This window comes from Tiliqua scincoides, chromosome 4 (assembly GCF_035046505.1).
Source record: "Tiliqua scincoides isolate rTilSci1 chromosome 4, rTilSci1.hap2, whole genome shotgun sequence".
In the NCBI taxonomy this organism is placed as follows: domain Eukaryota; kingdom Metazoa; phylum Chordata; class Lepidosauria; order Squamata; family Scincidae; genus Tiliqua; species Tiliqua scincoides.
The window spans coordinates 122,340,600-122,412,688 of record NC_089824.1 but is presented as its reverse complement, the minus strand read 5'-3'; the positions used below and the strand labels follow the sequence as shown (position 1 = coordinate 122,412,688).

General features: G+C 42.9%; 1 long non-coding RNA gene and 1 pseudogene across 1 annotated transcript; one reads left to right on the top strand and one right to left on the bottom strand.

The window, feature by feature from the left end:
• The first annotated feature begins 36,873 nt into the window (after positions 1-36,873).
• On the top strand, positions 36,874-68,120 carry LOC136649346 (uncharacterized). The gene is made up of 3 exons (XR_010794387.1): positions 36,874-36,977; positions 40,433-40,493; positions 64,080-68,120. It is a non-coding gene; the product is annotated as an uncharacterized lncRNA (long non-coding RNA).
• LOC136650688 (5S ribosomal RNA) lies at positions 62,640-62,757 on the bottom strand (annotated as a pseudogene).
• Positions 68,121-72,089: the final 3,969 nt, after the last annotated feature.

Here is a 72,089-nt window from a genome sequence, read left to right as displayed (position 1 = left end):
ATTAAGCCACACAAAATTAATAATCAATACAAATATTATCATATTCTTTAACCCAACTGGTTAGTACTTTAACATTCCATATTTTTCCTCTAACTTTATCTATCCCATCATAAAAAAAACACTTCAGACTTACTTATACACTCTTCTTACCACTAAACTAATCTCTAAAATAAAATCTTTCTTATCTAATTCTTAATTTCTAATATAACATCTAAAAAAAAAGTCTCCGATTACAATGGTATTACCTCCTTCAATATCTCTTATAACATGTTATACATCATTTTCCATAACTATCCAATCAAAAAAGGCTTCAAATTTTTACTTATAAACTCTTCTTACCACTAAACTAACCTCTAAAATACAATCTCTTATCTGATTCTTAATTTCTAATATCACATCTAAAAACAAATATCTCCAATTACAATAATATTATACTTTGCTTATCCACCACATATTTATTAACCCAAAATACAGATTTAATATTTTCTCCAAAATAAATTGACATCTATAATTTATTTTATTTACCTTCTTTTTTATAAAATAACCCTTTTATTTGTCTTAATACCACTAATTTACACAATACATATTCCAAAATTACAATTCCATCTAATTTATTTCATATATTTACCACTTTAATTTTCACGATACTTATATTCCAAATTCCCTTTTCATCCACTTTAATTTAATCTAATTAATAAAATATTTATCTTAATACCACTTAATTTCCACAATATTTATATTTCAAATTTTCATTTGCATCTATTTTAATTTAATATATTTAAAATAAAAAAAAATTCTATTTATTATTCAACCATTTTGCCCTTCTTCTTATTGTTTACTTTATCTTATTGGTGTTCCCTCTTAGTCCTCCTACTGGTTCTTCCACTTCTTCTTTTTCTTCTTTTTCTTTTTTCAGAAATCCCCCCCTCTGTTTTTCTTTCTTCTTTTTCATTCTGTTATTCTTGAATTCAATCCATAAATTTTTCCTCTTCTTGAGACAGCTTGCTCTCTGAAGATTTCGTCTTTTTTCTTCCTTAAGATTCTCAGTTATTATGACAGTTGCTTCTTCCATCTAGTGTCCCATTTCAAAATACTCCACTTCTTTAACTTCACCCGACATCTGATCCATTCTTTTTTCTTCTCTATTGTTTATAATCTGTTCCCACAAGTTTACAAGGGAGGAGCTTATTTGCCCAATTTGTTCAGAGAGTTCTCTGACTTGTTGCTCCATTTCTCTTCTAAAATCCATCAGAAAGTCCACCAACAAGGCCTGGCTTTCATGATCATCTTTTAGATTTTCAAAAGCCATTTTTATCAACACCAACTCGAGCCACTTCCTGCAGGGCTAATTTCTAATTTTGTATCCAGGGCTACTTTCCAGATTTTTATATCCAAAAAAAATCAATCAAATCCACAGTCAAATTAGGTTAGTATGCCTTTAAATGACCAAAAGAAAAAAAGAAAAAATTTCAAGCCTCTTGCTGAGAAACCAAAACCAAAATTAGCACTGTCCAGGCTTAAATAAAGGCTTTTTGCTGGGAAAATGAAGGTAGACTTTATTTCCTTCGTTGAAGATTACTTATTTATTTCTCTTCGGTACATACCATTAAAAAAAATATAATCTTGCACTTACTCCAGCAGGGGAAATACCAATTCACCTATTCCCCCCCTGGGTGGCTAACAGCCAGCGTGAATAATCTTGAATTATCTCCTCCTCCTCCAGACTTCTTACTTACAGTTCTCAGTAAAACTTTTTAACGAGCCAAGTTCACTCACTCTTAATAGCTTTTTTCGCTGCGATGTTGTCGTATCTAGGCCATGGGAGGATGGATTTTCAGCTTTCCGAGCTTCTCAAAGATGGCGCCCGGGATAGATATGCTTCAGCACAGAGCAAAACAGAGAGAAATCCTTGAAATTGCCTGTTTCTAAGGACCCCCCCCCCCCATTCAAGCTCTCAGCTCTTCATACTGTCTTCCTGGCACCGAAGCGTGCCTTAGTTGTTTAGGCACATGAAAACATATCTATTTCGCAGTCTCTTCGGGAACCCCCAAAGTTCACTGCAACTTTGCTGAAAGTTAGCTCCGCCCCCCCCCGACAGCACAATCCTTTACATATCTACTCAGGGTTGAATGAAATTTATTCCCAGGTAAATGTATATAAGATTGCACCCTGGGTGTCTTTTTTCAGTAAGACAGCAAAGAGACAGGCAAAGGCTAATAGTAATTAGAATAGTTAACCATGTGCCAGGGAAACAAGTCTGCCCCTTTTGGTTCTTTGGTCTAAGTCAGAGATTGGGTGGGTAGCCATCCTCTCTTTGAATTGCCTTTTCTGACAGTCTGACAAACTTTTCTAGCTAATGCCAGCCTTTTGTTGAGTAGCCGGGAGGACAACGCAAATGAAATCAATGATTGTGTTTACTTCTGGGTAAGTGCTGTTTTCCAAGAAAAGCAGCCATTCCCTCACCACTGAAGAGCTCCAGCATGAAATTGTAATGGGGCTCACGTGTTGCATGAGGTGCAATGTGGAAACACGTTGGAGAGAGAGAAGGTAAGTGGTTCCTTTGACCTCAAATGCATCCAAAACTATCTTGTATTTTCAGCATACCAAGTGGCAGCTCCACAGAAACTTCTGGAAGTGCTTTCAGTCTGAAGGAGTAGCTGGGGGAGGTCTCCGAGCCTGAAGTGATCTGCCATCCCCCCCCCCAGCCTCTCATAACCAATCCATCTCCAATTCCTCAAGCATCATGGCCATTCCATCACAGGCATCAGTCCGCTTCACCAGTGGACAACCCATGGTTTTGTCTGGACTGGTTGTTCGGCACAGACCGCAAGATGCCTGTGCCAGACAGGTATGATTATATATTCCCTGGTATACAAAAAGGGCATTCTCTACTGGATGGGAAAGCCCATGAGCCTCTGATGAGGTAGGATCAGCTGACTTAAAAAGTCTCCTCGTGCCGACCGTTAGCTTCAGTGTTACCCTACTTCACTAAGAGATAGGACATCAGCTGGTTGAGCGCTGCCTGAGGCACTTACTGTGGAAGCAGAGAGAGTGTTTCTGTGGCAAGAAGTCTCCATTTTTTTCCCCTTCCTCCCTGACTCTTTAGATAGGGCCGGCAGTCCATGAAGGAAAAAGAAAGGGGTTGTTGTTTTTTTTTGCATGGTTTCTGGAGGTTAAAACTGCACCAGGAACAATCTGACTGTAAAGTGATTGTATTGTAGTTGGTTTGGTATAGTATGCGCTCAGTGTTTTTCAAGCAGCTCTGGCTATTTTTAGAGTATCGTATGCAAGGCTGGGCTGCAGTTTACCCATGCCCTCTTAGCAGCTGCAGCAGAGGCTTGCAGAGCCGATCCAACACAGCTTAAAGTTGTTTGTAAGTGGCTTTTAGGGTTATTTGGACTGTACTGTGGGCTGTCCCTGCACCCTCTTAGCAGTGGTAGTGGAGGACTACAAAGGATCCCAACAACTCTAGTTTCACTCGCACCCTCTAAGCAACACCAGCAGATGACAGATAGTGGTGTTTTACGCTTGCTAATGTCTATACTTCAGTGGTTGGAAGTGGCAGGTGACATTCCATTCCATCAGCCATGAACACCTGAAGGAGCGGTTCAAATAGCTGAAACCCTCTGACTGGTAAGACTTAGAGACATATCATTTGATTAACAGCGTTTGGTCTCTCGCATTAAGTTTTGGTGACAGTGAAAGAAATACTAAGTTACCTTTGGATATTTCCTTTCATATTCAAGTGGATGTCATTGGATAGAGGGGATTCAGAGATGTCTTCTGGAGATGGGACATCAAACATATGAAACATAAGAACAGCCCCACTGGATCAGGCCATAGGCCCATCTAGTCCAGCTTCCTGTATCTCACAGCAGCCCACCAAATGCCCCAGGGAGCACACCAGATAACAAGAGACTTGCATCCTGGTGCCCTCCCTTGCATCTGGCATTCTGACATAGCCCATTTCTAAAATCAGGAGGTTGCACATGCACATCATGGCTTGTAACCCATAATGGATTTTTCCTCCAGAAACTTGTCCAATCCCCTTTTAAAGGCATCCAGGCCAGATGCCATCACCACATCCTGTGGCAAGGAGTTCCACAGACCAACCACATGCTGGGCAAAGAAATATTTTCTTTTGTCTGTTCTAACCCTTCCAACACTCAATTTTAGTGAATGTCCCCTGGTTCTGGTGTTACGTGGGAGTGTAAAGAGCATCTCTCTATCCACTCTGTTCATCCCCTGCATAATTTTGTATGTTTCAAAATTGTATCTCAAAAATGTATCAGCTGGTGTGGAGCTGGTGCCTGTAAAGAAAAAGCGGATTAGAGATGTGATTAAAAATGTAATGGAAGAGATGATATTGAATGGCAAATTTCAGGAAATCAGAGTAAAGACAGGGCGTGCGTTAACTTGGAAGCAGCAGAGTGCTTCTGATCATAGGGAGGACAGGTTGTCTTCCTCTTGTACTTCGTCATTTAGGGGTTTCCCAGCATCTGACCAGTTCTCAGCATAGGGAAGTGAAATAGATAAAGTGGCAACGTGGCAGCTCCACCAACACATCTGAAGTGCTTAAAGTCTGGAGGAGTCTTCCAAGCCTGAAGAGATTTGCTGTCATCCCCTGGCATCCCTTAACCAATCCATCTCCCAGTACAAAAGCATCATTGCCGCTCCATCGCTGGTGGAGACATCAACCCTCTGCACCTCTTTGCAACCTGGGGCTTTGTCTGGACTCAGTGTTTGGCACCAACCATGAGATGTCCATGCCAGTTATAATTATATATTTCTTTCCACGCTGAAATGGCCCTTCAGTTCAGTGAACCTACTCTTGCTACATGTACTCTGTGCCCCCAGTGGGTAGATCCAAATGGCGGGTCCATTTTGCAGAGAATCTTCTCTCTTAATACTCTCCTCCCCTGCCTCTCTTCCAATTTTTTATGCTGACCAACTATGGGCACAATCCTAACCAGGTCTACTCAGAAGTAAGTTCTATTTTGTTCAGGGGGACTTACTCTCAGGAAAGTGCGGTTAGGATTGCAGCCAATGACACACACCGAATATTTAATTGAAGGGTTTTTTTTGTCATTTTGTTGCCTGTTCAACCAGTTTGGAGACTTATTTTTGGAGTTTTTTCCAGGCCACTTCAGTTTTCATGATCCTAAATAATCTGAAGTCATCGACAAACATGGCACACTGTCTTTCCAGGTACTGCAGGTCATTTATGAACAAGTTAAAACCCATTTATACAGAGTAAGCACTAAATAAGCTTTCATCATTTTGTTTCCTCTTCAGTGTCTCCCTTCACATCCACCACATCACAGATAAAATAAAGTCAGAAAAAGAACTGCAGTCCTTTTTTTCCTTCATAAGCAGCTAAGGAGAGGTGGCTTTTTTGTCTAGGTACATAAGATATCATCGTAGCTCAAAGCCATTATAAAACGAAGATGTCTTGACATGGTGAGACTGCCCAAGATGAAATGGCAGATTTCTTCCAGCTAAATTTCACAGAAATCTTGATAATATGGAATAAGTGCCATTTGTTCTGAACATCACCTGCAGTGATTTCATCTAATTCTCAAGTTATTAAATTCTAAAGCAACTGCGTAATTCTATTCATAATTGAAGATTTTTGCTATCAAAAGTCAGAATTCCCTTTTCACATGTACGTGCTATTCCTCTCTCAGGAGGCTGCATGCTAAGCATGAATTTCATTCCACTGGTCTGTATTCAATTAACCAACTTTATACTCCAAGATCATCAATATATGAACCAGCAAGTTTGCTATGTATGACCTCTTCTACCAGACCTGCATTACCAATGTCTATAAGAGAACAAAAGTTTGCACTGCTCATTCAGAATGCTGTTGCTGGGTGACTGAGAAGTTCCAACCTATTAATATGAAGCAACAATTGAGGCATCAGATAAAGAGGTTTATGCCTCAGTCTCATTCCTTTGCAATATGTTTCTATTGGAATCAAAAACAAGATGAGACCAAAAAAAATAGACAACCGCATCTCATGAAAGATCAAGAGTAAGCGTGAAAAAGATGCCGTAAGAGCAGGGCAGCCAATGAGAACGCTGCTCTTGCCTTGTGAATTTCATGCGCTGACAAAACAGAACATTTAGATTAGAGATGGGCAAATTCTCAGATTGTCTCGACTAGCTTAGAAATGATCAGAGTTCTTTCCCCCACAAACTGGGAAGAACTCACACAATGCCAAATCAGCTCAGAAAATGATCCTACCCAGAGGAGACCTCCCCAGCTGTCCCCTGCAGGATGCAGCAGTAGCCATTTTTGCATTGCTGCATCAGCGGGGCTGGGAATAGAATTGGGCTGTTAGTTCATGCTTTTCTGGCAAACAAGCTGAGGGAAGGTAACAAAACTGGAATCTAGGTAAGCCTTGGCAGATGAAGGGGCAAAATTATGCAGATAAGAACAGGTTTGATTCACCACTGTCAGGGATCCTTGCAGCACACAAGCCCTTCCTCCAGACACATTTCATCTATCATAGTGTTATACGCTCATGCTCCAATAGCCCAAGGGTGAGAAGTTCCAGGGGTGTAGCACTACTTGGCTCCTGGCTTCCTTTGGAGAAGAGGGCACGTCTTTGTAAGCCTTATATATGTTAGGTTACAGGTTGAACACAGTATGGAGGAAGATAGCAGAACACTCCATACTAGCAACTGGAGGTCATGTCCCCAGCTACCAGCTCAAGGTGCCTTGGGTGTGGCCATATTCTGTTACTTTATCTGGATCGATCTTTGTCGATTGATCTTAGATCAGGTATGTTCTTACCCTGAAGTAGTTAGTCTGTGATTCCTTTTCTTTGTTCTTAGATTACCCAAGAGAGAGGACTGGGTTGCCCACACTCTCACCTCTTCCCCCCAGGTCTACAATGCCATATTCTAAAAACACCGCCTTCTAGGGAGATCTTCAATTAAGAGGCATCTTGGATTATTCACACCTGCAATTTTCTGAGCTGCCAGCTCCTAACTACCAAGTAAACAATACACACAAAAGTATTGGGGGGGGGGGTACAGAAATCAATGTAAAAAAAAGAGTTAAACTGTAAACTTGCTGACCATGTGGCACACAACATAGATGATTATGAATCTACTGCATTATCGTTAAATCCATGTACGAAGGAAACATGAATGGTATCACAAACTGCCACCACTTATACAGCCCAGACATTTCAACATAGCTTCCTGGATCACAGGTGTTCCTGACTGGCATCCATGGTGAAAGGCTCTGACAAGGAGGTCAGAAGGTTCTGCCATGGATTCTGAAGCACATAATTAGAAATACGTTTACACTGGCAACCTCCACCTTCTGGACTCTCTGCCAAAAACTAATTTAAATCAGTTCAGACATGAGCAGACATCATCAGATGTGTATCTTCTTTCTGCTCAGTCTAGTCTTGCCTTATGAAAGAATAATGCTGGAAAACTTTAATCAAAGGGTGCTTTATTAAACTGCAGGTTTGTGCCCGTTCGGAGAGACATCATGGGATCAGAAACACTGTCAGTTAAAAAAAAAATTCCCTTTACTCCTCCAATGTCCTTTAACTCAGTGACATAGCTCAGGGGGTAGCAGTTGCACCGGGCATCAAGCTTTAGGGGGGCAACAAGCTGAGCTTGACACTAGTGACCAAAATTGTGAAAATCTTGGTATGTATGAATAATACCATCATGTTTTATATCATTGGAAAGGAAATTTAATGCTGGATGCAATGAAACAAACTGCATTGGAATACCTGTAGTCTATTAAAAGTTATGGCCAATTAACCAGAAAATGAAAACAAAACTGCCTTATGGAACAAAAAGTAGATTTTCTCAAATCCGACCTATGAGACTGATTGTTCTGAGAGCCAATGATGTGCTATTATGTTATTGACATGTTGCAATGACATATTATCATGATACAGCATGAAACCAATAAGGTATTAATATGAGTCAGCTCTCATTTCCATGAATATCATAATATAGTTACCCCTGCTAACTGGGAAAACAGGCACTTTATCAAGTAATGCCCCTCTTATATTTAGCAGGGGGAGAGTAAGTATCTCTCTTCATCCCAGCACAGTATTTCAAACCAATCAGGGGCACGCTTTTTATTTATTTACTTAATTAAATTTGATTTTGTCTGGCAGGGGCTACAAATGTTCTTTGACCCCAGATAGCAGATAGGTGCCTTAGCTATGCCACTGACTGGGGGGAGGCAGCAGAGTAAGTGGGTGGCGAGCTGCTGGAAGGAGGTGGGTTCCTCCCAATTTTCACTTTTGTAAAAGCCCGGGCATGATGTCACTTCCGGCTGTGACATCACTTCAACATTTTGAGTTTGGCACTGGGCTACATGATCATTAGCTACGCCACTGCAACTACAGCTGAAGACTTTGTGCCTGAGAGCATAGAGTGCAATTGTGCACCACAAGTATGGAACTCCCTACCGGGGGAATTAACATCGACCCCCTCATGGTGTTTTGGCAAGGGCTCAAAAACTTTTTCTTTTGTCTGGCTGTTGGGTTGTCTGCCTGCCTCCTGGGCATCTTAGCAGTTCCTTGAATGTTAATAGTTTTGTTGTCCTCTAATTGGTTTTATTTTATTTGTTTATTTTTGAGTTTTTTCATTGCTTTTATCAATTGTATTTTTTTTCCTATAAATTGTAAGCTGTCGTGGGCTTCTGCTCAGGCAGAGGAAAGGTGGGATAAAAATATTTTAAATAGAGAATAGAATAGAATATAGGATTGTCTAGGAGAGAGATCTTGGGGTGGTGGTGGACAGGTGGATGAAAGTGTTGACCCAATGTGCGGTGGCAATGAAGAAGGCCAATTATTTCCTTGGATCATTAGAAAAGGTCTTGAGAACAAAACATCTAATATTATAATGCTGTTGTACAAATCGATGGTAAGGCCACACCTGGATTGTTGTGTCCAGTTCTGGTCGCCACATCTCAAAAAGGACATAGTGGAAATGGAAAAGGTGCAAAAGAGAGCGACTAAGATGATTACTGGGCTGGGACACCTTCCTTATGAGGAAGGCGTTTGGGCTTCTTCAGCCTAGAAAAGAGACACCTGAGGGAGGACATGATTGAGACATACAAAATTATGCATGGGAAGGATAAAGTGGATAGAGAGATGTTCTTTACACTCTCACATAACACCAGAACCAGGGGACATCCACTAAAATTGAGTGTTGGGAGAGTTAGGACAGACAAAAGAAAACATTTCTTTTCTCAGCATGTGGTTGGTCTGTGGAACTCCTTGCCGCAGGATGTGGTGACAGCATCTGGCCTGGATGCCTTTAAAAGGGGATTGGACAAGTTTCTGGAGGAAAATATCCATTACGGGTTACAAGCCATGATGTGTATGTGCAACCTCCTGATTTTAGAAATGGGCTATGTCAGAATGCCAGATGCAAGGGAAGGCACCAAGATGCAAGTTTCTTGTCATCTGGTGTGCTCCCTGGGGCATTTGGTGGGCCGCTGTGAGATACAGGAAGCTGGACTAGATGGGCCTATGGCCTGATCCAGTGGGGCTGTTCTTATGTTCTTAGGATTGCGAAATCAAAGGTCTGATACCCCAGCTTTCTGTTTCACACTCGCAGAGCCTCTTCCAAACATAATTGCAATATATTTAAATATTTATACTTTTAAAGACAATAAGAAATTGAAACATTACAAAATACATGGAGTCTCAAGAAAATGTATCCACATTTTAATGAACTTGAATGAGTAGATACTTCACTGCAGGAAACCTGCAACACTCAAGCATCTAAGGGAAGCAATTGAAGAGATGTGTGAAACCATCTCAGCACACATATATCAGCCATCTCTGGTAGAAATGTGAAATTTTCGAGTAAGCATCAGGAGCTATTGGCCCATGAGGCAAAGTCAGTACCCTGAAGGCTGCCATTTGCCCCCACCCAGTTGCCAATCCAGAGTGAAGAAGAGTGTGTGAACAGACCCATGGTTGTAGTGAACAGTCTTGCCAAAAGTCCACTTTGGTGAGTGGCAGTGGAAAATCAGGGTCACCACCCCCTTATCAAACAGGACCATAAGTAGAACCAGTTGTTAATGAGAGCTTATGAGATAGATGGAACAGTGGAGTACCTGAGAGGGACAAGGGGGACAAATGCCCTGGCTTCCCTGCCCCTCAGAAGGCCTTCTAAGGGCATTAAAATGTCACTTCTGATTTCCTCCATGAAACCAGAAGTGATTTTTTTCAGCCCTCTGAGGCCTTTACAAGACCTTCAGAGGGTTTGGGAGGGTGTGTGCTGCCTCCCTGGGCCTCCGGAAGGGAGGTCGGGGATGACAGCCCACTGGTGGGGGGAATAGCCTGCAGTCTTGGTCCCGGGAAGTACCAGGACCAGGATCGTGACTGATATGGAATATCTTTGTTTTTTACAATTCACCTATTTCTCTTTATCATTTTACCTTTTATTGTTAGTGAATTGTGATTTTATTCCAGTTTCAGGTCCTGGGCGTCCTCTTTTCTAAAGTGTCTCAGTTACATGGTTAAAGCACATGCCATTGTTATATGACATCTGCTTATACAATATCCTGATGTTAACATGAAATTGGATTTTATCTTGTGCAAGCAGCTCTACCAATACCATTCTTGCAAGTTAAAAGAGCATCAGAGGCTACAAGAGCCATTCCCAATCATCATCATTCAGAATGGGCCTATTCATCATATAGGTTAACAGACTTTCACAGCTTCTTACCACATTAGAGTTGCCCCCATTTTTTTCCTGACAAAGGCCCCCACTTCTAGTAGCTGCATGAAAAGTAGAAATTAAAGAGGCAAACTTTTAATGGATGGAACATAATCTCCTAGCAATCATAATTTGCTGCAGTGGAAAAAGAAAAGGGACCTAGAAAGTAATGAATGGGAAGGCCAAAGATGGACATCACCTCCTATGGACATCAAAGCGGAGACAAAGATAATTTGTATGATTCCTGCTCTCACCAAGGATTGTCGGTTTCTTTCTTGGCAGTGCTGTACACTTTTACAGCTGAGTGACCAGTTTAAGTCCGGCAAGAAAACCTTTCGCATCACTGAAGATGCTCCACACTTCTGGGAGTGCTTACCCATTCCTAATGCTTCAGCCAACATGAACACAAAATACTCAAATATCCTTTTATTTAATCTTAAATCCCTCCTGCAGCAGGCCTTTGAACCTTCTGATGAATCTTGTCTGGCTTCCCCGAACCCTCTCCCAATCTAAGTATAACTCCTGTTTACTTCCTTGCTAGACACGGCTATCACTAATCAGGGTGGATTCTGGAAATAACCAGTGCTTATTTTACTCTTGAAATTTAAAAATTCAGACTCTTCTCACTCTCATACTATTTGTCCCCATGCTGCTAGATTTTCATACTCTCTGTCTCTCTAGTCCAGCGATTTTCAACCCTTTTCAACTCACGGCACACTGACGAGGCGCTATAACTGTCAAAGCACAGCATCAATTTTTTGACAATTGACAAGGCACACCATGCTGCTGGTGGGGGGCTCACATCTCCCAATGGCTCTACTAAATGACCCCAAACTCCCTCAGCACACCAATGTGCCACAGCATACTGGTTGAAAATAGTTGCTCTAGGGCACAATCCTAACCCCTTATGCCAGTCTTATGCCCTTATGCCAGTTTTCCAGCACTGGCATAGCGGTGCCAATGGGACATGTGCTGCATCCTTCAGTTGGATGTCACTCACAGAGGCCTCCTTAAAGTAAGGGGATGTTTGTTCCCTTACCTCAGAGCTGCATTGCCCTTATGTCGGTGCTGGAAAGCACCAACATAAGGGGTTAGGATTGTGCCCCTAGTCTCTTAGAAATGTCCTGCTCTTGCAGTTGACAGCAGGATTCGTATGCTATTTGTTTTGTGTGCCTGCATGCACAGAGGTGACCCACTCATGCGGGAGCAAGATGCAAACCACTGTTTGGGGCTTCTCAGCAAGTGGGCATAAAAGATTGTGTCCCAAAGCAGTCACTCTCCCATTCCCCTACATCCACATTTAGACAAGAGACAAAGAAATTTCAATGTCATCCTCCTTCCCTGCCTCACTCATTCATGCCCTGCTGCTACACAACTTGGGCTATAATCTTATAACACTTTCCAGGAAATAAGCCCCATTGAACACTTTGGGAGTTACTTCTGAGTAGGCATGTATTGCCTCACCAGCAAGATTATCATGATGGGATTGTCTTACTGATGAGAGCCATAATCCCCTGGTTGGAATGTAGGGGAGGAAGGAAGGAAGGAAGGATACAATGAGAGGGCAAGTTGTAGCAAAGGAGGGCACTGCCAGGAGCCAGATTAGGGCATCGTCCCACCTCCTCTGAGGATTCAGAACATACAGATATCAAGAACCACATGGTTCTCACAACCATATGTTCAAAGACCCATATGGAAGCCATGAGTTCATGGATAAAGAAGTGAAAAAGTTGAAAAGACACACTTGGATATTCCATGAAAAAAAGATAGCAGATGTGCTATGCATAGGAAAAATGTGGATTGCTTCCAAACATGCTTTTTTTTCCATGGAAAATGGCCATTTGCACATGGGTTTTTGCATGTTGGTCTGGACCTTTGACTGGCGTTTGACTAACCTTTGACAGGTACAGAAATAGGATCAATAAAATGTGTGAGAGAAGCCATAGATAGCACTCTTGAAGCTTTAACTGTGCAGAAGAGGGAAATTGAGAACTTACTTTTGTGTTATTCCTTACATAAGCATTTCTCAAACTGTGGATTGGGATCCACTAGTTGGGTCATGAGCCAATTTCAGTGGATCCCCATTCATTTCAATGTGTATTTTATTTTTAATCTATTAGATTTGAATGCTACCATGGTATGTAACTGCACTTGAGGAAATGTGAACGATTTGTACTTTTAACAGGCTGCTATGTATATGCTTTTAACAATAGTAGTTAATGGGTCTTCCGCCCAGAAAAGTATGGATAGAATTGCAGCCTTACTCCCAGATAAATGTGGGATGTTTGGGATCTTGTTTTTTTTTAAAACAAATCAGCAACTGCTTGGGAGGGTTAGGAGGGTTCTTTATTTTAAATAATGTTTTAAACTTATACTTATTGCGAACATTTAATTTACTTAGGGCGCAATCCTAACCGGTAGTTATGCCGGTAGTATAGGTGGCCCTGGAGGGTCACAAACATGCCATTAAAGCACATTTTCCCCTCCTTAGGCAGGAGCTGTGTCGGCGCATTCAGATGCGCCGATGTGCAGACAGAGGCAGAAGCCTCCGCCGCGGCTCCCACACCGCTTGTGTCAGCACAAGCGCGCTGACATAAACGGCAAAGGTAGGCGTGGGGGATGTGGGGAGGAGGCGGGGCGTTACTGGGTGGGGGGGTTGGGCCTGGGCCGGGCGTGCGGGGAGCCGGGGGTGGGGCTGGGGCCCAGTGGTTATGCCGGATCCCAATGCCTGTCCCCGGGGCAAGCGGAGTGGCTTCAAGCCGCTCCACTTTCCTCGGACTTGCACCACCTCTGGAGGTGGTGCAGGTCCAAGGAGACCCATAGGGGCGCACAGCCCTTACCCATGGGTAAGGAGAAGAGCTTCCCCTTGCCCGTGGCTGAGCCGCTGCTCGCTGCAATCCTGTGTTGGATGCAGCGCAAGCCTCCTGTCTCACCTGCTCCAGCGCGGGTTAGGATTGCGCCCTTAATTGATTTGATTTTGTTGTATGAAGGTGTTAAAATTTTCCTGCTTTATGTGACTTCTGGCCATGACATCACCTCTAGGTTAATGACATCACGTCTGGTGGGTCCTGACAATTGTCATTCTAAAAAGTGGGTCCCAGTACAAAAATTTTGAGAACCACTGCTGTACATGATAAAACTCTGTCAGAATTTCCTCCCCTACTCATCCCTTATGGATAAGTAGTACTGTACTCCTAATGCATCTGGTGACTTTACTGATAAGTACTACAACCCATCAATTATTCTGTTAAATACTTATTCTGAAACTTGCAAATTTATTTTTATTTATTTTTTATCATTCACCTCCCTGCATTACAATCTCTGCACATGAACTGGAGGTTGTCCATGACTTTGTGTACCTTGGCTCAACGATCTCCGACACTCTTTCTCTCGATACCGAGCTAAACAAACGCATCGGTAAAGCAGCTACCACGTTTTCCAGACTCACAAAGAGAGTCTGGTCCAACAAGAAGCTGACAGAACATACCAAGATCCAAGTCTACAGAGCTTGCGTCCTGAGTACGCTTCTGTACTGCAGCGAGTCATGGACTCTTCACTCACAACAGGAGAGGAAACTGAATGCTTTCCACATGCGCTGCCTCCGACGTATTCTCGGCATCACCTGGCAGGACAAAGTTCCAAACAACACAGTCCTGGAACGTGCTGGAATCCCTAGCATGTATGCACTACTGAAACAGAGACGCCTGCGTTGGCTCGGTCATGTCGTGAGAATGGATGATGGCCAGATCCCAAAGGATCTGCTCTATGGAGAACTCGTGCAAGGAAAGCGCCCTACAGGTAGACCACAGCTGCGATACAAGGACATCTGCAAGAGGGATCTGAAGGACTTAGGAGTGGACCTCAACAAGTGGGAAACCCTGGCCTCTGAGCGGCCCGCTTGGAGGCAGGCTGTGCAACATGGCCTTTTCCAGTTTGAAGAGACACTTGGCCAACAGTCTGAGGCTAAGAGGCAAAGAAGGAAGGCCCATAGCCAGGGAGACAGGCCAGGGACAGACTGCACTTGCTCCCAGTGTGGAAGGGATTGTCACTCCCGAATCGGCCTTTTCAGCCACACTAGATGCTGTTCCAGAACCACCTTTCAGAGCGCGATACCATAGTCTTTCGAGACTGAAGGTTGCCAACTACTAACTACTAGCTTCTGTTCCAGTTCAGAGTCAACAGAGACTTTCACATGCTGCAGAAGTTCTACTTTGCTTTTTCCCCTTTTTTTTTGGGGGGGGGGGGGGGATATTAAATCCATTGAGAGAAAGTTGTTTGGATTTGGTTTTGACTCCCTGTCTGAAGGGTGAATTTTGCAAGTTAAATATGGGAAGGGTGAGAAGTGTCCATCACCCTGGTTATGAAATATTGTGAGGTAACTAAAACATGCATTTCCTCTCAAATGCAAAGTCTTAACAAACTTAACAGAGAGATTCAACCAGTTTCTGGCATTCTTAAAGAGTAAGCTGTGAATGGAACATCAAGGACAGCTATGTTTCTCTCATCTCCAAAGGAAAGCATGACTTCAAAAGATATTAATTTTTTTTTCCTTTTAATGAGGTGCCATTTTTATGTCAACTTTTAGACTACATTAAAGGGATCCAACCACCATGCGGCAGCTAGAATGACAAAATTATGTGTGTGTGTGTATATATATATATATATATATATATATATATATATATATATATATATATATATATATATATATATATATATATATAAACACATATCCCAGCCTTCTGAAAAACAAATGCTACCTTCTTGCTTTCTGAAATTCCCAAATCACAGCATTCATAGTGATTGACAGGAGGGAAGAGAAGAATTAATTTTGTTACCATTGTTTTTCCTCCAGAGTCGGCATGGGATTGTCTGCTAGCAAGATAAATGTGGTACAGTTACTGTTTATGAGTAGGAAGCCAGGTCCCAACACTTAAGATCACTTAACTCTTCTACAGCCTGTACTTGGAAGTAAGCCCCACTGAGTTTAGTGGACTGCAAACTTACAGCACAATACTATGCATGTCTACTTAGAAGTAAGTTCCACTATGTTCAATGGAGCAAACTCTCAGGTAAGTGTGCATAGGATTGCAGCCTTTGAGCCCAATCTTGGGCTTGGCATACTGGCTCATCACTGTCACATCACAAACTGTCACAAACATGCAGTCGCATTGTCACACTGTCACAAACCGACCGGAGCTGGGCTACCAACGGGCGGGCACCTGACCTCCACCACACTGCTGAGCAGTGGAAAGGTAAGCGGAGGTGTGAGGGGAGGTGGGGAGAAGGCGTTCCGGGGAGGGGGGAGTCAAGTGGAGGGTGGGCAGAGGCATTACAGGGAGACGGGAGCCAGGGAAAGGGTGGGGGAGGGAGGGAGGCTCCACTGGATCCAGAGCCTCCGTGTTGAGCTCGCCACCCTACACAGAGGCTCTTGATTCATCGCCAACCTTTTCACTGATGGTGAATTGAATAGCCCCTTTGTGGGGCTGCTTGCTTTACCTGGGGGAATAAGAGGAAAGTCCCCTTCTCTCAAGGAGCAGCTGGCGGCTGCCCGAAGCACACAGGATGCGGCGGCGGCCATTTTAGGCGCCACTGCAGCCGCGTGCCCCAGGCAGCTCAGGATTAGGCTGTTAGCCATTCAGGTTGCTGAAGTCCATAGTGGTGTTCAGATGTTCATTCCTGGTACGACTGAGTCTATGAAGGGAAAGTTGGAGATATCGGCAGACTGCAGTCTGGTCAAACCAGGAAGTATTCCATTAGCCAAGTGCATAAAGGAGGGACTAGGAATGCAGGCACAGAACCTATACCTGATCCTACAAACTACAGATGTCTGAAACCACAGTACCTGAATGCAGTCCATATTCCACTGATGACAACTGAAATTGCTCCTGCTCTAGTAGTTGTAATGGCTAAAGTATCTTAAATTATCTCCTGGAAGTCTGTTATTGAATTCTTGAGCATTGATTTGCCAAATATTCAAAACACACAAAAGTCATCTTGAGTCAAACGGATCTTTCTTCAGAAATTCTGCCTGCAGCTTTCTTCTTCTTTGTTGAGAACATCTGCAAGATATGACTCAGTTCCATCAAGTCCAGCTTTTATGAATCAATAATGGAGGTGTAATTATCTCTGTGGTTCTTATTGTAATAAAAGACAACAGCAGCCCAGCACCATTTCACTCATTCTCTTACTGTGTCTTTTCCTCTGCTTTCACTATTTCTTCCTCTTAATCTAAGGTTTGACCTTGTATAACATTGACCAGCCCAATAAATGAAATGCCAATTTAATGAAATGTAGTTTAGCAGACTGGAGTTAAATTAATGTGCTATTGATTGACAACTGTGTTAGAGGCACCTCATATTTGCTGGGGGAGGGAGATAAGGCACAGTCAGAGTAATCTGATTGGGCAGAACATGATTCCAATGAGTGGTAAGTAATATTAGAAATATAGGCCAAAGCAGTGATGTTTTCTACTAGCGAAATTGAAATTTGAGGTCATGTGCTCCATTTGGTTATTTAGACTATATGGTTAAGTCAGACTTTGCAGGACTCAAGCTTTGAGAGTACTAAAGAATAGATTGTTGATGTCACATGTGACATTAGGAAAAATTAAAAACTGTGCTTCTCATCTTCAGTTTTAAGATTCTACAGCTGATTCACACAAATGATTTTTGTCTTACAAGAGCATCCTGTTTCTTTGAGAGAATCATCCCCTTCAAAGTTATGTAGGGAAAAAATATTGTGAAAGCAATACTGGCCTTAACTGTTCTTGTGCCTAAAGCAAAAAAATTCAAAGTAATGCCTCTCTATTTGGTTTTCTTTCGCTAAACTTTTAAAAGTGGCTACTGAAGGCAAAAGAGAGTGGTATCCCTTCTGTAACTTGCTCTCTTAAGTAACAGCTTCATATTACTTCATGATAAGGCCACCTCTGGGCAGATTATTCCAATAGCATCGATTGGCATCGTTGATTTACAGTGCAATTCTAAGCAAGTCTGCTCAGAAGTAAGTCCTACTGATTTTCAGCTATTTCTGCCCAGCGTTGCATATACACAACAGGGATCAAATGTGTATACCTGTGGGCTGGGCAGAAATGGGTTAATGGAACATCCCCAGGTATGTGTGTATAGGACCGCAACATGAATCTTTGACCATCTATCTTAGACAAATGATCAACTTCACACCTTCCAAGGAATCAACATTGGCTTTGTCAGCAATGACCACAGCTCTTACAGTAATTTTGAGTATACAATCTAAGTTTACAAAGAAAAGCCACGAGGATACAAGAAGTATTTGCTATTCTTCCATGGGTGTTCTGATAAGCCTTTTTATTTCTTTTATTTGGAATGTGTGAAGCCTGCCATATGTGTTTCTGGCACTGGTTATTTGCCAGGCACTGGTTGTTTACCAGGACAGCAGGATCCAGGCCTGTTTGGGGATTTGAAGCAGGACTTACGGCAAAAGGCTTTTAAAAAAAACACACACACACACTTTTGATTGTCAAAACAATCAAACCATCTGCGTCACCCCCCATATCAGGTTAGCTTGGAAGACACCTTGGTCTGACCAATTTCTCAAAATTCCTTGAGTGGCCACACTTTGCTTATGTAGTATATTTGACCCCTGTGAACAAAAGCCACATTCTGGTAGCTTCCAGACTTCCATTAACAAAGATATTAACCACACAAAGGAAAGGTTTCCAACCCTAGCTGACCTCACCAACTCAGTCAAAGAGTCCATATCAGTGAAAAGTTCATATCTGGCCTCCTGAGCTTGTCATGAACCCCATTTTACCTTCTTCACAAGGTGCAAACAATAGTGGCACCCATATAGGACTGGAAATGGGTCATCAGATCTCAACAGAAGGTGCTTTGTTGAGCGCACATTACAAATGATCCCATAGTTTTTTATGGAAAGAAAAAGTACAAAAATCTGGATCACCAGACCCTTGTGTCATTCATCCCTTACCCCTTTGCCTGCCTTGCTACTGCTGCTAGTGTTTTGTTTGATCCACTGGTGCTGTATTAAGCCACCCCCATTCCAACTGCTATCCAAGAACCATTGTGCCAAGCCAACACCCAGGAGTGGTAACCACCTGTTCCTTTCTCCTCCACTTCCTTCTTCAGGTGCAACATAAAGCCATTCTGTCAGTATGGGCTGGACAGCCATCCTTTGCCCCCCTTGCAAGATGCTCCCTTCCACCAGGAGATCAGCTTCAGATCCCTTGCCCTGCTTCCCATGAAACCAGCAACTGCCTAGCCTCTGATTTGCTCTTTTGATTTCCATCTTTTGCACCCTGCTTTCAATCCAGGAGATCACTTGGTCTTAGCAACCTAACCACACATTCGCTTCAAGGCTTCACACTCAAGTCAGCCAAGAAATTTACATACTGTTTGGTCCTTGGTACAGCCTGACCATTGATGCACAAAGCACCCCCCCCCCTTTCTTTTTTAAAATGGTTTCTTCTTCATTCCTTCCCTATAATAGTAAAATTAGCCCCATGATGAAGTTCTTGTGGTTGCACCTTTACCCTACCTCCTTCCTTGCCCACTGACCAACGAGCCATATCATTAGCCACTGTACAGGGTCACAGCACATAAAATATATTTCCCCCATGTGCATACCTTAACATACGTCTGAAAAACACTGCCAGTAATAATTTGTCCTTGTAAGTGGCCCTCAAGAGATGGAAACACAGAAATAAAGCCATTGAAAATCCCATCTTAGTTTTCAAATCATAAATTTGTTGCTCATTACTGGATCAAATAAACCTAACAGAATTACACTAATGTTTCACCTGCATTGACAGTGCATATGCTGGTGTTTGTTTGTTTTTCAATCAGCAACATTATACAGCTTCCAATATTTATCCATTTACCCAGTATTGACTACTCTGACAATAATTCTCCAGGATCTCAGAAATGCTTTTTGACTGGAGAAGCTGGGAATGAAACTTGGAAATATTTGTTTCCAAAGCCATCCTGAGCTATGAGTGCTCTCCCAAATTTATTTTTCAAAACACTGGGTTATGTACATTTATTCTCTCTTGACTAGCTCTTCCATGGTTCCTGCTAAAAGAGACATTATTTGTATTTCTCTACAGGGTGATCTAATTTGCATTCCACAAACTACAGACAGTGAAATAAGGCTGGCAAGTCAGGGGGAAGGGTATTTTCCACACAGGATACGGAGTTCCAGGAGATCATCCCAAGACAATCCATAAGCAAAATAGCAGGAATGACAAGTAGCTCCATAAAGCATAAGCGGCTGTGCTAAGCCACAGACTTTGGAAAAGTAAAAAAATGTCATAAACACACACCCAAATCGATCTATATGGAGTACATTACCAAGCTTTTGTATTAGGGAGAATATGACATTCTAGAAGGCAGCTGCCCCAATTTAAAGATCCTAACCAGATACCAAACCACTTCTTGAAAGGGGCAGCGCAATCCTAACTGCACATTAGGCAGTCAGAGGGTCGCAATAGGCCATAAAGCACTAGGTCTAGACTGTAGATCAAGACTGAACTAGATCTCAACTGTAGAATTTTTAAAAAATTAACCTGATTAATCTGATCCGGATTCAAATATCTATTGGTTTGATGTCCTGTCTGAAACAGGCTTGCAGGTAAATTCATTATATGCTTAATTACTGCCTTTGCCTATATAACCATCCCTGTCCCCAGAATGAAAATCCAGATCTCTCTGTAGCTTTCTCTGTCATTATTAGGAACTGGTATGTGGTGAGTCACTGGGTTGTTTGTATGCATGAAGGCTGCTGAAATCCAAATACGCACTCTCAGAAAAACCAAAGAATCCAGGATTCAGCTCAAGTGATTCAGAAATCAGGTGGGGTTTAGAAAAGCAATGTTACTACTCCAATAGTGATTACTCCAAAAATGATTATTTGACAATGAGAAGAACAAATACTGTGACAAATACATTGTCCTCTTTGTTAGAGAGCCATCAAAGAGACAATGGAATTTTAAAAAATTCTTTATGCGTTGACATGTCACGTATGTGTTGCATCATAACCAAGGCTGGGATGGGAGCACATGTTTACGATGGTATTCTTATATATCTCAAAGTAAAAAGAGCAAGAGAGTGCCCTTCCCATCACTACCTTCTGATTATTTCAGGAGGACCTTTTAAAACAGATTTCCATCTACCCAAGTTTAAAATACGATTCTTTTCTCTGGTCTACAGTGGTTTCAGAATTAGCAGTGGTTTGGACAAACATCATGGCACAAATAGACTATATGTAGCAAGATCACATATTCCTGTCTCACCCACCCACATATACGTAACATTAGTACATGATCTACACGTAATGCAATGCAAAGACACAAATCACACAGTCAACGCCTGGATCACATATAGCACACATTAGGCAGTCACCCTTGGCTTTTGGATTTTACTGCAGTGTCCTATGCAATATGTGGATGCCTGATAGCCCCAGAGGTGGAAAAACATGCCTCTTGAGCTGGGTGGGAAGTCCAGTTCCCTGCTCCAACTAGAGAAATCCTCACACAGAAGCCCACTTCCTCTTCCAAATCTTTTATGTAGCAATGTTCAGCACTTGGTAAAGGACTACATAGCATGCATATATTCATCACGCCAGTTGCTTTGAGAATAACCAACCTCATCCCAGGCTTCTCTGAGCCTTTTCTTGACAATGGATCCTGGCCTTATCAGCATTCTACCATATTCACTGTGAATATATTCACTGTATGAATATATTTCATAGACAGCTTTCTAGATCCCGATGGGAAAACCCCTTCAAAGTGAATGGGCAGGCTTCAGTACATTCCAGAGGCTGTCTACTATCTCCTTCAGCTCTTCCACGCTCCAAAATATATGTCACGATTTTCATATGCTTCAACATATCTTAATCTAAGAACCGTCTACTCATCTGAGCCCCCCTATGCAATCATTCAGTCTACAGCCCAGTCATTTGCAAGACCAGCCTCCCAAAAAGTCATAAATGCAATCTACAGCTTTCCCAGTTAAGAAATCTCAGGTAATTGAGAACTTGAGAGATCCTGGAATGCTGGCTGAAATTCTGTGATGTGGGTCCTATCCCAAGACAGAATCTTACTTGAAGGATTCCTCACTTGACAGCCTCAGACTCTGCACTGAGGCCCACATCCAGCACGTTTGCAGTGGGGGTTCCATGTTTGCTGCTCCTTGGTGTTTGCTATCTGAGCTGACTACAAAGGCTGGATCATCACACCCATGGGGATAATCCCAGGTTAAGGATGGGGAGCTCATAATTAGAGGGTTGCATGCCCCGTGTGTGGTGATGGGCCCATCAAATTGTGTCCTAGAGTCTTTGTGCAAGCCAAGCCAAGTCCCTGCATGTGCTCAACTTGATCAGATTTTGCACCCAGTGATACTGGGTGGCATAGTGAACCTATGCTAGGTTCTGCTGCATAAGTATACACAGCAGTGGGGCTTCATTCATGTAAAGCTTCATGAGTTGGATGTTGACACTTGTGGTATCATGTCCTCTCCTATCATTCATTTGGGTGCAAAGAGATTTCTGCAGCCTGCCTCCACCATTTTAGTCTCATTCTGCTTTTCTGCTTCTGCAATTATACTTGCTATGGCACTATTAGCATAATCTGCAATTAGTACATAATGGCAGCAGGAGGTATCATCGCTGCTTACGGAAACAACCTATTATTTGCTGATTTTTTCCAAAATATCGGGGGGGGGGATGTTGTAGTTATGGGAAAGGGGAGTGCAGTTTCCAAAGAACAATTTTAGGAAAGGTTTTGAATTTTTTTAAATTTTTAATGCTTCAGAAATGGCATTAACATTGTTAACAAGGGGAGCAAGTAGCCTTGGTAGAATTTACTACATTTTTTTTTTCATAAAGAATGCATGAACAAACTTGAGTTATATAATAAGGAAGAAGAGAAAATGAAGAGAAAAAAGGATTGTTAGAACCTTTCCTGGGAGGGTGGAGTTGTGTCATTCATGAGAGTTGACATCATTGGTACTATTCAATAAGGGTGTGTATGGTACGATACAAGGGCATTCACACCACATGTACAGTTAAACAGAAGCAGGAAATCTGCATTATATATGGTTTGAATAGTACTTTGTTGGCATCCTTCAGTCTCGGAAGACTATGGTGTCACGCTCTGAATGATGGTTCTGAAACAGAGTGTCCTCTCCAGTGCGCGAAGCCTGGGTAAAGTAGGTATGGAGGATAGGCTGTTACCCATGCAGCAAATCCCCCCTCTCCACGTCGCTGAAATGGTCCAATGGAAAGGCAGAGGCCAATACGGTTGGTTCCAGCGGCGTCGCAGGAGTTGCCAGAACGTGACTGTGTTCAGCCATGAACTGTCTCAGGGACTCCAGCTCCGGATTTTGCCTCGAGGTTGACTCCTGAAGCCTTTTCCATAACTGGATGTAGCCACAAGGCAGTGGAGGTTTGGGATCAGAGTTTTCCTTCTCTCAGATGAGCTGCCTTCCCAGGCTGACGAGTCCCATCTACCCGGTGGCTGTTTAGTCGCCTCTTACGATATTTCTCAGTTTGGTTTGAATAGTAAGGAAATGGGATATCCCTGTAGCACAATGTACACTTAAAAATAAAAATAAATAAATAAGTTCTAAATCCCATGCAACAACCAAATAAGGATCAGAAATGTATTATGAGAGATAATATTCATTTGGAGAGATCCTTGTTGTACCTCTCCCTGTACAGTCACAGCTCTATGCGTACACCGTGCTAAAACGAAACGCAAAGGAACAGTACGGTACTGCGCAAATTCTGTGTCAGAGAAGGCTGGATTCTGCAATCTGTGTGAGTTAGGCACAATTATGCAAATGTATATAATTGTGTTTACTTCACTTTCGGTAGAAAAGGAGAGTACCATTTCCTTGCGCACCCTCTTCCATTGCTCTAATTATGGTTTAAAATACTTTTAAAATCTCAGACTGAAAGAAGATGAACAAACAATGCCAAGGAGGCTAGTGTAAATGTTAGCTAAGAATAGGAAAGAAAAATACACAAAAACTTTGTATGGGTTAATAATTTATTCTCAACAGAGAAATTAGGCTTTTCACATAGAGAACAAAGTTGTTGAAAGTATATTTTTGGTGAATTGTACTATGAAAAAAATATAGACCGAGACAAAAACGCTTTTGGAAGGGGGAAAGGAATTTGCTTTAATGATTCACCTGAAAAGGTTTTTTAAAAAAATAATACAAAATTAGAACTTCTATAGAGAAATAATGGAATACTGCTTTTTGATAAGTCGCTTCAATGCAAATTGCTGTTATTTGCTATAAGTGGTTTTCCATTAGAATGGCACTAATATGAGACATTCTCTTTCCCATTTCATCAAGATATTTCAAAGTATTTCTACCATTTTAAGACGCAGTATATTAATTTAATAAAATTATATGTAATCTCAAAACCATTATGTGTGCTTTGTTAGCTTCCCCCCCCCAATGCTCATTATTTTTTTTTTCTTATTTAAAACTGTCAACTGATGAATTCTTCCACCAGATGAGGTTGCCCATCAAAACATAATTTTGCATAATGTTGCATAATTACAACACCTCAATTAAGAAATAGGTCTCAAGGGCTCCACTGGTGTGTGGCAGGCTGTTCTAGCCTCCCCGCCAGTGATCCCTCTGTGCACATCAGCAGAAGCTGTTTTGCAACTGCCACAAAGCAGCCTCTAATGCAACACTAGTGTATATATTCATGTATATGTCAAAAATGCCTTAAAATTGATGCTGAAAACATAGGTCGACTTATACACAGGTCAATGCGGTGGCTGAAGATTCTAAGAACAGCTGCTTGGTGAGGTGGGGGGCTGGACTGAGAAGCAGGACACAGGGGGTGGAGTGGGAGAAATGAGCCATTTTACTTACCGCTAATTGTTCTAAGGAAGTAACAGAAAGCAAACAAAAAAACTATAACCATTTTAGCTTCTTCTCCAAACAGGAGGAGAGGTAAAGGTGCTTATGGAAATTGCCGTCTTTATGAAGGTTGCTGCTACGGAAGTACTGTACTGTATTCCTTACAACTCCCATAAGTGCCTTCATCTCCCTTCCTATTTGGAAAAGAAGGTAAAAAAATCTCCTTTTTCTTATTGGCTTTTTTCTATTGCCTCAGAACAATTCCTGGTAAGGTGTTTTCACACACCGCTAAATTTCACCCTCAGCTTATCCACGAATCATAGCAAATTCTATGGTTTGGGGGCTTAAAACTTGCCCTTGACTTGTATAAGTCTATCTGTGTATTATACACAAGTATATGTGGTGATTATGCCGGTGGGGAAGTGGGTTAGTACTGGGCTGTAAGTCTAGGCAAAGTATTGAAAAATATGAAATGGCTGGACAAAAAAAAAAGGCTGAAAACAGAAGAGATCTCTGAGATGGTGGACTGTTCATAACAAAAGAAAGTCACAAATATGAATCATTATGTGCAATTTTCCATTTTTTTTATTTACTATATTAAGAACATAAGAACAGCCCCACTGGATCAGGCCAAAAGCCCACTTAATCCAGCTTCCTGTATCTCACAGTGTCCTGCCAGATACTTCAGGGAGCACATAAGACCACAAGACACCTGCATCCTGTTGTCACTCCCTTGCATCGGCATTCTGTTTACCCTCACACTCCCCAATGAAGACACCAGACTGCACTTGGGTTTAACTTGGCCCACTTTATTAAACATAGTGATCAATTTTTAAAACACAAAACCTACTGAACGCACCTTCCCTCCCTCACCAGTCTGGGGTAGGCAAAAAACTGCCATCCATGGCCAATTCGGATGACAAAACAAAAAATCAGGGCACAATCCTATCCTGTGCTGGAACAGGCAAGCCAAGAGGCTTGCACTGTATCCAGTGCAGGATAGGGGCCAGAAGCAGCTCAGCCAGAGGTAAGGGGAAACTTTTCCCCTTACTCCTGGGTAAAGGCTGCTGGCCTCTATGGGTCTCCTTGGACGCGCCACCTGTTGAGTGACCTCCCACTCCCCACCCGCCTGCCCCCGGGGTTGCCTACCGCCCACCCTCCCCCCACCCAGGAACATCTCCCTCCCACGTCCTCCCCACCTCCCCCATGCCTACCATTTGTCCTTGCATTGGCCCAGCTTCTCAGAGCACCGGCCCAGCTTCCTCTCGAGGAGGCGCAAATGTGCCTTACGGCACGTTTGCAACCCTCCTGGGCCGGCACAAGGGACTTGCATCGTCCCAAGGGCGCGTTTGGATTGTGTCCTTAGTCACTCAAAAGCAGATTAACCGAAATCATTAGATATAACAACAGTTAGTATGTAGGGATCCGGTTCTATAAACCCTGCTACCTAGTTAGTACAAGCAATAAGGTGCTTTACAAGGTAGTTGCTAATATGTCTGTTGAGAGATTATGTCTTGTGAGCAGTGCTTCAAAAACTGGGGGAGAAACTTGGGGGAAGGGTTCTCCTGGGATACCAGAAAATCTTGAAATAGTAACAGGGCTATAAAATAGGGAAGGCTCAGGGTTTTCCTAAGCAGTAATAGCATCCAGATAGGACAGTAGGGTGGAAAAGGTATGATATCACAAGTTCCCAGCTGCTGTGGTTCATTGGAAATTTCCACTTCATTGGAAATGAAGTGATTCAGGGAAAGGAAGGGTTACAGCACGATATCAGTTTTTTTTCAAAATATCTCCTTTAAGGGAACACTTTGCAAAGCATGAATTTTTCTGCCAATTAACTCCAGCGCATCTCCATGTTTGAGGGTGACTTTTTGATTGACACAGTGCATTGCCAGATGTGCTGAGGTTTATTTTATTTATTTTATTTTTCACATTTTTATAACGCCCTTCCTCCAAATAGTTCAGGGCGGTCTACACAGCTGCTCCCCTTCTTTTGTCCTCACAACAACCCTGTGAGGTAGGTGAGGCTGAGAGAAAGCGACTGGCCCAGGATCGCCCAGGAAGCTTCATGGGTGAGGGGGGATTCGAACCTGGATCTTCCAAGTCTAAGTCCACCTCCCAAACCACTACATCACCCTGACTCTCAGGGTGGTTAAAACAGAGGTTTTAACTGTTGCACAGGATTGGATTTAGGGAAAGGGGCACTGGGGCATCTCTGTTATTGCTGAAAGCAAAAAAAAAAAATCTATATGTTTATTCAAAACATTTTAATTGACTTCTATTATTATTATTAAATATTTAAGTACAGCTTTTCAACAAAAAGCATAGGTCTACCCCATATCTGCCTGAGTTCCATTCCAGAAACCCCAGCGGTTAAGTGAAACCACGGATATGGGTGAACACCTCCTCTCCCGGCCTCCAGAACCCAACAGTAGAAATAATGTCATAAGAACATAAGAACAGCCCCACTGGATCAGGCCATAGGCCCATCTAGTCCAGCTTCCTGTATCTCACAGCGGCCCACCAAATGCCCCAGGGAGCACACCAGATAACAAGAGACCTCATCCTGGTGCCCTCCCCTGCATCTGGCATTCTGACATAGCCCATTTCTAAAATCAGGAGGTTGCGCATACACATCATGGCTTGTACCCCATAATTGATTTTTCCTCCAGAAACTTGTCCAATCCCCTTTTAAAGGCGTCTAGGGTAGACGCCAGCACCACATCCTGTGGCAAGGAGTTCCACAGACCAACCATACGCTGAGTAAAGAAATATTTTCTTTTGTCTGTCCTAACCCGCCCAACACTCAATTTTAGTGGATGTCCCCTGGTTCTGGTATTATGTGAGAGTGTAAAGAGCATCTCCCTATCCACTCTGTCCATTCCCTGCATAATTTTGTATGTCTCAATCATGTTCCCCCTCAAGCGTCTCTTTTCTAGGCTGAAGAGGCCCAAACGCCGTAGCCTTTCCTCATAAGGAAGGTGCCCCAGCCCCGTAATCATCTTAGTCGCTCTCTTTTGCACCTTTTCCATTTCCACTATGTCTTTTTTGAGAGACACAATACTCCAGGTGTGGCCTTACCATAGATTTGTACAACGGCATTATAATACTAGCCGTTTTGTTCTCAATACCCTTCCTAATGATCCCAAGCATAGAATTGGCCTTCTTCACTGCCGCCGCACATTGGGTCGACACTTTCATCGACCTGTCCACCACCACCCCAAGATCTCTCTCCTGATCTGTCACAGACAGCTCAGATTTCTAAGAAAAATTTCTATTATAAAATAGAAAATAGAAAATAAATAGAAATTATAAAATAAAATAGAAAAATACTTTATTTCCAGTTGAAAACATATCCATCTCCTTTGCATAGTACTTTGCATAGTCCTTTGCATAGTACTAGTCCTAGGCTTTGGAACAGGGAAACCTAGAGTTGTTCCTTTGCAATGTGGTTGTTGGAGATCATGGAGGCAGCTGCTCGAACATTACAAAGCAGAGAGTGAGGGAGAGGGAGAAACACACTTCCACAGGTCAAAGAGGACAAGAGTAAAGGCCTGAGACAGGTCGCCTTTGAGAGTCATCTGTTTCTTGGACAATACACTATAAGAACATAAGAACAGCCCCACTGGATCAGGCCATAGGCCCATCTAGTCCAGCTTCCTGTAACTTACAGCGGCCCACCAAATGCCCCAGGGAGCACACCAGATAACAAGAGACCTCATCCTGGTGCCCTCCCTTGCCTCTGGCATTCTAACAGTGCATTTCTAAAATCAGGAGGTTGCGCATACACTTCATGGCTTGTACCCCGTAATGGATTTTTCCTCCAGAAACTTGTCCAATCCCCTTTTAAAGGCGTCCAGGCCAGATGCCATCACCACATCCTATGGGAAGGAGTTCCACAGACCAGTCACACACTGAGTAAAGAAATATTTTATCTTGTCTGTTCTAACTCTTCCAACACTCAATTTTAGTGGATGTCCCCTGGTTCTGGTGTTATGTGAGAGTGTAAAGAGCATCTCCCTATCCACTCTGTCCATTCCCTGCATAATTTTGTATGTCTCAATCATGTTCCCCCTCAAGCGTCTCTTTTCTAGGCTGAAGAGGCCCAAACGCCGTAGCCTTTCCTCATAAGGAAGGTGCCCCAGCCCCGTAATCATCTTAGTCGCTCTCTTTTGCACCTTTTCCATTTCCACTATGTCTTTTTTGAGAGACACAATACTCCAGGTGTGGCCTTACCATAGATTTGTACAACGGCATTATAATACTAGCCGTTTTGTTCTCAATACCCTTCCTAATGATCCCAAGCATAGAATTGGCCTTCTTCACTGCTGCCGCACATTGGGTCGACACTTTCATCGACCTGTCCACCACCACCCCAAGATCTCTCTCCTGATCTGTCACAGACAGCTCAGAACCCATCAGCCTATATCTAAAGTTTTGATTTTTTGCCCCAATGTGCATGACTTTACACTTACTGACATTGAAGCGCATCTGCCATTTTGCTGCCCATTCTGCCAGTCTGGAGAGATCCTTCTGGAGCTCCTCACAATCACTTCTGGTCTTTACCACTCTGAAAAGTTTGGTGTTGTCTGCAAACTTAGCCACTTCACTGCTCAACCCTGTCTCCAGGTCATTTATGAAGAGGTTGAAAAGCACCGGTCCCAGGACAGATCCTTGGGGCACACCACTTTTCACCTCTCTCCATTGTGAAAATTGCCCACTGACACCCACTCTCTGCTTCCTGGCCTCCAACCAGTTCTCAATCCATGAGAGGACCTGTCATCTAATTCCCTGACTGTGGAGTTTTTTCAGTAGCCTTTGGTGAGGGACCATGTCAAACGCCTTCTGAAAGTCCAGATATATAATGTCCATGGGTTCTCCCGCATCCACATGCCTGTTGACCTTTTCAAAGAATTCTATAAGGTTCGTGAGGCAAGACTTACCCTTACAGAAGCCATGCTGACTCTCCCTCAGCAAGGCCTGTTCGTCTATGTGTTTTGAGATCCTATCTTTGATGAGGCATTCCACCATCTTACCCGGTATGGATGTTAGGCTGACCGGCCTATAGTTTCCCGGGTCCCCCCTCTTTCCCTTTTTAAAAATAGGCGTGACATTTGCTATCCTCCAATCTTCTGGCACCATGGCCGTTTTGAGGGACAAGTTGCATACCTTAGTCAAGAGATCTTCTCTGTGAAACCAGAAGTGACATTTTTAATGCCTTATAAGGCATTAGGAGGCCAGGGAAGCCCTGGAGGCATTAAAAGGCATTAAAATCATCACTTCCAGTTCAACGAAGAAACCGGAAATGACATTTTTCCCACTGTCAGGCTCAGTCTGAGTCCTGCAGAGGCTCAGAGTGCCCTCCAGAAGCAAGAGGAGCAGAGTTACCAATGCATATGGAGGCCACGCACACGGGAGGTAGGGGACCCGATTCATGGATAAGTGAATCCATGAATTCAGGATCCACAGATATGGGCACCCCATCAAGTTCACCAAAGCAGTTTATATTGCAAAATAAATCAATAGATGATTCCCTGTCTCCAGAGGGCTCACAGTCTTAAAAGAGGTGCAGAGATACAAGCAATAGCCACTGCATAAGATACCATGCTGGGCTGAAAAGAGACAGTTGCTCTCCCCCGCTAAACATAAAAGGACACCACATTAAAAGGTGTCTCTTTGCCCAATTATTAGGGGCTATGGCATATGACAGCCCAAATACAGACTTACAGATTCAGACATGCAAATTTATTGTAGTATATGAAAGGCATAATTCATGCATGTCAATTGTGCATCAAAGTTCTAAAAGGACAACAAATCCAGGGTCCAATCCTATCCTTTCCAGCACTGATGCATCTGTTCCAACAGGGTGTGCACTACATCCTGCTGTTGGGGGGCAGTTATGGAGGCATCCTCAAGGTAAGGGAACATTTGTTCCCCTACCTCAGGGCTGCATTGTAGCTGCATCAGTACTAGAAAGTTGGATCGGACAAGCCTCGGACAAGCACAAGCTGCCACTCCTCCATGTTCCTAGAACATACCCAACATTGCATATACCTGTTGCTGTAGTCCACAAAAATATTGGGCCAAGTTGTCTGATAAGGAAACTCATTATTGCAGAGTCTTCTGGGGAAGTCCAGGGTTCCCGAAGCACAATCTGAAAACTAGTACTTTAGGTCAGCCATTTTCAACCACTGTGCCATGGCACACTGGTGTGCCGCGAATGGCCCCCAGGTGTGCCACAGGAATTTGGGAGAGGGTCATTTATCAATAGGACCATAGGGGGATGTGAGCCCCCATTGACAGCACAGTGTGCCTTGTCAATTGTCAAAAAGCTGATGGTGTGCCTTGACCATTTTAGTGCCTTGCCAGTGTGCCATGAGATGAAAAAGGTTGAAAATCACTGCTTTAGGTGATATGAGGGGCAGGGGAATGCAAGAATGTGTTGCATACTTAGTGATTTTAAAAGAACAGCAGTTTTATTTTCCTGAAATGACCAGCTTCTTTGACTAGCTATTATGTGGCGGCAACAGGCACCTGTGGGGGCCAAGCCAACATGGTGAACACCCATCACACAGCACTTCCACCCTCTATTTACCCTTTAAGCTAGTTGGGCTTAAAACCTTGGTATCTAGTTAGGTTTCTGGGACACAAACCACCACTGATCTTTGCAAGAAAAACAAATCACTAAGGGCACAATCCTAACTCCCCATTAGGCTGGCGCAAGAATCTTGCACCAGCCCAGGAGGGTCTCAAACGTGCCATAAAGCACGTTTGCGCCTCCTCGGGAGTCAGCTGGGCCAGCACAGGACACACACTGGCCTGCGGAGGCTGCATCCAGCCTCTGAGCCAACTTGGGAAGGGAGAGTTGCATCAGCCAAGCTTGGCCGATGCAGGGATCTGGGGAGGGCAGGGAGGAGGCGGGAGGGAGGCGTTCCAGGGCAGGGGGAGTGCAGGCAGAGGGCATTCCAGGGGGCGGGCAGGCAGGGAGCTGGAGACAGGGCTTGAACACAGCTGTTATGCCAGATCCCAAACTTGTTCACTGAGCAGCGCAGAGTGTACAAGTCCAAGGAGAGCCATTGGGGCTGTGGTGGCTAACCCGGGGGTAACAGAACAAGTTTCCCCTTGCCTCCGGCTGAGCCACTTCTGGCCCCAATCTTGTGCTGTTAGAGTTGTTGCATCTTGATGTACTTGTCAGTTCTCATCACAGAAGAGATGAATCTAGCCTACAAGCATCCAGACCTGTTAGCTCTGCTGCTGATCTTGGTCAAGGCCCCAGCATCACTCCTACTGTTGTCGTACATCAGCAGTTTGCTTTTGGTTTGCTCCTCACTAGGCTGCCTCTAATAATGATATCTGTACCACAAGCTCGCTTTTCATTCTGCATTCCTCCATGCAAATTTCACTTAAGAAAGAAGCATATGCATTCCCATTATCATCACCACATTAACCATGAGGAAATGCTGTCAGATGTGGGGTGAGAGAATAAATTCAGGAGTATCAACCAGGTTGGTTTATGGTTAGCAGTGCCTCAAGTGGAACCACAACTGGCCGTTCCTGCACAATATCAAAAGAACACCTTACTCAAGATTGTATGAGCAAGTAATACAAAGGAATCAAATAGTTATATATATGCAACTGAGGAGCTTCATTTGCTGCACATAGCAATAATAATAATAATAATAATAATAATAATAATAATAATAATAATAATAATAATAATAATAATACAGGTATTTATATACCACCTTTCTTGGTCGTCAGATTTCTCCTCAGACTTTAATTCAGGGCAGTTTACATAGGCAGGCTATACTAAATCCCAATAGGGATTTTTACAATTGAAGAAGGTTCTGTCTTTCAAGAACCACAACATTTCAGATGGATCTTTTATGATCTGGTATCACATTCTGGCCTCCATTTTCCTCCCACACAGGCTGACAGCGGCCAAAGAGCAGGTGGAATAACTCGGCATAACTCGGCTAGGCTTGTCAGCTGCTTCAAGGTCTCGCCGTTCACGGTATCGGTGGCCTCGAACTGGCGACCTTCGGATGTTATCTTCAGGCAAACGGAGGCTCTACCCTCTAGACCAGACCTCCTGCCCAGCAAGCACAAGGAAAGAAATCTGCACAGATCTGTCCCTGTTTTGCAAGTTTACTAACTTGCATGGAAGAGTCCAAAAATATGACTTCCCAAGTGGAAGAGTCCAGAATTCTACCTGCACCGCTTACCACCTCACCCTGTATCATGTTCAGCTGGGGTCTAAGCTTAAGGGGAAGCAAGTTTGAGACATTTGCCCTCATACCTTTTCTGCCCTTTTCAGCAGGGCAGCAAAGTCTTGCCTCTACCCTCCAAGGCCATTATTTTAAAGCCAGTCTTACGATGAAAACAGACATGGTGCTGGTCATGGGATTTTACATTATCACACTGTGCAGCCCCATCACCTCCAGAAGCAGTCAATAATATGGAACTGGAATGGAGAACAGGTGACAGGCATGAGCATTTCCTTTATGGAACATTATGGGGAAAGAAGGGGGGGATGCTGGGTTACTGTTTCCACTGCCAACATCATTGTCAGTGCCATATCTAGTTCGTCCCCAACTGTCCCATTACAACAAATTTGATTTTGGTATGTCCGGCTTAGGTAGGCAGTACTAGACACTCCTGGTATGCCTCCATTGGTTGCTCATGATCGATCAGTGCCGATGTAAGGAATCTCTGATGTTCATTGCTTACTCTGTCTGAGCTGCCACCTGCATTGTAAGCACCAACACAGAACCAACTCACATAGCTGAGGTGTGACTATGTCTAAAATTGAATCAATTTGGCATTTCCTTTGCTTCCATTTACCAAAGACTGAAATATTTTTCCCCCAGTCATGACAATGCTTGATAAATGCATCATGAATTTTCAAATGGTATACGAGTCTGATTCCTCACCAATGTGTGGACTTCAGAGCAGCATTCAGAATTATTGATGTCACAGACGCCGAAGCCTGAGTGGGTGAAGTCACCGTTTTCGGGTGCTGGGGAAAAGGCCTGTCTGTGTTTATTCCTATCGCTTACATTTAGAGCACATCAACCTGCCAACCTCCCACATGCATCGTTCAGTAATTCAGTTCTGTAGACTTCCAGGCCTCCTACACTGTGTGGCTAAAATGGGATTTAGTGAAAAGAACAATGTAATGGATGGGTAAAAGTTTGAAACCAGGGTTTTGGTCATTTTACAACATAACGTAAACACCATAGAGGCCATTTGAGAAACAATATACGTATTCTTGCTGATGATAAAGGGCTGTGACAAATAAAAGTTCATTAATTTTGTGGTGGAAGAGCAGCAATTGTCAATTAAGGGCCCAATCCTATCCAACTTTCTAGTGCTGGTGCAACCATACCAATGAGGTATGCACTGCATCCTGTGGTGGGGAGGCAATCACAGAGGCCTCCTCAAGGTAAGAGAACATTTATTCCCTTACCTCGAAGCTGCATTGTGGCTGCACCGGAGCTGGAAAGTTGGATAGGATTGGGCCCTAAGAGACCAAACTACATTGGAGAAAATAATTACTGAGGAAATCAAACACATAATGTCACAACTGTAGAAGATTTTAAAGAAATATTACTGTGAAGTATTAGATGAATTACATGATTTAGAGCCCAATCCTATCGAACTTTCCAATGCCAGTGCTGCTGCAATGCAGCCCCAAGGAAAGGAAACAAACATTCCTTACCTTGGGGATGCCTCCATGACTGCCCTCTTACTGCAGGATGCAGCGCATGTCCTGTTGGAACAGCTGCACTAGAGCTGGAAAACTGGATAGGATTGGACCCTTAATGGGCTCAATACTAAATGCACAATATAAGTTTTAACAAGAGGAAATGAGGATGGAATTATGCCAGTAAGTTTTCTCTTTACATTAGTTTAAAAGAAAACTATTTTAAAATGATGATCCGGGCCTAGAAGTATATGGGACCGCAGAGATTGCTTAGATAAAAAACACATACAATTTACTATGTTGGAAGTTTGAAATCTTTTTTGTTGTCTTTGGTGCAAATATCCACATGCACAAAATTTAGTTGAATAATTTGGAAAAAGAGGTTTTCCTATAGATCTAGACATTTTCTTTTTTCATTTTTTTTGGGGGGGGGGGTTAATCTATATAAAGATTTCAAACAGCACAGTCAGGGAACTGCTCATATATGATTGATATTCCCAGAACCCCACTAAATTTTGGAGAATGCGTAACATATTACTGTTAAATTCCATGATACAGCAGCACTAACTAATTCTGCATTGAAGAATTATATTAGAATTCAGCAGGGAAGATAAACTAGGAATTCCTTTGCTTATTGGAAAAAACACAACTCATAAAGTTGTAAATCTTAAGTATGCTTCTGAAAGGTCAAAAATGACATAATGTTAATTTTGTTTCTACTTACACAGTCCCACGAAAGTGAATAACTATTTGGTTCTCTTGATATGAAATGTGCATCTACGTACTTGCCTGGATTCTCATGTATGACCTGCCTCTTTCTATGTTCTGTCATTGCACTGATCATGCCTTCACTGCTTCGCCTCCACCTCTGAGCACCATTTCAGGTATGGTGAAATGTCAACTTAATAGATAGTTGATCTAAAATTAGAGAGTCAGCAGGGTACCCAAAACTGAATACAGTATGACTGAAACATCTCACATCTGAAGAAAAAAAAAAATAAAGGCTTCTGGAGTTACAGAAAAAGAGATAGGAGAGAAATCACATTTAATGCCACGTTCGTTTTGATCTGATGCACTGAAATATGAGTGAATTTGAATGACAAAAAAATGTGGTGAAAGACTGTCACTGTTACAGTTTTAGGAAGAGATCCAATTTAATACCTTCAGGAGTGTATTTGGCACATTCCTTTCATCAGACTGTGATACTGGGGAGGGCTGGAATTTCCCCACTTGAAAATTTCACCAGATGTGGAAAGCATACACCAGGACACAGCCTTTGTTTGTGACTTTTGTGCTTGCCACATGCTGATATTGGGGTGTTTTCCAAGAAATTATTACCTTTACATACTGTATTAATTTTGGTAAGCTGAAACTAGCTTGGAAACGATGACTAAAAGAGAGGGATTTAAATAAATAAAAAGTATGACTGTACCGTATGCCTCCTTGGATATTTAAAGCACTATAAAATCTACAATGCCTTAAAAGACACTTAGTGACTCTTTAGAGGAAACTAACCTTATAAATGAGGAAATGTTTACTGCTGGGAAAATATATGGCACCTCTCTGCCATCCTCTTTGAAATATACCACCCCTCTCTCCTGTCTCTTCTTGCCACTAAAGTGCCTTTCCTACACAGGAAGGAGATGGCAGCAGCAATAGTGGTGATGGGATGCATGCGCAGGTTTGGAGGATGGCTGGGTCCATTGGATGGCTGGGACCCATATTTCTTCTTGGGCAACTCCTGCATAGTTCTCAGAAGTTCCCATGCCTTCTCTACCACCTCCTGACACCCTTTAGTGAGGGCACCAGCCCTCTATCTCACATGCAACAATATGCAATAAATGACATTGGTAGCTTCCACCCAATTGTCTGAAAAGTCACTACTGATCATGGGAAAGAGAGCTGGATCAACATAGTGGTGGGCAGCCCAATCCTGAGCTGCCCGGAGCTGTGGGACCCAGCGGCTCCACAAAGGACTCCCACCGGATCCTGAGCCTCCCACGCTACTGCCCAGAAGGGGACGTTCCGAGTAAGGGAAGCAGTCCTGCCATGGGACTACTCACTTTAGCGGTGACTGTTTGGTCGCCGCTAAAGTGAAGGTGCTTGTGTAGGGCCAGCAGCCCTCAACGAGCGCCTGGGATCCTATGGAGCTCGGCTCCGCAGACCCGCCTCTTCCCCGCCCCTGGGAATGCCCCCATTCCCCGTTCCGCAGCCCAGCAGTCACGGAGACTGCCAAGCTGCGGAACCCGGGCACCCGCTGAGTGAGCTACCTCCAGTGGGAGCCCAGCGGTAAGCCCCGCAAACATGCCTTACAGCAGCATAATCCAATTAATACTTAGCATTTATTAAGAAAGTTTTCTTGATCCCAGGAAGCCTTTCTGGAAACACTCTGAAGTGTGGTATGCACTGATCTGGCACTCATCACAGTTGGTCACATGGATGCCTATTGATGGACTCAAGCTGAAATAGCCTTCATCATTCATGGACTGCTACAGAGATTAACCCATTTTTGCCCTGCCCATAGCTGTACACATTTGATCCCTGTTGTGCATGTGCAACGTAGGGCAGAAATGGCTTAAGTGCCCAGTCCTATCCAATGTTCCAGTGCTGATGCAGTTATACCAATGGAGTGTGATTTACTTCCTGTGGTGGACACTTGCAGAGGCCTCCTCAAGGTAAGGGAGTGTTTGTCCCCTTTCTTCAGGGCTGCATTGGCACTGGAAAGGTAGATAGGATTAGACCCTAGGTGCGCAAATCTGTTTCATTTCCACACCGAAAGGAATGTTTATAATGGATTTGTGACTGGGATGCACATGGACTGCAATGTAGTCAGCCAACTATGCTGTCTCTGTGTTTATGCAGGCATGGTTTTGTGAACATCATCCTTAAAGTTCAACCTCATAATAATCACACTTCTTTTATTTTCCTTGATGTTTCTTTTAATTTCTTTGAAATTTTTGAAATATGAGAGAGAGAGAGAGAGAGAGAGAGAGAGAGAGAGAGAACAAACCAACATAAACATGTGATATAAATTAGCTAATATGTGTCAGCTTCATCTTATCCCGATGGGTGCCCAGAAAAGAACACTGGGATTGATTTTTTTCACAAAAGCAAACTGTAAAATCAAGAGGAGAACAGGAACAAAACCTTTGCTTTCTAAACAAAGTGGGAAAGGAGAACAGGCTGCTTTATAGATGTGTTGGATTACAAAGTTTCCCACCACACAGCAAACATACCCTGAAATGTAACCCATTGATAGTGCTAAGTAGAAGGCCCACCGTTACAAATGCCAGTTACAAATGCCTATAAGCAAAAGCTCTGTTTACTCATTAGTAAATAAGTCCAAGAATATCTCCAACAGACCTTTGGATGCAGTATATGGTTCAGGATATTAATCCAATAATTGAACTCAAAAGCAATTTGTTTTTCTGTAGACATTATCCTTACTGACTAATTTGCACTTTGCCATCTTAGCTTAGAGAATGTTTGCAAACCGGGATCTTAAAAATAGTGCCTCTCAATAAAGAAGCACAAAATAGTAGCGCATTTCCATTTATTCCTTGCTAGACGGGCTGATGGCCGAAACGGGACATCTGTTTGCTCATATGCTCCTTTTATTTTTGCCATTATACTAACCAGGCATCAATTAGTGAAGTGTAGCCACAGTGAAAAAGTTACATGAACCCCATTTTATGTGCATTTTCAGGCGTCTCCTAACAGCGTATTGTTTCTTTTCCCTCCTCATAGATTTGAACAGCTCTAGAAATGTGTATCTTTCATAATTTGAGAGGTGGATTTACATGAACATAATCCTACTGTGACCAGTGACCCTGTCACCTGGTCAAAGACGCACCTTGAAGTGCTGGCTTTTATTTTTATTCAAGGAAAGAGCAAGTAGAGAGCAGTAATCCTAATTCATCCTAGCATCTTGGCTCTCACTCTGTGTGTGTGTGTGTGTGTGTGTGTGTGTGTGTGTGTGTGTGTGTGTGTGTGTTGGGGAAGGGGGTAGACTGTGAACCCCTTTGGAACAGGGAACCATTTTTTGAAAACTTCTTTTAATAACTATTAGAGCTGAGGAGCTGGAAACAGCACCACACGGATGCCAATTACTGTGGTCCCTAATGTAAACCACTGTGTAAATATAAACCTAATGTAATGTAATGTAAACCTAATGTAAACCACTGTGTAAATGTGGGTGTAATGTAAAACAGTGGTTCTCACACATTTAGCACTAGGACCCACTTTTTAGAATGAGAATATGTCTGGACCCACTGGAAGTGATATCATGACCGGAAGTGACATCATCCTGCAGGAATTTATTTATTTATTTATTTATTTATTTATTTATTTTTAACAATCCTAGGCTGTAATCCCACCCACACTTACCCAGGAGTAAGTTCCACTGACTATCATTGTTCAAAGCATATACATACTAGCCTGTTAAAAGTACAGATGTGTAACACTTCCCCAAATCCAGTCACATATCACGGTAGAAACAAGTCTAATATATTAAAAATAAAATATTGGAATGAATGGGGACCACCCTGAAATTGGCTCGTGACCCCCCTGATGAGTCTGGGCAAGATTCCCTCTCCCACTTTGGTTGTACTCTGTCTTGCACCTCCCCTTGCTACTTAGCCTTAAAACCTCCACCCCTTATCTAGCCAAGTTGTGTGATGAAAAGCACAACCGACTTGATTGTTAGCACTCCAACTCTGATACAAATATCTGCTTCCTTTTTGCTTTAGTGCAGATTTACATTCTACAGCCTCTCTCTTTTTTGTATGGATTCACACCAGTTTTAATTCAGAGTCGGTCAACACATCAGGGACCACAGTAATTGGTATCCGTGTGGGGCTGTTTCCACCTTCCCAACTCTAACACTTATTGATATTCAGTTCATGAACTGGGGCTATTAGTGACTTTTCCCATCTCTGCTCTGCATTGCTGACAACTGCTGGCAGGGGGCAAGAACACTCATACAAAAACCCAGTTCACACTTTGAACACTGCTAAAAATAAAGGATAGAGTGGATTGGGGTAGCAAACCTTTCCACCACTGTACAGACACGACAAAAGAGGCTTACTTAGAGCCTCTAACACAATACCTGTGATTCAGAGTGCATTCCTTAGGCATAGAACAAACCATTTACTTTACAATGAAACTGCTCATTAATGACCATTGTCCCCAATCAATATTACAGCTTAAAGGTCACTTGACATAATGGGTCTGCAAAGCTCAGAACAGTTCACCTAAACATCTAGAACAAGGGCATCAAACTCATTTCATACAGCAGGTCAAATAGCATTCATGATGCCTGCTGAGGGCAGGAAGTGATGTCATTAAGCAGGAAGTCATTAAGCAGATGGTGGCCAGAAATAAGCACTTTTTCACTTAGGAACTCATTAACTACAAATTACAGGAGAGAAAATATGCAAATCTTAACCATACTAAGAGAACTCAATTACCATGTGGGCTGCTCTTTCAGCAGTGATACCTCAACACAGCTCAGCAATTTGGAGTAGCTGATGGTGGTACTGGGAGAGCCCAAAGGCCAGATAGAGAGCTACCGTGGGCTACATCCAGCCCATAGGCTTTATGTTTGATACCCTGCTCTAGAATGTCCCATGGAGAGACCATAGCTTCCAGCAGACTTGTCAACTGTATGCTTGTCACTGTATGCTTCAAATGCTGATACACTAGCTGGCTTCAAGAAAGAATTGTCTTTATAGGTTTTGCAGTTCTAAAGACACACACCTCTACAATTGCTCTAATGTTTACATCTCTGAAATTCTGGCATGACTGAAACTTGGCTAGAATAGGCCACTTAACACCCATCACCTCCACATCTAGTTTCTTGCTTTAATCTTGTACCTTAGCACAGTGCCGCACATCTTCCCATTTTCCATCAGACTCATGGCGGGACCCTGTGAAGCTGATCTATCACAGTCACTTAGAGTAGAAAATAAGGGCATGAATCAAGCCTGGTCGTAATAATGCCGCACTCTTTTCCTTTGATATAGCTTTGTTTTGCAGGTCAAGAAAGAATTGTTTTATTATTCAGTAGTCAAAAGAAAATGAAATGGTTTGCCATGGCTAAAATGACTCTCCAGTGACAATTTCATTGCAGGAATAAATAAGCTTCTGACTGTTCACTGTGTGGATGGACATTATCCTAGCAGAATAGCAGGGTGGGTGCCGTTTACATCTCTGTGCTTTCTTCTGCTCACATATTCACCACCTGCTGAGCGCAGCATCAAATCACCACTACTCTAACCACTACACCACACTGGTTCTTGTATATGCATAGATGAATGAGCCACTACAGACCTCACACCACAGTCAGATCACTAATGTCACTTCAAACAAAATACTTTCCAAGGGACACGTTCACACATTCAGCTGAGGATCATTAAGTGATGATAGCTAATAACAGCCAAGTGATATAAATGCATGAAGCAGCCCTTACACACAAACAATAATCTTGCAATTGCTTCTAGGGGACTATAAAGCCATGTCAATGGGACAAACTTGGGAGTATGAAAACCAAATGATGGGGTATATGGGACTCATATCTGAACAATTTTTTAAAAAATTGTTGTTAAGATTAACTACCATTATTATGAATATGGATTAAGGTGATCTGTTCCTAACTATCCATACGTAAACCAAGCTATTGACATCTTTTGCAGTTGTACCTAATAGAACAGATGATGATGATTTTGACAGTCTGGTGAAGGGATCATGGGGGACATACTGAGCAATCAATTGGGGGTCTGTAATGGTAAAAAAGGTTAAGAACCTCTGATCTAAATACCAGTCTATGAGGGCATGCTGAAAGAGGAACTGGGACACATTCATGCATGTCCCAAATCACATGATGAAGAGGAAAGCTCAGACATATTGTCTGAACTGACGTTCTGTGTACATGGAGACAGTCCCAATCTGGGCACACACTGCCATGGAGAAACTAAGCGCAAGAGTAATATGGTTCAAGCTCCTCCTTTTAGAGCCTTACCAGCATAACACCATGAAACACAGCAGCATTCCCTACTGAATTTCCCCATCTGCTCACCCAAACCAGCATTCAGTTATGATGTGGAGTAGCAGAGGCACACGTAAACTGGACAAAGAAGCCAACTGCTACCAAACTCAACAGCCATTCCTGTGATCACTGGGACTGGAAAAATATGCTTTTCCAGTCTGGGGACTTGCTGTGGTGTCTAAAATAATTGCTTGGCTCATGTTGCAGGAGATGAGGCCAGAAGATTATCAGAACTGCTTGAGTGGACAGGAAAAAAATATTGAGCAAACAGACATGTTAGTCAGAAACACATTATTCATTTCAACATATTCAGGAAGAGTTACAGGTCCCAGATTTATGGAAATGGAATTTCAATCAAATAACGCAGATCCCTGGGTAGGTGTAATAATAATACTGGTTTGAATCTGGCAATTCAAATTGTCTTATGTAGTATTTTCTGGGTATTCAGAAGCAAATCAATTTCTCTGATGCTGTTTCCCATGGAAGTTGCTCAAGCCGATCCAGGCTGCAGGCCCAACACCAGAATAACGTATTTACCATGCAGTCCCAGAGCAAATTATTCTGTTATGCCCTGTGGCATCAGCTGACCCACACCATTTCTGAGTCAGCTAAAAGGCAACGTGGTCTGGGTACTTCAGAGCCAAATTCTAGAGAAAGTTTCTCTTTCATTTCTGTAAGCATTTTTTTTAATGTTTTATTTATTTATTACAGATACAGGTAAGGAAAATTGGATAGACTTAGGATTTCATTTCTGTAAGCATTTTCCAAGAGTTTGAGACCCCCTTATGGGCTCCACTTCTCACACTCATATCTTGTTCTAACAATTTCTGTCAAGTGCACAATAGGTCCAGCAATAAATTGTATAAAACCCTCAGGTTGGTGTGAAAATCTCCATCTGAATGTTGCAAGGAAAATAAGTCCCTCAAAATCAGAAGGTTCTGGGTTAGAAAAGAGCAGATAAATAAATCATATGCCTCACAGCACCTGTAGGATGAGGGAAAATATCTATCCTCCTAAATTGGAGCTGGAGAATGGAAGGAAAGATGTTGGAGCAGCAATAGCATGTAAGCTATACTGAGTCACCCAGTATAGGTATATGGTTAGCAAGTGTGTAAAAGTTGGCCTCCACTAATAGAAGTTTGTCATTAATTAAAGGCTTGCTTCTCTCCCTACACCTGATTAAGTTCTTCTTTGTGATATGTGCAGAACTTGGGCTCAGTTGACTGCTGTAAATTGACCTGAGGGGATCGTAACCTGTGCCTTTCATGAGCCAATAGCCAGTCAGTCTGAGTTTGTCTGAGCCAATCCTTATAAAGTTTTGTTTGAGCCAATGGGGTCACTGTTGAGGAAAGGGAACTGAGTACCTTGTAACAAGCCCTTGAGAGTTGGAGGACCAAATGGAAAACTGCTGCAGGAGAGAAGGCTGCAGTACCAGTGGAGGAAATGTAGAGGCTGCTATGTGCAGAGGAACTGAGGCTATAAAAGGGGCTGCACCAGCAACGAGAGCTCAGAGACCACCAGGGAAGCTCTGCAGAGAAGGAGCTAGAAGAGCAAGCTGGGGAGACCATCAGGGGAGCTCAGTAGAGAAGGTGCTGGAAGAGCAAGCTAGAGAGACCACCAGGGAAGAGATGCAGAGAGGGGCTGAACCATGAGCTCAGCAGGAGAGCTGAGAGAGCTGCCGGAAGGAGCCATGGGAGAGAGCCTCTTGCTGGAGCTGAGAATCAGAGGGGAACTTCCATCAAGTCTCCAGCCCTTAGCCTGCCTCCTGCTGCCTAACTGCCTCAGGTCCTCTCTCAATTGGGGGAATTTGAAATAAGGTCTTTCCGTTTGTTTGGTTCAGGTTCCATTCCTCCTAATAAAAGCCTTAAACTTAGTTTGGAGTCAGTGGTCTCTTTTGATCCTGCATAATATTTGGTTTCTCTTGTTTCTGCCTGTGTATAACAGTGGCTGCCATTCTTTCTACTTTGGAGCAGAGAAGCCTAGATCTGTTTCTTCTGTGTGGAAATATGGTCAGGATGGGCCTGGCAGGCATGGAACTGTGGCAGAGATCTGGATGATCTAGGGAGGAAAAAGGGGAATGTGAAAAGTAGGGGAGACTTACCATAATTTGCAGAGTTGAAACCAGGACCAATTGGAGTATCACCAGGCATGGCACTAGCTGACCTTTAAATCAGGGCCAAGCCTGAGCAGCAATGGATGTAAGAGAAGCAACCAGTTGGCAGCAATAGAAGACTGAGTGCACAGACTGAGTGCTAAGAAGCAGAGGCTGCTGCTGCAACAACTGCCAATACATGTTGACCTCCGACACTATGCTTCTTCTTTTAACGTCAGCCAGGTGCAGAAACAAGCAAAAGCTCAAACCAAAACAACTGGAGCAGCTGATGCTCTCTCTTTGAGTATGGTGACAACAAGAGCTATTGTGGCCATTTCCCCACTTCTCTTCTCACCCCCACCTCAAGAACCCGATGGAACTGCTCTCAGCATGAGGGCGATTGTTCACTGCTTGCTGTTTCACATCTGTGATGCAGCAGTGGCTGTGAAGGAATGGCCCGCCTTGCTTTGTGCAAGGCCTTTTACTCCCAGGAAAGTGTGGAGAGGACTGTAGGCTAAATAGCATACTTTGTTTGCTGGGAAGGCTTGCGGCTGGAGCAGGAGAGCCTGCAGCATCTGGGGGGGAGAGAATTTGGCAAACGCTCCCTGGGTTTTTTTTAAAGCAATCTCCTCTCCTCCCCCTCTCCAGCTGTCCCGATGAGCTTTTAAGAGTCCAGCCCTATGCATTTCTACTCAGAAGTAAGCCCCATTCCAGTCAATGGGGCTTACTCCCAGGAAAGTGTGGAGAGGTTCCTAAGCTAAATTGCATGCTTTGCTAACTGGGAAGGCTTGCTTGTGTCGGTGATAGCCTACACCATCTGGGGGGGGGGGGTTTGCTTGTGTCGGTGATTGCCTGCACCATGGGGGGGAATTCAGCAAACACTCCCTGGGTTTTTTAAAGCAATCCCCTCTGTTACTACCACACCTGCCCCTGTGTGTGTGTGTGTGTGTGTGTGTGTGAGAGAGAGAGAGAGAGAGAGAGAGAAAGCAAGCAAGCAAGCAAGCAAGAGTGAGAGAGCGAGTGAGGTCCACCTTGCTGCACATGTTCTGGCTACAGAGATTTTCAGCCCCCCCCTTCCCCTCTTCAGCCTCTTTGCTGGCTCAGGGGCTCCAAGAATGTTACCATTCCTTACAAGGGGAACCTCTTCCAGGGCTCCAGGGCTATTTCCCTGCCTGGGCAAGCCTTTTTGTAGTGTTTTGGGCTGCCTGGAAACGGATAGAGATGCCAGCAAAGGAGGCAAAGGTGTGTGTGACTTTCAGTACCCCCACCCAGTCACGTTGAGACAAATCCACAGATAAAAAATCCATGAATAAATAGGCTGCACCTGTAAATTAATTCCCCCCTGCCTCCGACACAGTGTCAGACAGATGATGTGGCCCTCCTGTCCAAAAGTTTGTTACACCCCTGATTCAGACAATTTAGAGAAGTGAAATAATACCAACAGGAAAATAAAACTTAAATAAGAAATTTGATGAATTTGAGGGAGATGAATGAACAAATGAGTAAAACTAGTAAATCAGACAACTTTTTCATAAACAATTCCAAACAAAATTGAATAAATTTGGGTAGTGGGTTGTAAGCATTAAAATTAACAATGACAAATATTAAACAATGGAGTAAAAAAATGTATAAAAACAAAATGGTGGCACTTGCTAGACTAGCTACACTGGAGTTTGAGCATCACCAATTCAAATATGAGTTACCAATGCAGTGCTGATAGGAAAACATCAAACATAATTTGGGGTTGTATTAGCAGACACACTGGCTACATGACAAGGGGTACTACTGCCTGCTCCTCTTTTATATTCAAAGAATATTAAGAATGTTATTTACCAGGATTCCGTGCAATGCCATGTTTCTGTGTTGTGAAAAACCAATCCTGGTTTTGCTTTGGAGCAATAAAACTAGTTCACTGACTATTCATTGACTAGTTCACTGACTATTTTTGTATGGTTCAAATGAATTGAACCTTGGCACTGTTATTTTCTATATCAACTTCCCTATAATTTTAATGCTGCCTTCATTACAGTTATTGGACAATGGGAATATATTACCCTGGGGCACAAAGGGGTTTCATAAAAGGAAAGGTGGAAGAAAATGGACATCCAGCAACTTATAAGGAAAGGAAACCAATGAATAAATTACAAAAAACTGTCTGTTTGCCTGCCCCTTTTAATCGCATGTCATATTCAACTATTGGGCATGTAACTGAGTATCTCAGCTGTACCTGAAGAACGAATGGGGTGTCTTTGCAGTAAAACAGAATGGCGAAAAAGCAGATGTAAAAATGACAATTGCCTGTGATTGATTTCAGGTTTAATTACTCTGCACAGAGTGCCACAGCACAGTGCAGGAGGGGATGGATAGGAGAAGGGTTAACTCGTTAAATGCAGGGTGATCAGCAAAGCACAGGAACTTGGACTTTTAATGACTCTTAATGACCCTTAAGGGCTTCCGTAGCTTTGTTTAAAACTTAAGAGAGCTTCAGAAGCTGAGTATGTAGGCAAGCACAGTTACAGAGATGAGAGCAAAATGGACAAGATAAGAGTTGGTGTGGTGCCGCTGATGTTGTAGGGATGGCCCTGCCGCCTCTGAAGGAGTGCTGCCCAGTGCCCACCTTACAGGGCTGTTGTGAGAATAAAATGTGGAAATGCTGTACACTATCCTGAACCCCTTGAAGACATATACACATTTAATGAATAAGGTTGCCACCTTTTATTCAGTCCTGCAGCTCTGCCTTTAACAGTAAATGAGCTACTAACATTTTTCCTGGGGGAAAAAATGACAGCAAAAACGTCACCAACTTAATACCCGGCTTCTGTTGAACATACAAGAAACCCACTGGGAACTTTATAACAGTTGCAGTAATAATACTCAGGTAATGATAGTGGACAAAATATTAAATGCTGCAAAGTAATTGCCTTTTATCTCTTTTTTGTACTTGGATCCTCTCCCATGGATGCAAATTGATGGGTTGGAAAGGAATATGAACCCTGCTAACTGGGTAAGATGCACTTTTTAAGTGGGTGCTCTTCTTTTATTTAGTGGGGGGAGAGTAACTGGCCCTCCTCACTCCGGCAGTGTCTTTTCTACTGGCTGTCTGCTGGTGTTCTTTTGCATCTTTTTAGATTGTGAGCCCTTTTGGGATAGGGAGCCATTAGCTGTTTGTTTGATTTTCTCTGTAAACTGCTTTGTGAACTTTCCATTGAAAAGCAGTATATAAATACTGCTAATAATAATAACATGGGTGAGGAATCAAAGTTTTAAAAGGGAGCTCAGACCAATGACTCAGAGCTTATTGCCAAATAAGCTATTTGCCTATTTTGTTTGTTCTTCCGAAATGCTGACAGCACTTCGCATTATCAAAGCGATTCTTATAACAACCCAGTAAGATATGTTATGTCCATATTACAGGTGGGGGATGGGGAAGCTGAGAGTGTGTGAGACACTTGAGTAATGCCACCCCCTAAACATATGCCCCATCAAAGATTTAAAGCAAAGACTTTTCGCTAACTATACTGTACAAATTATTAAAACTGTAAGAGTTATTAACCGAAGGCTCCAGTCCTTGGGCTGTTAGTTTTCCATGATAATCTTCTTTCGTTTAAAACTGAACCAAACAGAATTTCAGCCGTTGATTATAAGAGCTTTAAAAGCTATTTTTATTTTATGAGTTGCTATTTTGCAGCTTTATTACTGCGATAACAGTTTCAAAGCAAGCATATTTTATGTTATGGTACCTGCATATTGCCATTGTCATGTAAAATGTATATATTTACTTACAATTACACAGCAATTGCAATCTTATACAATTGATTCTGTCAGTCCTAGATGAACAGAGGGATGGAGGTGGAGAAGACTGCTTATTTTTAAAGCACTCTCTCATGTTAAGTCGTTTCTCCAAGATATTGGATTGCTTGGAGTTAGCACTGCTTTGACAAGTAAAAATGTCTTTCAAACTACACATGACCCTAGAAGTGACATTATACTTCTATATACAGTATATACTGCATAAGACTATACTACACCTGTGGTGGGGACATAATCCATGTTGGTACTGTGGTGCGGGGGACGGGGGACAGAGGTTTAAGGGAGTTAAGCCTTTCCTCTCCTGCCTTACTCTCAGCAAAAATGCTACTGGTATAATGTACACTTATTGTGCTGTATTGTCAGCTGCCTTGTGCATTTTTTCTTTTTTGAAAGGCGGGATAAAACTCTTCTCGAGCACAGGGGCAAAGGAGGATAACCCTCTGACTGGATACAATAAGTCTTGATTTGGATCCATCCCCCCTCCCATAACAGTTAAGTTTAAAAGAAAGTCAATGCACAAAGCTGTTTTCACAGCATCTTGTGTAGTTGACTTTCATTCTGCTTATTGTGTGTGGTGCAATAATGTTGTGTGTTTCTTGTTATACATGTGCCCAAAGTCAACTATGAGACATACACATACAGAAGCAGACTTATGGATGTATATGTCCAGTTGGATTAGGGGCTATAGACACAAAGAGTTGCTGAACACACAGTGACTGGCCTGAAGCAGCAACTGTAGTATGCCTGGCTGGCCCATCCATGAAGCTGATGATGTAATTGCGTGTCAAGGCGGGCCTGTGGCAAAACATGGCACATGCCCTGGGCATCATCAAGGAGGACACCAGAGCATAAGTTCCAACTGCTTCCCCGTCGGGAAGCAGTTGGAGCGCATGTGCACTGTCGACAGCCATCAGGCGAAATCACCCAGTCGGCTGCCAAGCACACGCTTGCACTCTAACTGCTTCTCCGTCAGGAGGCAGTTGGAGTGCAAGCGCGCTGATGTCATGACACTGCGTGGCATCATGACATCAGGTGTTGCCCTGGGCACTGGAAGCCGTGGGTATGCCACTGCGTCAAGCAGCTAAAAGTGCACAGGAAGCAGATCACCTGCTTCCTTGCCTCGCTCCTACCTCACACGGTATATTCGCTATATGTATATTCACTATAGCCAGCTAAATGTCTGAAGAGAGCTAGAACTCTTGAAGGCAGTAGGTAGGTTGGCAAACTTCAGTCTCGAAAGACTATGGTATAAGCCTACAGCACCCAGTATTCCAGGTGGTCTCCCATCCACCTCGTGAAACCTTTTCATTAAAAAAGAGAACACATTTTTTCCATCCATTTATACCAATAGGAGCAGCCTGGATCTAGTGCTGAACAAATGAGGCACATGCCCCAGGCGCTGGGTCCATACACCTCTAGGACTGTGTGGAAAGCCTCACTGAGGCTCCTGACACAGTCAGTTCCGGTTTTCTGGAAATACAGTTTAAGACTGCGGGCAAGCCTCACAAGGTTTCTCCAGTTGGTCCTACGGTTGCCCGAGGCTCTGTCATGCTCCAAAGTTGGGGGGTGGCTTTGCACGGGATGAAGAGGTGGCTTCGTGGCCCAGGAGTGGAGAGGGGAAGTCCACCGCTGAATATGAGTGTGCAGAAAAAATTAAAGATTGTGCGTCTTATAATGAGAACTTCCTTTCTCTCTCAAGCCTATGATATGAACACATTAACAGGTTGTTACAGCAGAGAAAGAAGCTCACACCTTCCATGGTTTATGGATAGTAGGAAATGGCAGAATACCAAAGTGACTTGATTTTATTCGCCGTTGCAGTACAATTTGAGCACTCGTCTCTCGGTGTAGAACACCTCCTAATCAAGGAGCAAAGAAAGGGCACGTAGCATCATTAGCATGAAGAACAAATCACGTAGTGCTGCTCCCTGATCATGGTTATACATATTTATCTCTTGGCATGTTTCTCGCTCCTCAAAATGACACGATGCTCTGGCAACATTCTTCATTGACAGGATTCAAGGATAGTACAGTTGCACATTGAAGAAGCCTTTGGTAAATTATCACGGAAGGAAAGGCAGCATATTTTTTTTCCAGAGCTGGAGAGTCCTTAAGTACATTTTCTGTCAAGTTGGTGCCGTTACAAGAAGATAAAGAACTTTGGAAAGCACAATGAATACAGAATGGCTCTAGGAAAAATGAAATGGCAAATCTACCCTCTGCTGCTCAGAGGCATTTTTGCTCAGGATACAGGGCCACAGCTAGTGTTAACCATGGCTGGGAGGACAATGTAGGATTGAGCAGTCTCTCCTCTCAGTCCAACCCTTTCCCAAGAAGAATTCCTACCCTTTCCACCTTAGCCACAGTGAAGGAACATGATGTTACAGGCACAAATATTGACAATGGTTAAGCAGTGGAAGCACCAGAAGTAATACAGGGGGCCTCAAAAGGGTGGGGGGCAGGCATTCGCATATCTGCAGTTTCTGATTTACTGTAAGGGGTTCCAGAACAGAACCCCTGTGGATATGGGGGCATGCCTGTAATTGCTTCTGCCAGATCTCCTCCCACTTACAGTCCTCTGAGATTCAAAATCAAGCACTACCCTGCTAAAGTAACAGTATCCTCCCAGCTGCCCTACAAGCATGCTGTCAGTGCCTTCTTAGTTAAAGACTTCCAAAAGTGAGTTGGTTGGCAACCTTCAGTCTCGAAAGACTATGGTATAGGCCTACAGCACCCAATATTCCCAGACAATCTCCCATCCAAGTACTATCCAGGCCTGACCCTGCTTAGCTTCCAAGATCAGACAAGATCAGGGATGTGCAGGGCTATCTTTCCCCAAAGGTGATAACCCAGTTACCAAGTCAAGATTCATGGGTTCAGGATATACTGTCATTTTCCATGGCTTATTGAAAATTCAGTAAGATGAACAGGTTGGGGAGGGGGAGAGGAATGCTCAAAGTAAAAAAAAAATACAGGTCATCCAACAAATATTCTTTTTACCTTTTCTTTCAAACTTAAAACAGCAAGTTCTGGGAAAGGTATAACCTTAAAAATCAATTTCACTTAAGTAAACAAGCATTAGCTTGGGGCTAATTTTTCTATTCAGCTTAGCACAAAGGCCAAACCTTTGACTGACAAAATTAAACCCCAGGTGAGATAATAAAAATCTCAAGGACTAGCTTTATAGGTCAAGACAAGGATAATATTGAAATGCTAACAAAGGATTGTTTACATTAAGATGAGAACAAAGATATCGAGGTGTCAGTAGCCAGTCTTCAAGATTATTAACTCATGTTCTGATGAATTCATATAAGCTGGTCACAAAATAATTTCTCCAAATGTGACAAAATTTACATTCATGTTATCATGAATGAGTCAATCAAACAGATGGAAAGGGTGGGGGAAGCTTTTATACCCAGCAGAAGGAAAGTATTATGGACTCTTTGGAGAGCTGGCCTAGCAACACGGTTAAGAGTCTGAGCTGTGAATGAGGATTCTCCCAGGTCAAATCACACCTCTGCCGTGAACTCAGTAAATCAAACCATTCCCCTTCAGCCTCAGCTCTCCAGCTACAACTTGGGCATGATCAGAATTACTTACCTTACAGGGTTGTCGGAAGGACAACTTGAAGACAATATATGCAAAATTCTTGGCATTCTCAGACAAAACTAGACAAATGCAAAGTATAATTATCTTCACATGCACTTGTGTGCTTCCAGAACAACTCCTTGACTAGGGTAATTATCAAAAGTGTATGAATTCTCCTCTGCCTTTTCTATAATCTAATACAGGGAACCTGCAAAGAGGAGGTTCCCTGTATTAGAGAATTATCCCTGAGTTACCCATGAACAATATTAATGTGCTTGTTTTACCCATTGACATGAGACAGCTCAGGACTGTTGTTTGAAGACGCACAAGTAACAGCAGCCATGCTGAAACAGACATTTGGGTTTTGTCAGTGCCTGCATGGGAGACTACCCTGGGAATTCCATGTGGCTTGAGTTCAAAGAGAAGAAAGGTGGGATATAAATGAAATGAACAAGAAAATTTTTCTTCTTTTGATGCTTAAACCATTTCTGCCCAAGGTTGCATAGATGCAACAGGGACCAAATGTGTGCATCTGTGGGCCTGGCAAAAATGAGTTAAACCAGAAGATTTCTGTCTGAGACAGAAATGGAAGAACAAGCTATTTTTCATAAAAGCTGCATTACCTTGTTTCTGTCTCATTTAACGGCAGAGTTTGAAATAGTCTAACCAGAAGAGGGAAAGAGCAATGAATCTCCTCCTACAGCAGTTTTTGTTTTCAGGGACATTTATGCTACAAATTTTAACCAGTTTGAAACTAATTTAATTCTCATCGCTAACTCTCTATCCTCACCCCCAAACCTTCAGGAAAGTAAGAGTTTCATGAGGCTGCTGTGACTTCTTTGCTAGAAACAAAGACTGGAGCTGCCAGAGTTCTTCACCGTGACAGTTAAACTCATCTGAAATAATGAGTTTAATTTGTAGTGCAGACCTTAGGCCACAGCCAAAAGAGTGGGAAGCAATACTGGAAAATCCACACTGGCATAATGGATTTGTAGATCCATATGGTCTCCACCACCCGCCCCCATGTTGACTCTGCAGTTTCTTGGTTCAATTGTGCAGACTATGGGAGGGGATGAGTGAAGGATCAGCATACATGATGTGTGGACTGCCTTCTATAGTTAGTCTGCCAGATTTTTTATTCTGCTTTATTTCAACAATTCAAGGCTATAATTTAAAGCAGTGTTTCTCAAACTGTGGGTCGGGACCCACTAGGTGGGTCGCAAGCCAATTTCAGTAAGTTCCCATTCATTTCAATATTTTATTTTTAATATATTAGACTTGATGCTACCAAGGTATGTGACTGCATTTGGGGAAATGTTACAGACCTGTACTTTTAACAAGCTACTATGTATATTCTTTTAACAATGATAGTCAATGGGACTTACTCCTGGGTAAGTGTGGGTAGGATTGTTAAAAAATTTTCTGTTTGATTATGTCACTTCCTGTAATGACACACTTCTGGTGGGTCCTGACAGATTCTCATTCTAAAAAGTGGGTCCCAGTGCTAAATGTGTGAGAACCACTGATTTAAAGGGTTAAGAATTCAAGGTCACAAATAGTTTTACTAGGTATCATGGGGGGGGGGGGAGAGCAACCTCAGGAGTTATTTTAGGGATACAAAGAAAACAGAAGGAAAAGAGTATTAAGAAAGGAAAAATCATACTAGGTGACCAAGTAGATTATGCAACAGGGAAATTTCAGATTCAAAGATTCAATATAGTCTTGTGATTTTGTTCTGTAAAATTGGATGCCTTACAAAAGGTGAAAAGTTAAACTTCTCTTTTCAGCTAATATGTTGCCTAGAAAATGATAAAAGCTGAAACAAAATTCTAGAAAGACACAGTTCTTTGAAAGATTTAACAGAGTGGCATTTCTTCCTTTGGCCGAAATATCTATAGGCGGGCCTTTGGTATCTGTGAGGGATCTGTTCTTGGACCCCCACAGGTACCAAAAACCACAGATAACGAAATCTGTGGTTTTGGCCCCTTGAAATCATTCGAAGGTAACCAGATCTGTGGTCCTATCACCTCTGGAGGGCTTTCCGAAGCCCGCGGAGGCCACACACATCCACCCGCATCCTCTGCAGGCTTCTGAATGGCCAAAAAGGCCAAAAAAAGACCAACTACTTCCGTTTTCCGGATGAAAACTGGAAGTGACGTTTTTGTGCCTTATAAGGTATTCTGAGGCCCAGGGAAGAAAGTGGCGAAAGTGGAAGTAGTGTTTTGTCGGTCTTTCTGGCCAACAGCTCCAGTTATCTTCAGAGGGTTCAGGTTGAGCCAAATTTACAGAAATAAAATCAGAGAATAAACAGACTCGACCTGTATTTCAGCACAGTCATAAGACCTAGAAGGGAATCCCATATCACCATGTAGCATATCACTGTGGCCAACAGACCAATAAATTATCTGTCCTGTTTGCTTTCCCAGTAAGCAATAAGATTTCCCAGAAATTATTGCTTTCCCAGTAAGCAATAAGATTAACCCCATGGCAGAGTACTCAAACTCTTTAAGTTTGTGGGCAGGAGGATTGTGGCAACATGGTCGAAACGATTGCATTGCTGGCATGAACCCAGGTGCTTGGTTTGTACTCACCCCAACTGTTGTGGCATTCAGGGGTGTGTGGGGAGCCCTGCAGAGCTGCCTGCAGGGCTCTTCATAACTCAAAAAGTTGAAGAAATCTGACCACAACCCACTTCTGCTTTTGTAATTGCAACCCAGAAGTGGGTCATAATCACATTTCTTCAACATTTTGAGGGCTATGGAGCCCTGTCGAGGGGTCCGCAGGGCTCCCTACACACACTGGACATCACAGCAGACAGGGGCAAGTACAAACCAAGCCCCTGGGTCCCTGCCAGCAGTGTGATTGTTTCAATTGCAGTGCTGCAATCTCCCCCCCCCCCTTTAAAGTGGTAAAGGCAGAGCTTCTCAGGCTGGAGCATTGCAATGCCCCAGTTTGAGAACCTCTGCCCTATGGGAAACTTAAAATGTAATAGACAAATCTGATTTTGCTAAGTTCTGTGTCTATTGACCTTGATCCAGAACTGTAGTCAAGTCAATCAGGTTGACATTGCTATCAAAACCATACTAACTCTATCCCTTTTTTAGGCCTGACTTTACAGGCAATGGAAGATAGGACTCTGAAGGGTAAGAGTTTAATCTATGGCTATTAAGAATTATTTACTATCAGTGTATTTCACTAGATCTAGACATGTTATAAGTGTTGGAGGAAATTAAAAAATAGTTTCCTCTTTGCGGGGAAGCAGAGTAGCTTAAAGCAGCAGACACCCTCCCCCCCTTTGGGTATCGCTCCAGGGAATCTCCCTCACCCGGCTGACTGCTATTCAATAAAAAAAAGACAAAGAGGCAATGGCTTGTTAAAGTTGCAAAAAAGCAGTTATTTACTGTAACACTTATAACATGTCTCGATCCAGTGAAAGTTATTTACTTACAGTTCCATTGAGTGTATATTTACAGCATCAGATTAGGATCAGAGGTTCAGCTAACACTTAGAGATAGCAAGGCCCTGGAGCTGCCTCGCCCTGCATGCCTTGTGCTCAAGATGGCCTGGGCATCAGAGCCCTGGTGTGTGCCATCTTAACAGGTCAGTGGTCAGAGGACAAGAGAAAGTGCTCAGAGGAGAAGAAGGGAAGGCTAAAGGGTTAGGGCCACACCCCACAAGGATCACAGAGAGAACAGGTAGAAAGTTCAGAGTCACTGGGCTATAGCTTGACCCCTTCTGGACAGCATCCTGCCCCCTCTGGACAGCAGATGGAGTTGAACCAACTCCAACAATAAGTTCATCTCTTTACAATTCATTCAATCTTTGTATGCTTTATTTGCCATGCTATGGTTTTTACCTGTAGCATCTGATTATTTTTAGTAGCTTATAGTGCTAAATGTAACAAATGCTTTTAGTAGCTTATATTTTTATCAATTTACATTCTGTTCTATGCTGGTGTGGTGATTTATGGGGTAAGCATAGATGCTTTCAAATTTTATTGATCCCTTGTTGTGTTTTCTTGTGAAATATTTGATGGTATGATATGATGGTTATGCTTTATTGGATATAAATTTGTTTGCCACCTCGAGCCCTGGAAAGATGGGATATAAATCTTTTAAATAAATAAATAGTTGTTGGTCTGTTTAAGCTCTCCATAAGTTGATAATGCTGTCTCCATTATTTAGGGTCTACTCGCTCCTTAATAAACAACTATCTTTCCATTTTAACAAAACTGTGGAGTACCTGATCATTTGAGTGTTTTTTAAACTGGTCTAGTGCTTCCACTGGGGTAAAGTAGGACTCAGATTAAAAGGAAAATGGGGTGGGAAGGAAGGATTAACGCTTCCCCCTTACCAATGGTAAACCCCATTTACCATTGGCAAGATTGGTTTGCCAACCTTAAGTCCACCTCTTAATATCACATACAATGTAACATGCAGTTTGAATGTGTTTCACAGAAACGTACAAGAAAATCAGAAGGAAAAATGAAAAGAAGGATGTACGCAGCATACTAAGGGCAAAAAAAGGGGGGCACATCTTTATTATGTGTTAACACATTTCACATCTATATTTCACTCATCTCTCAATAAGAGGAAAGAGGGAATTTCCAAAAGCATTCCCTAAGAGCAAGCATCTTTGCAAAGGCAATGAGATTTAGAAAGCTTATATAGGCGCATGTTAAAATTCTGTATCCCAGAGCTAGGTCGATACTGAATTCCCCTAGAAATCTTCCCTTATGAGTTATATTCATTGGATCTTGTTCTAAATGTGTGCCATGAGAAGAAATAGTAGTTGTAACCAGTGCTTTTTTGTATTAAAAAAAAAAAAAGTGCAGGAACTCACAACTTGTTAATCTTTTATTTATTTATTTATTTATTTATTAACCATTTTTATTGGAGAAATAAGTAATAAGATACAACTAGACAACACGTGATTAACACGTACAGAGAGGATAACAAAAAGGCATTCACCACTATTGAATACAGATATATTCAAAATAAAATATTGAAATGAATGGGGACCTACCTGAAATTGGCTCATGACCCACCTAGTGGGTCCCGACCCTTAGTTGGCAACCTTCAGTCTCGAAAGAATATGGTATCGCGCTCTGAATGGTGGTTCTGACACAGCGTCTAGTAGGTCCTGACCCACAGTTTGAGAAACACTGTTCTAATGTAAAAGGCACTAAAATACACTGTGCCTACAGTGATCAAGTTAACCACTCTTTGCCATTGGCAAAAAATAGTTCAGGACGATCTTTAACCTATATCAAAGACTTGCAAAACTGAGGGTCAGAAAAACATTTTATCAAAATTTATGGTGGTTTTTTTTATGAATTTGGGTTGCTGATTCCAAAAATGGCCATAGCATAGGCTTCCTCATGAGGAAGCTCCTTGAACCATTCACTGACAAGACTATGCCATATTTCCAAAACTAGAAATAATAGGGGAAAACTGATGCCATTTTGGGAATCAGCACCCCAGTGGCATCACTAGGATTCACGTTACCCGGTGCGGGAGGCCTGTGCGTCACTCCATGCAGTGGGCGGGGCAATGCCCCAGGTGGTGGGCGTGGTGATGTGCCATCGCCCTGCCCCCCACTGGTTTATTGGCTGTACCTTTTGTTAGGACACAGATATTTCAATGTGGTTTGTTTCATTGCATTCTGCATGAAATTATGCATAGATTGATATAAAACATGATGGTATTGTTCCTCCAAATTCTGATTTTAGTGATTTTGAAAACTTGTAGAGTCACACACACACACACCCCTGTGTCAACTTACTAACAACTTATGGCAGCAGTTCTCAAACTTTTAGCACTGGGACCCACTTTTTAGAATGACAATCTGTCTAGGACCCACTGGAAGTGATGACATGGCCAGAAGTGACATCATCAAGCAAATTAAAATAAATAATTATAAATAATTAAATTAAAAGAAATAATTAAATAAGGCGGAGCCAGTCCTGTTCCACCAAGTGAATCTACTCTGAAGTAAGTCCTATTGTGGTCAATGGGAAAGTGTGGGTAGGATTGCAGCCTGTGAGCCCAATCCTATGCATGTCTACTCTGAAGTAAGTCCCATAGTGGTCAATGGGGCTTACTTTCAAGAAAGTGTGGGTAGGATTGCAGCCTGTGAGCACAAGCCTATGCAGGTCTACTCTGAAGTAAGTCCTTTTTTTAGCAGGGGGAGAGTAACTGGCCCACCTCACCCCAGCACTGTCTGTTCTAGTGGCTGTCTGCTGGTATTCATTTGCATCTTTTTAGATTGTGAGCCCTTTTGGGACAGGGAGCCATTAGTTATTTGATTTTTCTCTGTAAACCGCTCTGTGAACTTTTAGTTGAAAAGCGGTATATAAATACTGTTATTATTATTAATAATAATAACAATAATAACAATAATAATATGGTCAATGGGGCTTACTCTCAGGAAAGTGTGAGTAGGATTGCAGCCTGTGAGCCCAATCCTATGCATGTCTACTCTGAAGTAAGTCCCATAGTGGTCAACCCCCGCAAAAAAAGAATCAGTGAGATTTCCAGCCCTCCCCAGTGCCCAGTTTAAAGTTCTTCTATTTCAGGCATATCAAGAAAAAGACCCTCCTGGCTTTGTAAGTGCAAAATAGAAAACTTTCCCCTTACCACCTGAAGCCTCTTTTTTGTCCTTTTTAGTGGGGAGGGGGGAGGCTGCCTTCTGGAGTATCTCCAGCTCCATGGGATCTGAACCATTCTGGTGTCCTCACATTTCCCTTTGCCTGGCCTGACCAATAGTCAAGGCACGTCTGCCTACTCACGAGTAAACATGACGTGAGGCTGCTTGCTTTCCATAGGGCTCAATAGACTGCAGCTGGGAGGGAGGCAGGGACCTCCTTCTCCCTTTTGTGTTTTTGGGGGCTGCATTCATTGGATCACGACCATTCTGACGTCCTTGGAGTCCTCTCAGCTGCCCTTTCCGCCGGACTACTAGTGAGTAAACGTGGCCACGTTTCTGGCTCAGGCTCAGACTCGCAGCTGGGAGGAATGGGACCTTCTCGGGTGTTTTTGGGAGGCTGCATTCATTGGATTGGGGCCATTCTGGTGTCATTGGATTCCTCTCAGCCTGCCCTTTCCGACAGACTATGGCAAGTATGCCTAATCGCGAGTAAACGCGCGCTACGGCTCTCACTTTCCATAGGGCTCCATTCATTTTTTCCAGGGGGGGGGGACTGCATAAAAAAGGTGCAGGAAAGCCGTTCCGGTGTGTTCTATTAGAAAAAAAGCCCTGGTTGTAACCCTAACCACCACCTTGGTTTTCATTCACCTTGGAATTCATTCACCTCCATCGCCCATAGTAGTTCTACTTAGAACAAACATCTGAAGAGGGTACCTATTCTCATGGGGAAGACTAATCTAGAACCATTCTCTCTGATTATTATGCTGTGTGAAAGGAGGTTTTTTCTTCATTGGGAGCAGCATGTGAATCTGCTACTGGGATACTGGTGTCCCGTTCCCCAGCACCTTTGAACATATGATTACAGAACTGGGAAGGAATCTAGTTTGGTCTGAATCTGACTCAGGTCTCTTATTTGGGCTGTTGATTAGTGTTTCATATATAATATTTTGCAGTAAAGGTCTTCTTTCTTAGTTCCTGTCCTAAAGGGAAATACCACAGAGGTGAAACTTCTCAGTTCAGCTCCTCTAGATCCCATTCTAACTATGAACTGGTTCTGTTAACTATAAAAGTATTCCCAGATACTGGATCAATAAAATATTCTCACCACCTAAGCAAGTGTTTGATAACTTAAAGCCACAATGAGTAGACATGATTGAAATAAGTACTTTTCTCTTAACTTAAACCAACCAACTTAAGTGGTTTCTGCACATACTTCTTTGTAGTAAATTACAGCATATTTGTAATGAGGGAATATAGTTTTCCCTGCCCTAGAGTCAGAGCAAGTTCAGATGCATTAGCACTTAACAACCAAACTTCCAGAATGACCAGATGTCAACATTAATTATGTTTTCCATGATGCCACTTGTCTCTCAAGTTGAAATGAGAGAAGTTCAAGTTCCATTTTGTGCACTTTCTGAGGTTTGAATAGTTACCCTACAGACTTGTTGCAGCCCAGATGTCATGAGAGGTGTGATTTGACCAGTACAGTGGTTGAAATGTACAGTAACAAGAGGGTATATTGGATGAAAGTCAAAGGTGCTAAAATGATGACAATCTTTTTTCTTTTGGAAAAAGTAACTGGATAGACTCTGGTTGCACATCAAAGGTATAATTTTATGGTTCTTGGAGTCTGAGAAAGACCTAACAAATCAATATGGTTGCCACAAGAGTCAGAAGACTGAGGCTAAAATGAGAGAGGGAAGGAAAAAAGAAACAAGGATCTGTCCAAAACCCTCCTGAGATACGTTGCTAGCCATACAGAAACTCCCTTGGCTTTTCTTGAAGTGTCTCAGCTGTCTTACCTAAGGAGGCTCAGCCAAAATCCACAGCAGCTTTCACTTTAGGCAAAAACCAAATAACACTGGCCAACACACATTTTGCTTCCTTAAACGTTACACCAACTCCTGGGTATATCTGGGGTGCCGATTCCAAAAATGGCATCCATTTTGCCCTATCATGTCTAGTTCCTCATGAAGAAGCTGATTGAACCATTCACTAATGAAGCTATGCTATATCTCCAAAACTAGACGTGATAGGGCAAAACGGATGCCATCTTTGGAATCGGCACCCCAAATTCATATCAAACCAGCATAAAGTTTGGGAAAAACTTTTCTGACTCTCAATTTTGTAGGCCTGTGTAATTAAATAGAGGAGGAACATTTAAAAGCAAAACCACTGTGATAACGTTGTGGTTCACTGTAGCTCCTGATGAAGTGAGCAACTACCATCCAGGCAGAAGATCAGAACTTCCAGTTCTGTGCGGTGTCCTAAGCACAATGCTGTGGTCACGTAGCAGTATGGTCAGTACAGCCATACTGGGAACTGCTTCCATCAACTAGCTATGTCACTACAGTACTGAGTGGAGCTCTTACATGGCAGAAAATAATTCCTGGGATGGCATGCAATGGGAGAAATTCACCAATGCATGCTTCAAAAGTCTTTTTTATCCACTAAAGAACTAACAAACGATGTCAGGACAGGTTCTCATACCTAACATTCAATAGCCAGCTGTTAGATATGCATGCAACCAGGCATCTCACTTACTTTTGGTTTTTTAGACCAGGCTCAAGAGAGATTGGTGTGGGCATGTAAGATACTTTCTGCATGCACATGGCAGCTTGCCAATTTTCCCTTCTGGCAAAAATCCCCTGTGCCTCATGGAATTCTGATCTGGAAGGTTTCCTGATTTGGAGGGCAGGTGTTCTTTTTTTTTTTTTGGGGGGGGGGGGGCTACCACTGGAAGGTGATGCTCACACATTGCACGTGTAGGCTACTACATATGGCTCTTTGACACACAGTAATACCAGCAATGGAAGTATACTATAAACCATCACCTATGAATATGCAGCTGGTTGTAAATTCCCATCCTAATGCCCATCCAGACAGCACTGAACTTCTAATTGCATGTGAATGCGGACATATGTTCCTGACTAGAGACCCTATTGTTGCCCATGACATGAACTATATAGTTAGATCTGGATTTGAACATGGATATTACAGCCCCTAGTACTCAATAGGTGGCAGCATCATGCCCACAAAAGACTCCTTCTACTTTGTCTCAATAAAGTAGATAACAAAGATGAAGAAAGAGCCATTCTTAAGTATTTAAAAGAATAGCCAAGCTTATGTCTAGCCTGGTTCACTCCAGCCCTCATTTAACCAAGCTCTGATTTATACAGCAGTGATCCACGATATAAACTCATTCCAAGCAAGACGATCTGCACTAATACAACAGCCCAATCCTTTTCCCTGCCATAGCATGCAGTTGTGCCAATACAGGCTGAGCTGCATGCTACTGGGAGGGGGGGCAATCTGGAGGCTTGGGAGTGGAAAGGGAAAATATTTAGCTGGCACAAGTCCAAGGAGACAAATGGGGCATGTTGGCTCACTCCAGAGGAGACAGCATCTGGCATATGAGCTGGGTGAGAACCCCTTCTACCTCCGCCACACCCCTTGGCCCTTGCCCCTTTTCTTCATTCTACCCACCCCACTGACTCACCAGTGTCAGTGGGGCTTCTCTTCACTGTTGACTCTTCACTGTTCACTGTTGACAATTATGCAGGGGATGGACAGAGTGGATAGGGAGATGCTCTTTACACTCTCACATAATACCAGAACCAGGGGACATCCACTAAAATTGAGTGTTGGGCGGGTTAGGACAGACAAAAGAAAATATTTCTTTACTCAGCGTGTGGTCAGTCTGTGGAACTCCTTGCCACAGGATGTGGTGCTGGCGTCTAGCCTAGACGCCTTTAAAAGGGGATTGGACAAGTTTCTGGAGGAAAAATCCATTACGGGGTACAAACCATGATGTGTATGCGCAACCTCCTGATTTTAGAAATGGGTTATGTCAGAATGCCAGATGCAAGGGAGGGCACCAGGATGAGGTCTCTTGTTATCTGGTGTGCTCCCTGGGGCATTTGGTGGGCCGCTGTGAGTTACAGGAAGCTGGACTAGATGGGCCTATGGCCTGATCCAGTGGGGCTGTTCTTATGTTCTTATGACTCACACAGGGTCCTCCCCACCATCTGTTTTGGCGGGCCCAGAAGCATGTGGCTCCATGTGCTCCTGGAAGCATTTTATGATACCATAAAGTGTCATCCGAACATTAGATTCAGCAGTAGCATGGCCCAATAAGATTGGGTCGACAACTCACAGAAGAGCCACATAAAATTAACTTCAAGCCTTTATTCTCATTGCAAATGGAAAAACACCAGTCTTTTATGGGTAATGAATATTTGTTTTAGAAGACTGTCATGGAAGAATGGAATGATGATTTTAGCGCCATCCTAAGTGGTGGGTTTCCATAAGGAATTTGTTGCAGTTCAGTGAATGAACCTCCATGGAAACTGCAATTATTGTAGGTGATTTTCAGGCATCTCCTTTAACGTAACAAGGGAGCAACATCAGAGGCAGAATTTTCTTATGGGTTCAAAGATAGCTGAAAAAGAAGGCGCTATTATGACCTAAAGATTATCTCTACGACAACTTGAACAAACAAATGGTCAGAGTTCATTCTTTGAAAATTGGGGCAGGTTTTAGACACAGTGCAAAGCTTGGAAGGGTTGGAGGCATCAAGGGGATTCTGAAGGTTTTGATGTTGCCCTAACACCCCTCTGGTGTTCCTCTCCTCCCCAGAGTTTTCTAGTGAATTAAAAACAACTAATGTTTTTAAATCACTAGAAGGGGGAAAAAAAATGCTGTTGCATGAACTTCAAATAAACACAAGAAAATTCAAAGGAATTTTCATTATCCAAAGCACACACACTTACTTAGAGCTACTGGTGCTCTATGTCTGGTCTATGTCTATGTCTACTGGTGCTCTATGTCTACTCAGAAACACAGTAAGTCCTTCTTCTGAGAATAAAGAAGGATAACGGTCACAGGTTTTCTTGTATACATGGGAGGTGCACATTGACCTACTCCTTCTTATATTGGCAGCCTGGTGAATGTATGAAACAGTCCTAAAAAGAAGGGCACATTTCTGTTCTAGCAGGCATGCAGTGGCATAGCTAGTGGGGGTGGTCCACCCTGGGTGCTGGCCTTGGGGAAGGGTTGCACCAACTAGAGAGCAAAATTGCTAAAATCGCACTCTGTAGGAATAATACCATCATGGTTGGTTGGCAACCTTCAGTCTCAAAAGACTATGGTGTAAGCCTACAGCACCTGGTATTCCCAGGCGGTCTCCCATCCAAGTACTAACCAGGCATGACCCTACTTAGCTTCCGAGATCAGACAAGATCGGGCATGTGCAGGGTAACATGTTATATACCATTCAATGCAAAATTTACAACAGAATGCAATAAAAAATGGAGTGAAATATCTCCATTCTATCAAAAGTTATGGCCAAAAAACCAGAAAATAAAAATGCAACTGTCTTATGTAACAAAAAGTACATTTCCTTAACTCAAAATTGACCAATAAGACATCCTCGGGAGAGAGGGATGACACCACTAGTGACCAAAATTGTGGAAATCATGGTTGTTAGGAATCATACCATCATGCTATATACCATTTGATGCATAATTTCATCCATTGCTTGGGGGAAAATATTCACTGCATTTATTTTCTGGTCATTATTATTATTCATGTCATGTCATGACTATTACTATCTCTCAGCCTCACCTACCTCACAGGGTTGTTGTGAGGACAAGAAGGGGAGGAACCATGCACACTACCCTGAGCTCCTTAGAGGAAGGGTGGTATAAAAATGTGAAAAATATTGATTGATTGATTGACATATGGGGTGACAAAAATTTATGTGCTCTGGGTGTCAAATGACCTAGTTACACCACTGCTGCCATATCTAATTAATAGCAGTTCTAGGGCCTCTTCACACATTACAGAACGTGGTGAGGGAACAGATAGGCCTATGCCCTTCTGCTTTTGCTTTCTACCACATATTCGCATGCCCTCACAAAGAAGCTTGCATGTCTTTCCGTGGGCACTTAGTTAGACAGCAATGGAGCTCAATGAGAGAGGGTGAGAGGGTATATAAATAATCATACAGGTTGGGCATCCCTTATCTGAAATGCTTGGGACTGGAAGCATTTTGGATATTGGACTTCTCCATATTTCGGAATACTTGCATAAACATAATGAGAGATACTGGGGATGGGGCCCAAGTTTAAACACAAGTTCATTTGTGTTTCATATACCCCTTATACACACAACCTGAAGGTAATTTTATACAATATTTTTAATAATTTTGTGTATGAAACAAGGTTTGGGCATCAAACACAGTTTGTTATTTTATTTCTGTAGTCAAAAAAGTAAAAAATAAAATCAAGTTCAAAAAAGTTCTGTGTTTTGGAATAAGGGATGCCTATACTTAGCATATGTATAGTACTTTGAGTGTGCAAAGCACATCACATATATTATCTTAATGCTGTACTTCCAAAAACCTTGTAAAGTATTATCCCCATATTGCAACTGCAGAGCTAAAGCTGAGAGGCAGTGGTTTTGCCTAAGCCCTTCTAGTGAGTTGACGGCAAAGAAAGTTGAACCAAGTTGAACCAAGAAAGTCGTAACTCGAAACTCCATCTTTGGATTACTACTTTATGCTCATAGTGACTTATCTCCTATGTTCCACAGGAGGTGGCAAGCCAGAGAGCAGCAAAGCCCCAGCGTAATCAGTGAGATGCAACCATGCCTTACTTCAGACTAGTTGGTTGTTTTGCTAATGGAAGCAGTAGGAAGGTGGCAGACATCCTGTTCAAATGCTTGTGAATGTGTGAAGAATGTCAACGATGAACAGGGAAACAGAAGCACAGAAGAAGTCCTATCCCTTGCACCAACATGCTCCAGCCCCACTCATGCACGTATATAGAATTTATCTGCACTTCAGAGACACCCCCCATACATTTGTGGATATCCCAACAGGGCAAGAGAAGAAGCACTGACACTATGCAGCCTCAATGCATTTTCTTGTGTCATTTGGCACCGATAACATGCCACCCAGGAGAGATAGCCATGGCCGGAAATGGGCTATGTGATAAATGGGGCAAGGCAGAACATTCTCCTTCATGTAATTAGTTGGCAAGACTTGCACACAGCTCTTCTGGCTGACTACAAGTCAACAGTTCCCAAGACAGTGACGTACACATCACCACTCCGTCATCACCTGTAATGTCCTGGCAAAGGGGAGGCGAGAATTTTATCACTTCCCTGCTGGCTTCCCCAGATGATGAAGTACTGGCTTACACGAACATAATGGTAAAATACCACTTGATAAATAGCTATCTGTATACATCCAATGCTCACTAGCTAGTTCAAGAATTGAGTAAGTTTCTGGCACCAAAGAATGATGCCTTTGTGGCTTGCCTGGGAATTTCTTGCTAAACCCACTTGCTGGGCTCTTTGGTAAGGATCGACTTTGGCCCCTCCAGATTTTCATCTGTCACACACTGATACAGTTTTATCCTCTCCGGGCTAATGCTGGTTTCAAGAACGTTGGGATAATGCCAGAGTGGCACTTAATGGTCTGACAGTTGTAGATTAGATGATCCCAAACATTCTGACTTTGGGGATCTGTATTATTTATCTTCCCACACTCATGTGTGTTCTCTGTTCTCCTGTTTTATCTTGGCTCATGTGGGTTTGCATAACAATGCCACGCGCTTTTTAATTCTACAAGGTCGCTGAGCTTCTGCCTTCTCAGTTAGCTCCTGAAAAAGCAGGAGCTGCAGCTATGACTTCAAGACGTATGCATGGAAAATATATCACATATATTTTTCATTTTTATTATTATATTTGGAGGAAAGAAGATGTGACACACGCACACACACACACGCACGCACGCACTCCCCACATTTGTCATTTTAAAGTCCAAGACAGACCTTAACATGAGACGAGGGTCAAGACTAGCTCTGAACAGCAAGGGGCAAGATGAAATTCTGCAGACGTAATCCCAAAATGTCCTGCCTGTCATGATGCTGTCGTGGAAGAAATGGAAAAGTTGCAAGGGCAAGTAGGTCCCTCCATGTTTCCATCTGCCACATGCCATTATAATTTTATCCTCTCGGGACTACATTGTGTGAGAAGGAATGCTACATTAAATGAGAGAATTTAGGCACTCCAACACCCCTTTACACTGCCATGCTCAAACACTGAAGCACAGGATGTGCCTCTCACTGGTTCACCCAAGACTCCTGGTGTAAATGCTCTGGGAATGGTGAGATGGACCAACTATGTAAGGATTACACAAATCAGTCCTTCACTAGTTGGATATCGCTGGCGTAGGTCCAAGTTGGCTCACGGCGGCTGCTGGGGCATACTTGGGGCAAGGGAAAATTGTTCCTACCCCAAGGAGACATCCACCAGCCAAAAATCCCCTGCAGGATGCAATGCATCCTATGCAGACACAGCTACATCACCACACATGGATTTAGGTCAGATGGGGCTGTCAACCTCCTTACATCCCTTCTGCTTCATTCTTGCGTAACTACAGTACTCTTTTTTTCTTGTAAATACCTCTTCTTTCTAACAACTTCTTATGCTTAGGATCCAGCAATGAGTGAATGATCACAAATAATTTTTGTTCTGTCTAGCTAATTCAGAGGCATGCTTAGCCAGGCACTTTTTTTTTTTAATGTACCCTTCTCCATTATTAACTATCCCCACAGTGAATTCATTTTGGTTGCACTACACTCTCCTTCCGCCTTTTCCCTACCAAATTGCACAGCTGTGCCATTGCCACTGCATAGGATCCCTGCACATTAACTAGTTCCCCCACATGTGAATATGCTATATGCTTGCATCTAGTAACAGTTTGCAATTCTAAATATCTTACCCGAAAAGCAGGATAACTTTAAAGATTTTTTTAACAATACATATTATGTATTTAATTATAATAAGAATGGAACCATCCGTAGTTTCTTGTGCACAAAAGCAAAATGCATCCCTAGAGACAAATGTGCTTGTGTTGACGGTGCTAAAAATATGACTTCCCTGGGGCCTTTTTTGCAAAATTAGATTACGGCAATATGTACTCTTAGTAAACATTTTCAGTAACAAATGCTGGCTATCCTCTGTTCAGACACACAGAGATTATAACGTTAGAATTACAGAGACCATAGAAGTTTTGAATTCTTTCAAGGGCGGTATAACAGTTTTGCCCCCTATAAACCAAAGCACCACATTGCATGTTTACTTCCTCAGCTCGCTCAGAGGTGGAAAATATTTTGGAAGTGGTTTTGTTGCAAATGAAATACCTGGGAAATTACTTGCACATTTTCAAAACAAGTGCAAGGAGATTCCAAGTATCTGCAATAGTTACTCGCAGCCAAGCTGTCCTTTTGGTCTTCCATTGCAGGCACTGCTGGCAGTTGAACATAATGCTGCATAAGGTATAACAAGGGCATTTGAAAAGACAAAGGAAAGAAAAGTGCTAGCAACTCTAGAAAGAGCAGCTAAACTGAACAAATTAATTCCTGCTTCACAAGTCAGCATTTCACACCCTCCAACAAGTAAAACAAAAAAAGATATAAGACAACATTGTAAATCAGCAATGCTCAAATGAAGACTTTTTGTATGAACCGGTATTATTGCAAGAAAACACAACAGAATTACACACTGATATTAAATTAAAAAAAATAGGGGGGAAAGAAGAAGGGAAACCAGATGGTGAATGTTTCTCTGAGCCCCCAGGAGCTCTCATTTTGCAAATTGCAGAAGTGAGTTTGGTCCAGTAAACCAAATCAATGCAACTGAACAAACCATGGTTGTGGCTCAATTGGGAACACAAGTGGGCCCACACATTCCCCTTACCTTTTTGGCTCCATTGAAGGGCCATGATGTTTAATTTCTGGCTTGATTGAAGCCAGGACCTGTACTTTAACTCTGGCTTACAAGCCAGGATGCAGATGACTCATTTCAAAAGCTGTTCCTAGCTTCTGCATGAAGTCATCGTTTATTAAGTTAGGATGTCTGGTGGAGCATGAGGTAAGAAGGGGAGTGAGGAGTTCACATGCTGGGCTCATGTTTCTGATGAACCATCCCAGTCTCTGTAAGATGGTGAAACAGAGCTCTTTTATTTGCTTGTCCATTCTGCTTTGGCTGCCAGAAATAAACTGCAAAGCAAAGCCATGCAACCAGGACTTACCTAGTTCCAGGATTTGCAAGAAAACCTTTTGTAGATCCTTAGCTACTGCCAATGGAAGTGCTTACTCACATGTTGCAGATCACATGGTCCAAACAATCTGGTGGTCATGGGCATTCCCTTCGAACATGATAAAACAAACCTACTTGTCCACAGTTTTTCAGTCAGCAAAATATTTGCCTACTGCTTTACTCAAAGAAAGAAATGTGTGTTGAAGTTGGAAGGACTAAGGAAATCCCAACCTTTACTACAGTATTACATGTTGTTTTTCAATTTTGAATGCACCCCTTGTTAACTGAACAAAGAGGCACGTTTTAAAGTGGTGAGTCTCTTACATTTTTCAAGGAGAGCATCTGTCCCTATTTATCCCATGCATTGCACCTTTCCAATGGTTGCTGCTGGTATCTCCTTTGCCTCTTTTTGTTTAAGATTGTGAACGCTTTGGGGGCAGGGAACCATTTCTTTCCTTGTTTCCACTATGTAATTTGTTGTTGAAAAAACAAAATAAAAATATTCTAAATAAAATAAGAATAAATGCAACCAAGAAACGTACCCATTTGTATAGAGTGCTATGTCTAATCATCTGTGATCCATAATGAAAACTCCTGAACAACAGATTATACCAGTTGTATTTTGGTACCTAAGTCCATTTCCAGACTTCAGGGGGCCCTGGGCAAAGTGTCTTCTACTGGCCCCCCACTAAGTACTAGGATGCTGCAGTGAACCCTACAATGGGCCCCGCATAATGCTGCCCACCTGACCCTGATGGTGCATTGGGCAAATCAGTACAGAGGGTTTAGGGGTCTGCTGGTCCTATGGACCCTTTGATGAGTTTGGATCTTCAGCCATGTCCAATCTTGGATGCCAGTCCCGTCCCCTATGCCAGTGCATGCCCCCTACGTTGGCACACAGAAGACTATAGGTGAGTCTTGGAAGGCCTTCTGGCTGGGTGGTGGCTGCAGCATAAAACACTCATAAGAGATCTGGATTCCATTGAGTGTCCACTTTGTGGCAAACCTGGGTTTACTGCAGTGTAATATGTGAAACAGCTCTTAGTAAACAGAAAGAAGTGGAGGGAGGGTACATGTTCCCAGCATGTAATGCATGGTAGGGAAATTCAATGAAAATTGGAATTAATTACAAGATTCAGATGTACTCATAATGAATTAGTTATCTCAGACATTGCCAGGGGAGCAGAATGAATTGTAATTATTCTGAAAAGCGAAATCCTAGTGGACAGCCAGCCAGACAGCCAGCAAATCATCCCAGCCCATTGTGAGCTAAACAGCCTCTACTTGTTTCTTAACATTACTGAAACAGAGATTCATGTTGTTTTCATTACTTGCCAACTGCTGTGTGAATTGTCAGCTGTATACTTGTCATCTTTTGTGGTTCTAACAGTAACACTCAGTACGTTGGCCTGACTCAGAAAATTGTCCCATTATTGACACCACGCAGATTAAAAATCAAGCCACTTCAACAAAAGCATTCACTTTTCCCCTCTTTGGAGATCTGTCTTCCAGGCTTCCAACAGGATGGGAATCCTGCCATTTCTCTTGCCCTATGCCCCCCTTCCTTGTTTGTCAAGTTACAATACGGTAGTGATAAGCAAAGAAGGACTGCAACTTGTTAGGTTTTCTGTGCAACATGCTGGGCTAAACATTAGCTATGCATTATTTTGTATGGTCTGTTCATACAGCAGTGTTTAAACCAATCACAGTGTGCTCCAGGCTCTCTGAGTAGCTGTGGCAGCAGTCAGCTACAGGTTGACTGTAGCTACCCCTGATGTCTACACACGGCCACCGCCACTGCACAATAGAAAAACAGCTGCTTGCTGCACTCCGCACATGGTTTCATCAACAGTAGTAGTGTGGGACTTCCAGTTTGATTTAAAGGGATCACACTGACGAAGGAGTGCCTTCGTTTGCACAGTCCCTTTTCACACAAGACAGGAGCCCTGCAACCCCTGTTTACAGCAACTGTGTCAGCAGCAACATAAAGAGATGAATGATCCACTTTCTGCTCATTTTTAGTGGGTAGAAACCAGGTGAGTGTGGCTCGAGTCCACGGCTGACTGGCAGCAATAGTGGCAGCAGACTTAGGTTGGAGGGCACTCCAAATCCATTGCCCTCTCACCCCTTGATGCAACCCACATCACCTCACCTAATGGGAGGGCCACACCAAGATATAGACGTTCAGAGAAAATCCCTTCTAGCTTTCTGCTAGAAGTCCATCACTCTTGGCTCAGAGTTTGTTAGATAAAACTCTGTACCTTTGCAATGTGAAAATTTTTTTGAGAACAGAGCAAGTGGGGTGAACACACTGCTTGTCCCACACTGCTTTACCGAAGTTCTGTCAGTCAACCCTTTAGGAATACTATTAGTTTACAGTAGTCCCTTGGTAAGAATGGCCAATCACTCAGTGATGGTGCAAGGGAATCAACACAGGCATTTTTCCTGGGACATAGTTCATTAGCCAGCTCTCTTAGTTCGACTTGGAACCCAGTCACCACATAACAACAACAACAACAACAACAACAACAATAATAATAATAATAATAATAATAATAATAATAATAACAACAACAACTCAGTATTTATATACCAACTTTCTGGTCATCGGATTACTCCCCTGACTTTATTCAAGATGGTTTACATAGGCAGGCATTTCTAAATCCCTCCAGGGAATTTTTACAGTCATAGAGGTTCTCTCTTTCAAGAACCAACAACATTTCAGAATGGATCTTCCCGGTTTGGTCTCACTTCTGGCCTCCGGTTCTCCCAGGCAGGCTGACAAGCAGCTCCATCTCTCACATGGAGGGCAGCCAAGACGCTTCTTGCTCACACCAAGAGCAGGTGGAATCTCTCAGCTGGGCTTGTCAGCTGCTTCAAGGTCTCGCCATTCTCAGCCGTTCAGGGAGCTGCCGGTGTCCTCGAACTGGTGACCTTCTGATGTTATCTTCGGGCTAACGGAGGCTCTACCCTCTAGACCAGACCTCCTGCCCGTGACCAGACCTCCTGCCCTCTAGACCAGACCCACATACAGGCACAATCCTATGGCTGGCAGTTAGATGAGAAGAAGGCCCTTGCTCCCTGCACCTTGTGGGAGTGAGAGAATTGGTCTCAAATGATGGGGGGGGGGGTGTCTCATGAACCCAAAGCCCTTCCCCTGTAGGATCATTTGAGTTGTAAGGGGATTCCTTGTCAGATCAACAGGGGAGGCTAGCCCTTGCTTTCCCGATAGCAGAAAGTCACGGGAACGTAGGGAGATAGCAAAAGAAGCAGCTGATCCCAAACAGAGCCAAAGAAGCAGACACAGGCTTGTTTGTTGCAGAAGCATGTATTGGTAAAAGGAGCAGGCAGAAGAGTAGTCAGTCATACGGTCCAGAAGTCAGGGATACAGCAGGTCACAAGAATGCGGTCCAAAATCAGTACACAAACCAGCAGCGTGGCACACAGAAACTCCACCACAACAACCCACACCTTGGTGTCTGTGCTTGTCCCATATATACCGGGGCCAGCCAATCAGAGTGGGGCGACCTCATCGTCACAAGACAGTCTTGTGACTCATTCTGATTGGCTGTCCAGTGGTGCATTGCACCACTCCACCATTGCCTATGTGACTCTGCACACATCTCCCCAGGTCACATGATTCCCACCTGTAACAGGTGCAGCTGATTGCATCAGCATATATATACAGTACAGTGCTGCTGTTCCTTTAATTGACATTTCATACTAGGCCTGGATATCAAGGCTCCTCCTGCCACATTCTGGCTAATAACAATCTCAGGGCCTGGGATGCCAAAGGCCTGACATTCCTCATCCACACCTTAAGAATTTGCAGGAGAGAAAATTGGCTCCAGGGATGTGCATTACAAGGTGTCTTAATGCCCCTAGGCAAAATCTCACCCTGGCAAAGACGCTGCAGTTGTTCAAAGGGGGCAGCCATGGGGGCAGCTCGACCCACCCAGCTGACTCCATGGAGTCAGGCGATGCAGATGCAGTTGAAGGAAAAGGTCTTCATATCTGCCCTGCCACAAATCTTCTCCCCCTCTCCAGAATATTTTGTCACATATCCACAAGTTGTGTACATAATACCCATCTGGTTCCTGGGGATATTCAGAATCTTCATTACCTGCAGTTGTATAATTTAGTTACACTTACAGCAAAGTTTCTCTCACTAGTGTTAACTGAACTGTGCTCTGGTCAACCTCAAAGAAGGTTTGTTTTCTGCTTGAGGGTGTCCATAAGTTAATTACTGGGATAGCAACGGCTTTTGCAACAGCCACAGCAAAACACAATAAAAGGGTTTGTAGGAAATGATGCTGTCAGTTGTGGAGCAGATCACGTTAATTTGGCATTGTAAATGATATTTGGTTCTGCCAAATGCTTCCTGGCTGAAACTATAACATAATATTCTGCTGTCCTCAGATAACACGTACATTGTCTCTGTTTAACTCTTGACCAAGGGGGACAGGTTCAGTGTATAGGGCTTACACTCTTTTT